We start from the raw sequence: 69,796 nt of genomic DNA on the forward strand, positions 1-69,796 counted from the left end.
TATGTAAAAATAGCTCCCAGTAGTCATTGATGGGAGATAAAAATAGAGAGAAGGAAAGGGGGCTATCATGAGGAGCCTCTGGTTAAGGAATAATTATAGCCCAGGCACAGTGTTGTTTACCAGGAGGCTGCCAGTTATGGGTGTACTTATCAATAACACCATACAAACAGACCAAAATAGACCTGCAAGCCCGGTCACCCCAGTCGTCTGTGGACTGATGCAGCCAAGGTGAAATGAAATCACTTTTATGAGGGGCATCAAAGGATTACTCAGAGAGGGTCATCTATTTAAGGATGTCATGGTTGTAAATTAGGAATTGGTCTCTTTTCCACAAAATAAAGCCAGCATGTGTAACATTTTTGTATCTAATAACCTTTGTAATTGTTGATGGCAATACAAAATTCATCATTGTAGTAGATTCAATTTCGAGACTATCAATCAAACTCAATGAACCAGACTCTTGCATTTATTTGTGCTCTAGAGTTTTTATTCAACATATTGATAGGGTTTAACTGTGGATCGAGATTATGACAGTTTAACATGTCAATGTGTGATAAAACATAGAGGTTAAAATATCCGAAGGTTTAACACAATTAGTATATAAAATGAAGCATGTAGACATACTAATATCACATAACAAAGTACACAAAAAACATGCCAAGTAAAACGGAAAAAGTACATTAACTGAACAAGGTTGTATTCTCTTGTGTGTAGGGGGAGGGGCAGACGGGCGATTAGAACGCCCGGAGAGAAGTCCACAGAAAAGAGAGCCAGTCAACTTGAACTGAGTACCGCGAGCGGCCGTCGAGCGCACACAGCACTCCTGTTGCCAGCCAGCTTTAACATTTCTGACAAGAAGAAGACCGCGACGTTTTTGTGAATTGTGTGTCTAGATTTTTAGGAGGGCCATAATACGGTCTTGAAACGTAACTTACTTCTCACTGACAATCTCAAGATGTCGATATTGCCCTTCACTCCTCCGATTGTAAAGAGGCTTCTGGGCTGGAAGAAGGGGGAGCAGAATGGACAAGAGGAGAAATGGTGCGAAAAGGCTGTCAAAAGTCTGGTGAAAAAGTTGAAAAAGACGGGACAACTGGACGAGTTGGAAAAAGCTATTACAACGCAGAATATAAACACGAAATGCATAACTATTCCGAGGTAAAAGTAACTAGCTAACTAGCTAACCTTCTATTTGGGTGGCTCTAACGAACGTCACAAGCCAGACAGCTAGACTAGTAGTAGCTTGCTAGTATTGACTACAGTAGCAAGTAGTAACCGCTAGCTACTGTACTGATAGCAAGCAGCGTTGTTATGGTTTAATACTTGTTAGCTTGTATTAGACTGCATGATGAACAGTTCTCAGCTTGTTTATCACTCAACATTGGTATTAAACACTGGATTTTTTTTTGAATGTTAATTGAACGACATATTACACATAGTACCCATTGATTAGTTATAAGTACTGTAGCATATCTACGCTAGTTATCTAGTACTAGCTAGCGAGGTTTTGGCAATGACAGCTTATACGCAGTATTTCGATTTTGCTAGCTACCAGCCCCTTTATATTGGAAATGTGCATGTTTGCACTTAATTCTAGTTACAGCATATATTACTGTTACAAGGTACTGGATAATTCTACTTTAAATTGATTGTGTATATGCTAAACGAACGTTAGCCCTAGGTACCTCATATTTGGTAAATACATCTGTGTCGTGGCCTCAAGTTTATGTGCCCTAGCTAGTAGCAGTTAGCTAGCGTAGCTAACTAAGCCTGTTACAGTATGTCCTAATGGTAATGCAACTGGCTAGCTAGGCCGGTTGGATGGCAGCCCTTATTAGTCTACCCTTATTAACCGTTATAACAGGGCAGATGTCAGTAGCCTAGCCAAAATATTACATGCCAGACGAGTAATTTGAAATTATCAATATACTTCTATATAAATATGGAGATAGAGAGAGCCTGTTGCCTTGGTTAGATCTTGCGCTTGAGCGAGGTGACAAGCCATAACGATGAGTCTTTTTCCCTGAGGGTTTGAAATGTTTCTACAAGTCCTTACAGGACAGATGGGTGGCTGTTACTGGTGAGTCAGTGGGCAGGGTCAGTGTTTTGACTAGAGAGTGAGAGTTGAAGTGAAGCTGGATGTGGGAACCCTGCAGTTATTTATGTAATACAGTTGAAGAATTATGTGGAAAAAATGGCACTGTGAAGTCATAATTATTCAGAAGAAGAGTTATTCTTTATTTTATTTCAAGCCTCGACACACATGCACACAGAGGAGGTAGAACAGGATGTCGACATCCTGCTTCTCTGCGACAGCACTGTGAAAGCCAAGCCAGCCCAGCAGATGCATGGATTCCGCAACCAGTAAAGACGCATGTGTATCAGTGCAGGATAAGCTCTAGCGTAGTGTAGCTTGACTGCAGGACTCTATGCTCATATCCGGCGTCTGTGCTATCCGGGCTGTGGCAGGGTGTGGACTGCTGTTTGGTTTGTGGTGTAGCCCCAGGCCTCAGTAGCAGGGACTGCTTCATTATCTCCTGGGGCCGTTCTCCTGCGTACAGACAACAAGCCTGCTTTGTGTGCTGCACTGTCATCACCTTGTATGATGTGCTCGTGGGAGAGGCTGCTTTTCCAGTGTCTGGGGAGGGGGGGGGGGGGGGGTCAGGGCGGGGCCAAGGTGCAGCGTGCTCCAGGGCCAATCCAGTTCTCAACTATCACTGGGCTGTCCAGCCAATATGAGACAGAGGGTGTATTATCACCCTCTTATCCTTATCCATAACCTTATACCCAGAAGGCTTGGTGTCGGTGTGTAACTGGTGATCCTAATGAACCAACTTCTTCCTTCAGGCTATGGTGACTTACGCCCCTGTCCCTAGAGCATAGTGTGACTGTAGGTTTGCCATGAAACCTCAAAACACCAGTGTCTCCATGATGGAGTGCAGTCAAGCAAGCTACATGTCAAAAGGGCCGATAAATGGATCAGTTTACTTTGTGGGCCTCTTGGTTTTGGGTTGCTAAACTCACACATGCACACGCTCCCTCAGGAAGTAGCTGTCTATGCGGGGGGGGGGGGCAGGGGGGGGGGCGCAGGCTTATCGTCTTGGCTGTGACAGGAGACTGTTGGGGGTTCGGGGTGTCTGTGTTTTTCCTTCAGTCTCCCCCCTGGTGCCTGGTCAGAGGAGGCACAGAGCCACCGTGAGGAATGAGAACCACATGTATCTCGTCGGTGAGCCCTTCAGAGGAGGCTGGGACTGGGGAATAGAGAGGCCCACCACACTGGGCTCTGTGTAGGGAATGGACCTGAGAGTAGGCAGCAGAACGACCTGTTCCGCTCGCAGACAAGCCTGTGCCAGACTGGGCCGCTTGGAGCTCTCAGTCAATGTATCTTTCTTCCACTGCCTGAGGGGTTTTCTGTGAGCTTGAATTGGAACGTTTACACCTAAACGTTTACAGTGTCTCGTTGGATTCATATTTGTATTATTAGTCTGGCATATGAGTGTTTGCATACTGAGACGGCTCATAGCTCATGTTGAGTTGTGCACCTTGTTTGGAGAGGGCTGTAGGGAAGTCTGGTGTAGAATGCCTTCTTTCATGCCCATGCTAATACACCGAATTCATAAGCAAACAGTACGTTGAAGGCTTTTGAAAAAGTGCAAAACTAAGGGGCCTGCCTACTCTGAAGGTATATCCTGCGCGGTAGTTGACAGTAGTCTGCCTGTCAGTGACAGTCGAAACACTGTAGCTGGAGGCTAATGTCCTGTGTGCGCGTGCCGTCAGGTCCCTGGACGGGCGCCTGCAGGTGTCCCACAGGAAAGGCCTTCCTCACGTCATCTACTGCCGCCTGTGGCGCTGGCCGGACCTGCAGTCCCACCACGAGCTGAGGGCCATCGACCTCTGTGAGTTTGCATTCCACACCAAGAAGGATGAGGTGTGCGTCAACCCATACCACTACCAGCGCGTGGAGACACCAAGTGAGTACAACAGCCTCGTCCATGGTCCAGGCCTGAAGTGTCTGTGTGTGTGTCCAGGTCTTCTGCTGCTGCTGTGTGAGAGACTGAGTACCCGTGTGTGTGTGTGTGCGTGTTACAGTCCTGCCTCCTGTCCTGGTGCCGCGCTACTCGGATGTCCCCACAGAGTTCCCTCCCCTGGACGACTACAGCCACTCCATCCCTGAGAACACCAACTTCCCTGCTGGGATCGAGCCCCAGAGCCACTACATCCCGGGTGAGAGCCTCTTCATTCTGCATCAAACTGTTCATTTAGCACACACACACACACACACCAAATTGGACATACTGTAGAAAAGTTAAGTCTTTAAGGTTGTTATTTCGATTGAACTAAGGTGCTCGTCTAACAAGCTTACAGTAAACTAGAAAGGGAAGACCTCTGACCTAAGTCTTAAAGAAAGCACATGGCTGGCCTGTGCTCAGTGTTGAAGGAACATGTTGTTTGGGAATGTGTGTTTCAGAAACCCCTCCTCCAGGCTATCTGAGTGAGGATGGAGAGACCAGTGACCACCTGCTCAACCACAGCATGGACACAGGTAACACACACACACATGCACGCATACACACATGCACACATTAACTTCTACACTTACAACCTCCTCTCTCTCTTCTTGCAGGTTCACCCAGTCTGTCGCCCAATCCTGTTTCGCCAGCTCACAACAGTCTCGGTAAGGACTTTCAACTTGATGGCAGCTAAACCTGGACAATTCGTGATTGTGTGAAAAATAAACGTACATCCGTATCTTCAAGGCCCATCCTTCTAAGGTTCTTGTGAGTTTGGAGCCCATGTCGATCCAGATCTGGTCACAATCACACAGCTTCCTTCAGACGGTGGAACTCTGAATGTTGTCCAGCTGAGTTCATACTGGGGTCAGATGGCTGAGCGGTTAGGGAATCAGGCTATTAATCAGAAGGTTGCCGGTTTGATTTCTGGCGTTTCCAAATAACGTTGTGTCCTTGGGAAAGGCGCTTCACCCTACTTGCCTAGGGGGGAATGTCCCTGTACTTACTGTAAGTCTCTCTGGATAAGAGCGTCTGCTAAATGACTAAATATCCATGTAATACCAGCCACAGCAGTAGTACGTGTTGCCTGCCCGTCGGTCCCAAACCCCTCAGTCAGCCACCATACAGAGCTGCATGTGCCCCCTCAGCGACCTGTCTTATCTCGAGAAATACTGCCGTCCCCCAACCAGGAAAGATATTAATCTGCAGGATTATATCTAACATGATTTAATGGCATAACTGGAATTCACTGGGCCTCTGTGCAATCAACAGTCCAGTGTGATTGTGTGCTACTTCCCTGGTGCTAGTCAATCGAAGAGATTAGCGGGCCCAAAAGCAAACAGCTGACTGCCAGCAGCATTCTTATCAGGGCTGTGTTTATAAATGGTTGGAACCACCTGCCAGCAGTCTTGCCCAGATTGGAATGTGTATCTAGGTGTGTGTGTGTGTGTGGGTTCAAGAGAGAGAGCGAGCCAGCTGAAGGCCCGTGCTGGTATAATGCAGGTCTGGGAAGCTTTGCCTGGGGGGGGGGGGAGGGGGGGGGGGGGGAGGGGGGGGGGGGGGGGGGGGGGGGGGGGGGGGGGGGGGGGGGGGGGGGGGAGGTGGCAGAGGAAGTACACTATGAAAGAAGCCTTTGTCTCTAACCCTTTGAGGTCCTCTGCTGGAGTTGACACAGACAGCACAGGGTAATGTAATAATGATCATATCCTGTTGCCTGGTTATTCTATCTGGATGGAGGGCCACTAGGGGGGTCACCAGCAGAGAAAGGATAAATGGTTATTTCACGTGGCGGGCTGCTCTGACCAGGCTGGGCCTGACCTGACTCCTGGGAAAGAGGCAGTGTTGTGTTCACAGTGCTCTGATGACCTCAGAGCAGCTCCTCCATCCATTACCGGTCTGTCTGTAGACTGCTTTACCTTTTTTCCGCCACTTTAACGTAACTTATTTATCACATAGCTCATTACTTGTCCTTCCTCACGTCTCCTATTTGCTTACGTCTCTTCTCTCCCTCCCTCACCCCCTCCCCCCCCTCACTCTCTCCACCCCTCCTCCTCCCCCCTCCTCCTCCTCTCCCCCCCCCATCTCCTCCCCCCCTCCTCCCAGACCTGCAGCCGGTGACGTACTGTGAGTCGGCCTTCTGGTGCTCCATCTCCTACTACGAGCTGAACCAGCGCGTGGGCGAGACCTTTCACGCCTCGCAGCCCTCGCTGACCGTGGACGGCTTCACCGACCCGTCCAACTCGGAGCGCTTCTGCCTGGGCCTGCTGTCCAACGTCAACCGCAACGCGGCCGTGGAGCTCACGCGCAGACACATCGGTACGGCGCCTCCAACCCCTCCCACGCTCCTCCCCCCTCTGCCGTGTTGGTCTGGCCGACCCTACAGGGAGGGTAGAGCCGCTCTGACTGTCTCTCCCCTCTCCCCTTCCAGGTCGGGGTGTGAGGTTGTACTACATCGGCGGGGAGGTGTTTGCCGAGTGTCTCAGCGACAATGCCATCTTTGTCCAGAGTCCCAACTGCAACCAGCGCTACGGCTGGCACCCTGCCACAGTCTGCAAGATCCCCCCTGGTACACACAGACACAGAGAGACACTCACACTACCGACTCGGCACACATACGCACGCACGCACGCAGAGAGTCAGGATGTGGTCGTGTGTTTTGTATGTCCTAGGTTGTAATCTGAAGATCTTCAACAACCAGGAGTTTGCTGCCCTGCTGGCCCAGTCAGTGAACCAGGGCTTTGAGGCCGTCTACCAGCTGACCCGCATGTGCACCATCCGCATGAGCTTCGTCAAGGGCTGGGGAGCCGAGTACAGGTACACCACACACACACATACACACACATACACACACATACACACACACATACACACACACATACACACGCATACACATACACACACATACACACACATACACACACATACACACACATACACACACACACAGCTCCTTAGACTTTTCACGAGATCCATTTGCAAAGTTACAACATAACAACACGATCCTATGCCATGAATGTGAAACCGTTGCATGCTCTCACACAGCGAGTCATCGTTGTCTTGAGAATACTGTCAACATGTCAACTCGATTGTTAATGCGAGCTGTCTGTTGAGGTTGAGTCATATCTAGGGGTTTGAATCCTCTCTGTCCCTGGCTCCGTCCAGACGACAGACTGCAGCGACAGAATGACTCAACTCCCCTCAGCAGCTCCACCACAAACTCTTAGATAAACACGCAAGTGAATGTGGGAGCTTGCAGGCTCTCTGTTCCCCCCTCTGTGGTCTGTGGTCAGGGCTGTCTGCTGGGCCGGGGGCTGGCTGACAGGGGGCCGGCCCTGGTCCTCAGGAGAAAAAGCTGTCTGCAGACTCCACAGCATGTGGAGCCACTTCCAACCTGGCTCTGATTACACCCGACATCCACTCTACCTTTCTCACGCCTACTCCGTCTCCTCGCTCGCTCTCACTTTTTTCTCTCCTTCCCCTGTTCTCTCTCACTCTCTCTGTCTCTCTGCCTCTCTCTGTCTTTCCGTCTCTCTCTCTCTGTCTCTCTTTCTCTCTCTGTCTCTCTCTGAGATACTCTGTCCACTTTTACTTTCCCCCCCAGAATTGTAACACACACTTACTGAACTAATACTTCAGGTCTTCCTGTGTCCAGTGTGTCAAAGCCTACCCTGTGTATGTATGAGGTTGCCATGACTGTTCCAAGTAGAGAGACCCACCACCTTTTCTTGATCTCATCTGATAAGATGAGAAAAAAAAAGGCTCTGAGCCCTGCTGGTCTGAGACGACATTTGTTTCACCCAAAAAGCCTGAGGTGTAGCCTTGTGGACGTTATGGTTGAACGTGGCCTGAGAACCATGGCTGTGGCTGATGAGGTGCCTCCAGGGAGGCAGAGGAGAGCAGGGTAGCCGCTGGTGTGTTTGGCCTGGCAGAGCCTCCTGTGTTTGGGGGGGAGTCTGTGTTCCACAACATTAGGACGTCACATCCTGGCCCAGACGTGGAGCTGCTCCAGGCCAGGAAGGGGCCACAGTCGACTGGTGGTCAGGATAGGGGACCCGGGAGGCGGGCAGGAGCAGAGCAGAGCAGGGCAGGACAAAGAGCGAGAGGGCTTTGTGCTCCGGCAGGCCAACTTGGAGAGGCCCTGGTGCGAGAGGCAGAGGATGGGGGGAAGGGTGGGGCGAGACGGCTGGAGAGAGTTGAGTAACCGGGGAGGAATGTTGAAGGCACGTAGGGGTGTGGGGGAGGAGCGGAGGGAGGTGAACGATGCACAGAGCTCGAGGGGGATTCCAACCGGAGTCCTAGTGGCGTGTGTCACGTTTCAGTCTCAAAACACCTTGGAAGTAAAACAAACCTGCTAGGACCATGGTTGGCCTCCTGAGAGTGTCCCTGAAAAGGACTGGTCATGTTGATGCGTATGTCCAAATATGATTTTTTAATGAAAATAGTTTCATTTCTCAAATGAGTCGTCTCATGAAGAATCATTTCTCATTAGTCTTAGAGTTGACTTGGATTGCCCCATGGTGCCGTATATTAACTCTGTCCTCCCACCAGGCGTCAGACTGTGACCAGCACCCCCTGCTGGATCGAGCTGCACCTCAACGGGCCCCTGCAGTGGCTGGACAAGGTTCTCACTCAGATGGGCTCCCCCAGCATCCGCTGCTCCAGCGTGTCTTAGGACCAGCTCACCCTCACGGCACACCCTCACCCTGGCACCCTCCACTCACACTCACAACAGACAAGAGTCAGGACAGGTGGAGGTAAAGAAGTCAGTATTCAGATGCAGAAGACTTTGCATTCAGGTGCATTATTTCTTATTGGTACCATCACTCTTACCTGTCCACAGACTCCTACCATTACACCACACATTCACTGTCAAAAGCACTTTCTTCACAAGAGTAGCATATAGCGTGTCCATTTGATGGTTGTCTAGATTTGTACGTTGTGTAATTTTGTTCTGAACAGTCAGACATAGCATGTTAGCCATAGTTTTAAGAGAAGTAACAGACACATGTCTTGTTTTTCAAAGCATGATTTTATAATCATGTCTTTCAATTGTGGTTCTTTTTTATCATATCTGATAAAGGAAAATATTACAACTTTTTTTTTGTTACGTAAAGAAAAGTAATTGTATGATTTTTGTAACTATTTTTTCATGTTGGGTAAGATACAACAGCCGAAAGGGTTATGAGCAGATGGTTTCATGAGTATTTGGAATGTCTAAAGTTAATTTGTGTTCTCAAGATTAGTAGATGGATATAGAATATCTTTGTATAAGGACAAATTTGAAAACTTGTGGGCTATACAGTTAGTGTTAATAGTTTTCTAAGTACTGAGTACTTTCCCCTCATTTCTCAATAACGATATAAATGAACTGCCCGGTCAGTCCCTGAATTTGTATTTAAACTATATTGTTGATAAAGAGAATCCTAATGTGAAGTGTAATTTGCTCAGTGAAAAGAGACATTTTGACAATTATTTTGCAAACAAAATATATTTTTACTGTTTCCCCATTGAGGTTGAACAAACCTATTTATAGGGTAATTAAAGATGTCTTGTATTAGAAACACTCGAGCCAAGGAGTCGGATCCGCAGCCACAGGGATTCATCTCACAACAGTATACCTGCCATACAGACGCCTGACTTTTTAAAGTTGAGATTTTAAAACATTTGCCACAAAGAACAGACTATTTTCAATAAATTGCGCCAAAGTTGGCAGCTGTAAATATAGTTTTGAACTAAGAGGAATTTGGCTACATTAATCTGTGTCAAGCTCTGTTTTATTTTTACTAGAATTTAGGATCTATTTGAGAGTATTTTTTATTAGTCATGCAAAACCCCAATGTGTCTGAAAATAATCTATAAATCCTGTATGTAAAAAATAAGAAAAAGAAAAATGGTATAGTACAAACCAGTGCTTGATTGGTTCTCATGTTTTGTCTGCCAAATCACATTACTGTACTCATTGATTAAAAGGAGACTGGTGAGTTATGTAATATATTTTAGTAGTTATGGCACTTAACTGAAATACTGCATCAAAGTAGTTTGTCTCTCCAAAAGGAGATGTTTTGTAAAAAATATGAAATAATGTGTTGTCAAGTATCAGTACTTATTTTCCTTTGTACTCTTAAAATTGCTTCGTTTTATTATAAATGTTACTTTCCTTGTTATTTACTTAATGTTTAGTTGAATCTATCTGTTTTGTTATCCATGACCATTTCATTCAATGTTCTTTAATAAAGTAAATAATGTAATGTTCTGTCATTTTCCAGCTGTGATATATCAAGTTCAATATATTTATTTAAGGAAGATTTAAGACCTGTAGAAATAGACATGGTGCTTGATTATAGAGGAAATTTATTCAGGAGCCTTTAACAATGTATGTAGAAGTGAAATCCTGTAGATTTACATCTTAAAAATGATTATCTGATGACAGGCATATCACTTGCATTTGTGCCCTGAACAAATATGGACGATCAACACAAAAGCTAAACACAAACCAGACTAATCCACCTACAGTACATGATGATTATTTTGAACTTTTACCATCATCAAGTCTTCAGATTCACTCATGGCTGACAGAACATTAGAGGAGACACAGTAAGCAAGCGTTACCATAGCTACCCACTGAGATTTGTGTACTTGCTTCCAAGTTCTCTGTTCGTAATGAGAAAATCCAACAGCATGAATTCACACTGAGACCGAAGTAAATAAATATGATGATGAGGTCTCAGTCTGGCTTGGGTCCTACCCAGTCTCTGGTCACTGTGTTAGGAGCTGGGGGGCTGGGTCTGGGGGGCTGGGAGTGGGGGGCTGGGGCTGGGGGTCTGGGAGTGGGTCTGGGAGCCCTGGGGTAGGTGTCAGGGTTGGAGCATAGGAAAATAATGTTTTAACTCTCTTCTCCGGATGACAGGCCTTCGATCTCATCCTGGTCTCCTCCGATTGCCATCCAAAAAGCTTTAGCCACCTGAGAGACAAGTAAACTTGGAGTTACTCATAAAATGCATTGTCATTGTTTGAATCTGGTGACATCACTTCCTGTCCTTAAACAATGGCCTGGAACTGGTTGACATTTTGCGTCTCAAATTGTCATTTTGTATTTTTCTTGGTTTCAGGAAGAGGATGATGTTGCCTACCTTCTCTGCATGGACTTTTCTCTGCTCATGGGGTAAGGATGAAGCTTTTTCTACGATGAGAAAACAGAGTTTATTTGTACACAAGTTTGTTGCAGCTAACATTAGTTTTAGAGCACTGAAAGAAAATCTAATTCAGGCTTCACAAGTGGCATCATTACTGGTGTCTAATTTATGTTCATTTTAACGCGGAAGAATCAGAATCAGAATGCATTTGTATGTAATTGTCCTTCCTGTTTTTTTGGCACCTTTCATCTCCTTTAGTTTGGTAAAAAGACGCTCAAAGTTCTCTACGTCTGCATCTCCGACTGTCAGATTGGCCAGCTCCTGGATGTCCACGTCAATCATTGGATCTAGAGGTGGAAATGAGGGATTATAATGAAGCAATTATTTGCGTTAAAAAAAAAAAACAACACAGTGATTTGTAGATTATGCTAAGAATAATACTAGATGCTATGAAAAAATAAATAAAAATGCAGCTCAAACTCACCAACTAATGTGTCAATCTGTGTCTCCGAGTTTTCACTGGTCTCTGTCCTTGCTGCCTCTTGGATGTCATTTACGCCCCCTCCTGGCAAACTGGAGCACTGCCAATCAAAACGAGATTCAGTGGTGCCTGTTGCTATATACCACACAGATGGAAAATCCATATAGAGATGGACACCAACTCATAGACATACAAATACACTACAAAGAGGGCTGCTGATGGGACTTACGGAGGATTCTTGGCCGGGCCGTGGGGTGTTATGTCTGGAGGCCACTAGGCTGCTCATTAGGCCAAAGCCCTGATTGTGCTCTACGACAAGGAGATCATGAATGTAATAGTAGCATGGCCATCTCTAGTATCATCTTTGACACATATCTTAGTGACACAATGAAATTCAATAGATGTGGTATTTAACGGCATCTCACCATCCTTCATTTCTACACTGGACCAAACGTTGGCGTTGAGGGCCTGGACAATCCTCTTCACCCCGGTGGACTCTGGGAAGTCATCTGACAAACAATATGAAGACAGCGAATGTGATGAATGCTTTAGATGAAAGTTACCATAAGACAATTTTTTTGGTCAGCAGTGCAGTCTTACCATCTTCATCTGGTAGGTCTTGAGGGTTGAGTTCCACCAGCTCAAAGGCATGGCCTAAACACCACTGCTGTGCCTCGTGTCGAGTAACACCTGGGACGATTCATACACTTACAATGGACATCTCCAAAATCAGATTTCAAACGTAACTGTGAGTGATTCCGTTGTGGAAATGGAAGTGTTCAAACCGTAACGAGCTGTCGTCCAACTCACCGCTCTCACATACACGGTCACACACCAGGATAAGCACCTCAGGAGCCAGATCTTCAACCACAGACACCCAGGGAGACAGCCTGTCTAAACCATCCTTCTGTCAGGGCGAAAAGAAGGTCGCGGAGGAAGCTGATACACCTGTTGTGACCTTTGGGTGTCAATGGACATTTCAAATATAATGACTTACCACTGTACTGTCAAAGTAAGCTATAAAAGCTTGCATGGACTGCGCTATCTCTGATGTCATTTGGAACGTGCTGGGCACCACACATAGACTGACGTCTGCTGTGTAGTACTTGTTGTTGATCGTCCATGGATACCAAATCACAGATTGTTGCTGCTTAGAAGGCTGGGGCAAAGACGTTGTACCAATGATTTCTAAAAGACAAATAAAAGTCTGGTAGATTCAAACTTTATGGTCAGATAGCGTCGGAGTGATTGTATTTGCGTGTCAGTTACTAAAGTGTATAACTTGAACTCTAGGGACGTGACAATGATAGTTAGGGGTAGTGTTAAGACTTGTCTACATGTCTTTTGTCCCATGAATATGAAACAGTTCTGTATCAATGACATGCTGCGTACATGATGATTAGAAATTATCCTTATCATTATTATGTGTGATACTGGACAGTTGAGTGTGTGCTCAACCCTATAATTGACAAACGTTGATATTAGCAAGGCAGTTGACAGCTGTTAGCTAATACTTATGTCGACGACAATGTAAAAACATACATAGCACACACGAATAAGACGATCTTTAAAGATCTGCTTCAAAAGGATAACTAGCCAAAGCTTATTTCCTCAAATTATTACTAGAGACAATTAACTAGCTAGATGAAGTGAAGACATATACCTAATAATGCTAGCTAGCTAACTCACATAGCCTAGACCAGGGCTACTGTATTATACCCTGCTTCCATTCACTGTCTAGTTGTTAAAACTTACGTTTAATTAGTTCCTCCTCTTTAAAGCCAATGTCACAGCTTGTAATGAGTACAGACGGAACAACAGTTGCTGTGCCTTCTTCAGACACTGACATATTGCAAGGCTCAACAAACGTTAATGTAAAATACTACCCAGCGAGCTAGCTCAGCAGTTACTAGCAAAACAAACCTTCGCGACTCGAGTGAATCACGTCCTCTCAACTCTGAACCTGCAGCGGTAGCGAGTATTTCCGGTAGCAAAATGTCCATGCAGAAACAAACGCATTTTTAAGCGGCTTGTGAATCTAAATGTATTTAAAATCGGACAGTTTGACATGTTTAGTAATATCTCCAATATACAATCTTGTATTTAGCTAGTTTGATATCCAATTTAATGTACGATGTTATTTCTGCTTCCGGAATTGGTGTCCCGTTGTCATGGCTACTGTGTTTCCAATTTTGTAGCTAGAAATTATGTGGAAAGTGACATGCTTTCAGAAACAACAAGTGACCTAGACAGCCGTGGTATTAATGGATGAAGAGGGGAAGCAATCAGATCAATCTCACTTTATCATGAAACTCTGAAAAAGTTTTGTTTTACAAAGATTGTAGACTTTGTTTTACAAAGTAATGGCAGATATCCTTCAGAACACAGATGAACTGGGAAGTATTTTAATCCAGGTAAATTAAGTCTAGCTAGACTAGCTACTACGAAACAATGTGTGAACCGGCTTTAAACAAAGTTTAAACAAAGTTAGCACTACTGTATAGCTAGGTATATCAATTAATTAATTATTCAGAACTGATATAAGAAATCATAAGGAGTTTCCATAGAGATAGCACTATATGCTTGCCCTTTCTTGAGGTTGTAGAAGACCTGACGGTTTTCATTATCTACGTTTTATAATCTCTATGATTATCCAGGTTCAAGATGATTTGAAAAAACTGAAGCGTAGTCTTGGCAGGATTACTCTTCATGAAAAGGGAGAAACATTTAACATCAAAGCTTTGGACACTGCCATTCACAGGACAGAACATGGAATCAGAGTGAGTTCTTGGTGGGCCTTTCTGTTAGACCATTTTACAGAATTGGGACCTTTCACATTTATTTGACGACAGATGTGCTGGCAATATAAAAAAAGCACATCCAATATTGTTGAAATATAAGTTATTTCTGCATATCATAATCATTATCTGTCAATAGAAGCGAGCAGAAGAGTATTTAAAGACAGTGAATAAACAGGTGCTGACACTTCCAAGCATTGAAGACTTGGAAAAAAAGAAAGTTCAGATATCCAAATGGTAAGCAAGCAATAGGACTGCCAAACCATCACTCAGACCTGTCACTCTTTTGTGAAAGCTATGAAAAACTTGTGGTCTTTTACACAGGAAACCATCTCTTGATAGTATCCCAGACATGCGTCCTCAAAGAGGGCAGGGTGTGATGCCTTCAGCTGGGGAGAAGGTTAAGTATCCTCCTGCCCCACTAACCTTCAGGACTAGATTTTCTTAAAAACCGTCACAACCACAACGCGCCAACATATGACAATACTTTATACAACTGAGAGTTGGGTTGAATACGTTTCTAATGCTCTGTTTCACAGCACAAGGCAGCGTTGACGATGCGCTTGCTCTGTAATCCCGTTCACCCAAAGAACAGAGTTGTCATGCACCAGAGCTATGGAATACAGCTTCCTGACCTGCCCAAGAGATCAACCACCTCAGTGAGTAGTAGTCTTTACTGTACATAGACTGATGTAGATGTTTTACCTGGCTTAAAATTAATTTATAATTTATTTATTATATTTCTGCTGCATATTTTCTTCCGAAATGGCAGTAAACGAAGGTAAACGATCTGATGTGACCTTTTTTGATTCTAGTAAGTGTGTATTTTGAACAGATTATTGAAATATTTGGCCGCTTCTAAACATGTTGCTATAAGAAGCCACTATTTGTTTATGTACTTTGTAATAATTTTCGTTTTAAAAGGTTGATTCACTCGGCTTATCTTGGCTTTTGTTGATGTGGCACATCAACACATACATAAAACACCTACTTCTGGACTTGATTAGAAATTATTTCAGGTTTGTAATTGAGATGAATTAGACAATTGGTGTTCAACACTGGAAAGTTTCCAGCTCCAAATCATTGCCTGAAACCTAAAGGCAGATGCCACCCGCTGAAATAAGAAGTGATAGGACAGTTTATGTTAACAGATGACTCAATTCCACATGCCCAGAGACAGACTGTGGTGTGAAGGTCACATGGTTTAGAGATGACAGCCAGCACATGTCTTCGTAAACAAATTAATCTTTTCAAAGGTCGCCATTCGTTCCAGACAGTTTTCATGCTCAGCTTTCCCCTCCAATCTCCCCCCTGCTCCGTATACTGGGCTTGTCACGAGGGCCGAGGCTGTCACTCTGAATAAGAGGAGGACGTAAGAGCTGGCTGCAAGAAGCGGAGAGGAGCAGATTGCAGTACATCAGCATTCTATTAAGGAAACCTGCGCCTGATTGCTGTGCTATGGGCTGCTGGTTTACAGCTGTCTCTGGACAGGAGTGGATACCTGCTCCAGCATGCCAATAAGACAGCCGTAGCCTACCCAACTGGTAACCACTGGCTCCCTGCCCATTGCTTTCTCTTGCAGCTTCGGCCAGCTCTCCTCTCCTCCTGTCTGGGAAGCAGCTTTTGCACTTGTGCAATTTTTCGCAAAGATGCCCCTATTTCCCCAGCTCCCCCGCTCCCCCCCCAACACGTCTGAAACAGATGTGTGCCTTTAAGGAGTGTCTCTCTCAGCACCTGGCTACTGCCAGAGGTCTGTCAGAGAGCTCAGTGGTCTGAGGAGACACAAGCAGGCTAGCATCAGGTGAAGAGTCTGGAGGAACAGCAAGGCAGAAACGGTGCAGGCCGCCTTCGCTTCAGTGTTCTTTTCAAGCACAAGTTTGTGCCTTGTGTCGGGTGAAATCATCTGAGAATTTCATCCCATAGGTCGTATCTCATACATTGTTTCTACAGTGGAGCTCGAAATTGTTTGGCTGGACGTTTTTGTATTAAACTAGCAATAAAACATCTGTGTAATTTTGGTAGAACAGTAAAATGAATACGTTTTATCATCTCCGACTGATTGATTGCTGCAGGGAGGGAACTTATTTGCCACGTTACAATAGTTTTAACTGCTGTGTTTTTAGCTTTCTTTCCTTTAATGAATGCAGAAAATCTGTCGGTTGTAATCACACAGCATTCCTTCCCTCCCTTTCACAGTCTCGCTGCCAGAAAGTCATATTTCCTGACATCAACAAGCTGCCACTGGTCTGATTAATGGATGGTTGCCTCCTAGCCTTTTGCAAAGTTTTGTTTTGAGGAAACTCTAGTCAGTGATCCGAGACTAATAGCCCTCTAGTTGAACAAGCTATCAAACTTGTAGTTTGATATTTCTTTTTGATGGCCCTTGAGGCCAGTATTTTGCTTCAGTCAGGGAGGCTGGTGGGTTCATTCCAAGATCCATAGCAAGATGTTTCCTATTGTTTTGTCTCATTAGCTTCCATCTCACAAAGTAGTCACGGGGCCCACCGCGGGAAGTCTATCCATCGTGCCAGGGGGCACGCGCTGCAACCTCTACTTGGCACCCCCACTGTCAGAAGATGACATGAAAGCAGGTGAACACACACTTCCTTCCTCTCCTTCCCTCTCCATATCGTAGCACCGTCCGCAAGGCTCTGGGAATGATGCGGTCCTGATGTGTAGTATTTTTTGTTCCAGGCATGGCGAGTCTCGTGGAGAAGGGTTTCCCCCTGTCAGCTGCAGAACTCTGTTTGTTTCAGACCTCTGTGCATCCAAAGGCAGCTCCTCTCCATCACAGAGAGCCGTCTTCCAAGACCGGTCAGTACCTTCCTCTCATCTTGGAAATGTAACCCCGAGAAATAATGAACAGAAGCTGTCGTTTTGCTTTGGGCCCTTTCTGTCAAAATCCCTTACCTCAAGCCATCTGTATTTAAAGAGCCGGCTTGCCTGTAGGGACAGCTGCCAGTCAGATTTGACAGTGATGTCTGTGCCTGGTTAGCTACAGTAAACACACAGCCTGTGTGATAGAGTGGAAATGCCGCTGTTTTTTTTTTTCTTTCAGCTTCACCAGAGAGGATGTCCAAGTGTCTGAAGGATTTGACTTTGGGTAAGGAGATGACGAAAGCTGAACACGAACGGCCACCCACCTGGACCCACACCCCTCCCCCCTCCGCCGCTTCCAAGACCGCCAACCAACGACACATGTCGCAAGGCGCTGCCCGACTCACGTCTCTCAACCCTCAGGTATCATCCTTAAACCAGCCCTAATGACAAAGGAGAGACGAACGACCAGAGTAACGTTAGCACTTAATGTTTACCTTGAGTTTCGTTCAACCACACCGAGTTCCAGCCCCTGTCTCTCTCCGCAGTGTCGGCCCTCTCCAGCTCCCCTGGTCATCAGTAAATTGTCCTTTGTCATAACAGAGGGGCGGATCAACCCCACTGCACCTGATTTCTGCTGCTTCAAGCAGCACTACTGCCTGAGCTGGGGCACGGTGGTGGAGGCTCTGTGGAGCCTGGAGAGGCTGCTCCGGGAGTTTGCTGTGCCCAGGGCGCAGGTGAACGGGAGACGTTTGGTGGAGCTGGCCCAGGGTAGGGGGCCGGCCTGGGCCGGGGGCGGGGGCGGGGGCAGCTCTGTGGAGCGCCTCCTCTCAGTGTTGGAGAACAGGGAGGAGGTGTGGGACCTGGTGTACCGCCCAGGTCAGCGCTACAAGGGGGAGGGCGGCACAGAAGTGGCCGCAGTCCGCATTCAGACCTGCTGGAGGCGCCACACGGCCCGCGCTGCCTACCTGCTTCACCGCAAGCGCAAATGGGCAGCGGGGACCATAGCCATCTCCTGGCTGATGCACGCTCAGCTGGGCCGTGTCCGGAAGGCCCTGCAGGCCACACGCCTCAGACACCTGGAGAACTTCCGCACCAGAGCCCAGGTGCGGCTGGCTGTACAGACCCTGTCTGTACCTCGCGACACACATACGCACACCCTCGACGCACGCCAGCCTTTCACCACAAATGTGGATATAACCTTCATTACCGACATCTAAATTAACTGGGGTCTAGTAAAATGAGTAGTCTGTTTTTGATTAGGAGGTTTAGGCAGGTATATGACAGCACACTCCTCCCATATGCAATGTGTATAAATCCATGTGTCAGCGCAGATGTCTTGTTTAGGCTGTCATCTTGCTTGTAACATCTTTATGATCACGGGCAGTCAGTTTAATTAGCCTCTACAAATCAATTTATTTTTACCAGAATTTGGTGCATGTATACATGCACTAATGTATGTTCTCAGCATTTAAACATCCATACCCTGTTAATTAAGCCCCTAATCTTCCCCTGGCAGAATCATCATGTACCTTACTGAGTGAATTAATTTAGAGAAGATGTTTCTAAGTAAGCACATAATTTAATTAAGGTGATTTTTTTATGCTTGGTTGGTCCTGTTAAGCCCAGAGAAATACAAGCTCGATGTGTTTTAGCTGCTCAGTGAAGTGTTGAGTTTGTGTGTGTATCTGTGTTTGTCTGTGTGAGGGTGTGTGTGTGTGTCTGTGTGAGTGTGTGAGTGTGTGAGTGTGTGTGTGTGTGTGTGTGTGAGTGTGTGCATGAGCAGGCAGTCCTCTCACTCATCACTGTTCCTATCTCATCTCCAGCATCTGGCAGCCAACTGGAAACACGTCCAGTCTTCCTGGAGGACCATTATCCACATCCCCTCATTAGGTAGCTATATCTCAGCCTGCCTGCCCTCATCCTGCCTGCTCTCAGCCTGCCTGCCCTCATCCTGCCTGCTCTCAGCCTGCCTGCCCTCATCCTGCCTGCTCTCAGCCTGCCTGCCCTCATCCTGCCTGCTCTCAGCCTGCCTGCCCTCATCCTGCCTGCTCTCAGCCTGCCTGCTCTCATCCTGCCTGCCCTCATCCTGCCCTCATCCTGTCTGCCCTCATCCTGCCCTCATCCTGCCCTCATCCTGCCTGCTCTCAGCCTGTCTGCCCTTATCCTGCCTGCCCTCATCCTGCCCTCATCCTGCCCTCAGCCTGTTTGCCCTCATCCTGCCTGCCCTCATCCTGTCTGCCCTCATCCTGCCTGCTCTCATCCTGCCTGCCCTCATCCTGCCCTCAGCCTGCCCTCAGCCTGCCTGCCCTCAGCCTGCCTGCCCTCATCCTGCCTGCCCTCATCCTGCCTGCCCTCAGCCTCCCTGCCCTCAGCCTGCCTGCTCTCAGCCTGCCTGCCCTCAGCCTCCCTGCCCTCAGCCTGCCTGCTCTCAGCCTGCCTGCCCTCATCCTGTCTGCCCTCATCCTGCCCTCATCCTGCCTGCTCTCAGCCTGCCTGCTCTCAGCCTGCCTGCTCTCATCCTGCCTGCCCTCATCCTGCCCTCATCCTGCCCTCAGCCTGCCTGCCCTCATCCTGCCCTCATCCTGCCTGTCCTCATCCTGCTCTCAGCCTGCCTGCCCTCAGCCTGCCTGCCCTCATCCTGCCTTCATCCTGCCTGCCCTCATCCTGCCTGCCCTCATCCTGCCCTCATCCTGCCCTCATCCTGCCTGCCCTCATCCTGCCTGCCCTCATCCTGCCCTCATCCTGCCCTCAGCCTCCCTGCCCTCATCCTGCCTGCCCTCATCCTGCCTGCCCTCAGCCTCCCTGCCCTCATCCTGCCTGCCCTCATCCTGCTCTCATCCTGCCTGCCCTCATCCTGCTCTCAGCCTGTCTGCTCTCATCCTGCTCTCAGCCTGTCTGCCCTCATCCTGCTCTCAGCCTGTCTGCTCTCATCCTGCTCTCAGCCTGTCTGCCCTCATCCTGCTCTCAGCCTGTCTGCCCTCATCCTGCTCTCAGCCTGTCTGCCCTCATCCTGCTCTCAGCCTGTCTGCCCTCATCCTGCTCTCAGCCTGTCTGCCCTCATCCTGCTCTCAGCCTGTCTGCTCTCATCCTGCTCTCATCCTGTCTGCCCTCATCCTCCCTGCACACGCTGCACCTGTCCAGCCCGGTCTCACCACACTGCTGCTCTGCTCCGATCTGCAGCCTGACTGCAAGCTGCCTCCTCTCCCCTAAATGTGTGTCGGCAGGGAAAACCCCCACTCTGAACATGATGAGAGTGCAAATGCCAGAGAACTGAACAATTTGGCCTCAATCGCCATTTAATTTGGAGATTAAGCGAATGAAAATCCATTATGGATGGATATTTCATAAGGGACACTAGAGAATTGAAAGCAATGGACTAAAAAAAGGCTACACGAGAAACAATCCCTTCCTCTTACTGTAAGCAGAACGGGTAGGCTAGAATCCATCGTTAAGTCAGTTTGAAAAAGTATGTCTCATTTTGACAGTAATCAGATGTGCATTCTAAATCATTAAACAATAGTCTGAAATTATTAGGCCTAATTACCAGCAGATGGAATGCTTTATTTGCACTTAGGGTGGCTGAGGAGAGTGCTGTGTGAGCAAGGATAATTAGGAAGTTGAACCCCATTGTTGTTAATTAGCATGAATTCAATCATTTAATTACCTTTATTCATTGGAGAATCCTCTCACATACACTCCAGAGTGAACCTCTCTGGGTCTGCCCCTGTCTGTTTGTTCCAGAGCTATCTGATTGGACATGGGTCCTCAGGGCTTATTATGGATATTACTGCTAGTTAGTGGAGGTCACAGTACCTACCTGGAATAAGCCCTCATTTGATACTACATGTTGTATTCTAACACAGCAGTAAACGGTGATTGTAACCCTGCTCTCCCTGTGGCAGGCTACCCGCATCCCCATCGCTTCAGCCTGAAGGGCTTCCACATCCTGCAGAATATCCAGATGGGTCGCCTGTGTGACGTGAGAGGTAGGAACACACACACACACAGACACACACGCTGCCGCAATACACACTGCACTGTTTCACGGTACAGCAGCCTCATCTGTGGTGCGCTGGTGCGCTGGTCCCGGCTGCTGTGTTGTGCAGATGAGAAGGTGCAGGTGATCTATGTGTCTCCGGTGAACCTGGGGGAGGATCTGGCCCTGTACTACACCAGACTGCTGAGCCTGCAGGGGGGCAGGGAGGGGGGCAGGGAGGGGGGCAAGGAAGGGCCCGCTCAGGCCCCCTGCGTCCAGCGCTTCACCATCATCACGCCTGATGCTCTGGAGTACTTCCCGGTAAGGACCACCTCATCCATGCAAGTTCCCCAGATGTTTCTCATAAGTAGGTTATTTATTAGGCTAATTGTATTTTTTTTGCGGATTAATTATTTCAAGTATTACTCTTGCCTTACTGGATGGAGTCAGGCACCAGTTGATTTCTGTGCCCATCTGAAGTTTATATATTCTCCTCAAGGGGGTGCTGGAGGAGGTTTCTTCTGAAGCCCACCGTGAACAGTCCGATTTGATTCATCCATGTTTGCATTTTTATTACCTTTTAATGAGAATGATCATGAGACACATATTTCATGTTTTCATGTTTCGTGTAAGGCTTTTAAATAATTAATCTAGGTTAAACCTTTAAGGGAATTCGAAATCACCATCGGGTAGTTTAATGCTCCTTATCATATACATGTATTTATTTGGATATTCCTATAGACACAACCTGCTTCAGCAGAGCACTGTATTGACGAGATGAGTTAAATCACTTATTATTCACTGCTTCATGTAAGTGTCTCCTGCTCCAGATAAAAGCGTAGCATGGCAGCATTCGTTTTTCTCGATTGATTTTCCCGCTGCTTTGTTGTTAAACTATGCCAGACGTGTTGCTGAGATGAATCACTGTTACCCATGGCCGCCAGCGCATTCTGCCAGTGACAGAAGGGATAATTCCATGTGGATCAAATAAATACAGATGTTAAGTAATTAGTTGTTTTCCCAAGGAACGCTACCACACATTAAAGATGTGAAGGATAGGGGAAGGCTTTGCATTGGCAGCTTTTATCAATTGAACCTGCTGAAATACAGGAGAGGTCACGACCCCCGCTGGCTGCTACAATGACAGAGCAGTTATGTGTTTGCTGTGATCCATCAGGACCGAACGCACACGTAAACCGCTCTCCTCTGTCCTCTCCTCTGTCCTCTCCTCTGTCCTCTCCTCTGTCTTCTCCTCTGTCCTCTCCTCTGTCCTCTCCTTTGTCCTCTCCTCTGTCCTCTCCTCTGTCTTCTCCTCTGTCCTCTCCTCTGTCCTCTCCTCTGTCCTGTCCTCTCCTCTGTCCTCTCCTCTGTCTTCTCCTCTGTCCTCTCCTCTGTCCTCTCCTCTGTCCTGTCCTCTCCTCTGTCCTCTCCTCTGTCTTCTCCTCTGTCCTCTCCTCTGTCCTCTCCTCTGTCCTCTCCTCTGTCCTCTCCTCTGTCCTCTCCTCTGTCTTCTCCTCTGTCTTCTCCTCTGTCCTCTCCTCTGTCCTCTCCTCTGTCCTCTCCTCTGTCCTCTCCTCTGTCCTCTCCTCTGTCCTCTCCTCTGTCCTCTCCTCTGTCTTCTCCTCTGTCCTCTCCTCTGTCCTCTCCTCTGTCCTCTCCTCTGTCCTCTCCTCTGTCCTCTCCTCTCCTTCAGACCCACAACATGTGCCTGTCCACGCTGCTCAGGTACAGCCCCCACACCCTACGGCGCATCCGGAACCTGATCCAGGGCAAGCAGGCCTACATCGTGGGCGGGGTAGCCCACGTGGACGACCTGGCCGTGGCTGATGAGCTGGGGGTGGCCATCCTGGGCTCGGAGCCCGCCGTAGCCCATCTCTACGGCACCAAGTCTGGAGGCAGGAGGGTGTTCACCAGTGCCGAGGTCGACGTCTCCCCCGGCCAGTGGGACATCTACTCCTTACAGCAGGTCCTCACAGCATCCCTACCAGACCCCACCCCCTCCACACCTGCTTCTCCCCCACTACTTCTGCAAGTCTCCTTTTCTTGTACCGCTGTTCCTCCACATGAGCGTTTCCCTCCTGTCTCCTCCAGCTCCACGAAACCCTCGCCCGGCTGATGACGGACAACATGGACGTGCGGCGCTGGCTCTTCAAGATGGACGCCGAGCTGGGGGGTCGAGGCACGGCGTTCTGCGACGTGTCCCACCTGAGCTGCCACGCCTGGGCCCAGCAGGAGTTCCAGCGCCACGGGCCTCAACGCTGGAGGACCGCCTGGGCTCAGGTACGAGAGGTGACCCTTTACCCCAACACCACCCCTCCCTCCCTCCGCTCTCTCTCTCTCCCTCCGCTCTCTCCCTCCACTCTCTCTCTCCCTCCGCTCTCTCTCTCTCCCTCCGCTCTCTCCCTCCACTCTCTCCCTCCGCTCTCTCCCTCCACTCTCTCCCTCCCTTTCTCCCTCCGCTCTCTCTCTCTCCCTCCGCCCTCTCCCTCCCTCTCTCCCTCCGCTCTCTCCCCCACTCTTTCACTCATTTGTGACAAGCGACCGCTTGGCAGACTCCACAGAGGGGCCCACTGTTCTGTGCACCCCCATTATCATACGATGATGTCGGGAACAGTCACAGACGTTGCGATCTAGAGAGGCCACATGCCCCTGCCACTGCGAAGGTCACCGTGATGTCAGAGGACGAGCCATGGGGTCAGCTCTATGACTCAAATCATCCAAGGTCCTTGCTGCACGGTCTTTTCTCACACAGCGATCGATAAATGGCCTGAATAGATACAAGTTCCTCCAGCCAATATCCATTATTTACAGAACCGCCATTAGTTGGATTTTATATGTAGAAGAGGACAGCAAACTGCAAAGTAGGTTGAATGAATCCACTCATTCACCTTGTGTGCAGTGACAGTTTCGAGCCGTTCAGAGTGAACATGGCTCAGAGAGAGCTCCCCTCCCACTCAGAGAACTGTACATTCATTTTCACCATAAAACCCTCCTCAACATAGCGGAGTGATTCATGATGTTAACAAGGTAATCCATGGCCAATGGAGGTTTTAGTGTTATAGACTAATATGAGAATACTACTGTAGTGGACTATGGAATGAACTTTGAACGTTGAAACGTTTATAATTGGAGCACCTGCATATGAATGAAAGTGTATCTTTGACGCATATTCCAAACAAAAAGTGTCATGCATATGTGCTTAACAGTTAGCATTAACGGAGCACACTTCTAATGAGTCCACACAGCTTCTTGGCCTGTGGCTCTTACTCCGTATATGCTTTCAAAGTAGCTTTTGATTTCCTGTCATGTGTTAATTACTTGTTTTGCCATTGAACATGATGCTTTGTGCAAACTAATTACAGGCTAATCATTATGGGCTTGGAGCACACTGCTTTTGCCTTTTTTATTCCGTTCCTTAGAGCAGCCTCAAGGTCTGGAGATCCAACTCTCCCTTTCAACCATTAAGTCTGTCCCTGATTCACGGAGCGGCGGGCCTCGACCAGGGCTGTAATTGTTGGAACATCGGTGCTGTTAATTACGACACAGAGTGGTTGAGCCACCGCCAAGGTCCATAATGGCGGCTCGGTGGTGGCGTCGTAGGAGGCAGAGTAAATGGGTTTTTTTCTCCACCAGCTGGGGTCCCAGGGAGAGCTGTGGGCAGCAAGGGCCCATAGCCCTGGGGCTCCAGGCCCATAGCCCCGGGGCTCCAGGGCCATATGGAGGCAGCACTTTGCCCGGGCCCAGCTCGACACCTTGCTCTTTTAATCAATGACAAGATGGGGTGCATTGAGGTTATGTTACTGTTAGTCTCTCTTCTCCCTAAATGATTGCCTTGCCTCTCTTTTTCCACGATGCTTTGTGTATCTTTCAGAGGGGACGCTCGCCAGCTAATGGTTGTAAAGTAGAACAGCTTGCCTAGCCTGTGCATTGTCCGTTCGATTTAAGGCAAACTCAAACACATCAATATTTGATGGATCTTCTAACTTATCTTCATGGTGGGAAATGCAGACAATCAAAACACAGCTACACACATTGAGATAAAGTTCTTATTACTGTAGCATGAAATGCTGCGACTGCAGTAGTAATGGTATAAATGCCACTCTCAATGAATTGAACACATATTGCTATTTGTAAACAACTATAATCCATGAATAGGTGCATACAGTTAATGTTTGTTGAGAAAGACAATTGCTGTGTTCATTAAAAGAAATGCAGCTCGCAGTTTAAATCAATTATTCATGGAACACCATAATGTAAAAATGTAAATAACCATATTTCCTGTTAGGATCTGCAGTTTTGCCGGGGGCAATTGTTATGCCTGCCCCACACCTCAAAGATAAACCATGAAACATCAGACAGGGGAGGGGGGAGAGAGTTGCCCCTGTGTTTTTAGCAGACTGTGCGCATATTGTTTAATTATTGACTGTTGTGCTGGGCTCAGCGTGAAGAGAAGGCTGGCTAAACTCACAGAGAGGAAGAATAGAGGAGCGCCATGTGGCCCGCTAGAAGAATGCCCGGGCCAGCCAGCTCCAGGCTGCGGAGGGGAGGCATGGAGGGGGCCAGCCAGCTCCAGGCTGCTGGAGGGGAGGCATGGAGGGGGCTAGCCAGCTCCAGGCTGCTGTAGGGGAGGCATGGAGGGGGCCAGCCAGCTCAAGGCTGCGGAGGGGAGGCATTGAGGGGGCTAGCCAGCTCCAGGCTGCTGGAGGGGAGGCCCGGAGGGAGCTAGCCAGCTCCAGGCTGCTGGAGGGGGCTAGCCAGCTTCAGGCTACTGGAGGGGAGGCATGGAGGGGGCTAGCCAGCTCCAGGCTGCTGGAGGGGAGGCATGGAGGGGGCTAGCCAGCTCCAGGCTGCTGGAGGGGGCTAGCCACTCCAGGCTGCTGGAGGGGAGGCATGGAGGGGGCTAACCGCTCCAGGCTGCCGGTGGGAAGGCCTGGAGGGGGCAGGAAGAGGGACATGGCTGCAGAGCCCCCCTACACATCATGGGGTCCATGGCCTGCAGCTCAGTGTTCCAGCCGGCCGCCCCCCCCCCCCCCCCCCCCCCCGGACCTCCACACCATTTACACAGACAGAAGTTAAAGACGTGTAGATCTGGACCCATTCAACGCCTGAACGGAGCCGTAGACACACTCATGCTTACGAACACACAGTCTGAATGGATCATTAGGTTGCGGAGGGAAAACGACACGTAATAGCATCAACAGAAGGAGTGAATATGGCCTTTCTCGTCGGCTGTGTGCAGACAAATTGAGTACAACAACTTGTTTTAGTTATTCAAAAAGACACTATGTGGGATAATCACAACATGTAATATCTTTGTTTGGGACCATGAATGTAACCTCTATAGAAACTTTGTTTCCAAATGGGCTTCAAGGTTCCTGTTAGTACAGACGATATCCAAATGGACATGCCTAATAGCCTGATTGCTCTGACTAAGAAGAGTTCACTTATTGCCCATCCCTATTTCCATGCGGTCCATTTCCAACACAGTACAGGCTTATTCCCCACAGAGCTTTGGACTAATGCAACGACTGTGTTACTGCTTAAGAATGAAAGCAGTCAGGACTGTCCCACTGTGATAAGGCCAGAGACTGCACTCAGGCTAGTTCCAGGACATGTCCCTCGAGTTGTTACAGTCTATAATGGAGAGATCAAACGACAATGAAAGAGCCGAGCCAACATCTATTTTATTTATGGCCAGATTGCTTAGTTTTATGTGGACGCCAAGCAAGGCATGAATCCTCTCATATAGTGGCGCTCGCAGTTTAAGTCCAAATAAAATATTGTAAAGTACCCTCCTTTTCTTTTTTTCCGAGCCATCGTCCCTGTGAAGCGCAAAGGCAAAGTCTCGGGGTGAGGCTGCTCTTGCGTTGAAAACGGCAGCCGTTCCTGTACACTTTTTGCCACACCATTGTGTGCTTTATGGCTTGTGGAGGAGGGAAATCACTGTGCAGCGTTTGACCTCGACTCTTACAGTACTTGAATATGATGATGGCAGTTACATGACTGGAATATCAACAGCCTAATCTGCTGGTATATCTTACCCAGCGAAGCCAAACAGAACACGCTCCAAACAGTTAGAGTATGTTAAAGATGACAAAGGAAAAAGGCGTTCTTCTCCCGGAAATGTATCCACCCTCTCTTTTATTCAGTAAATGGTGTCGTGTGCTCTTGTTGGTTTTAAAATACGACAATAGTTTTTTTTTATACTAAGCTTTTATTTGCAATTTGGTGCACACTATTAAAAGTACACAGAACTAAATTTTGTTCTTTTAAGAAGCCATAAAAATGACCATAAAGAGTATATTTTTATGGTAAGTTTACTATGTTAGTTGCGCCACGTTATATCAGTCATGTTGTCAGCCACACCACGTTAGTGCATGAGAGTGTGCGGTACATTATTTATACAGTAAAAAAGGTCAGACGAGAGTGTGCACTAATTACTAAACTGTTTTCGGGACACCTGCTGAAAGTGAAACTTGGCAATTAACAACATAATTAAGTAGCAAAGCCATTAGGGCATTTCCTAGTTACAGAAACAAGAGCGGTATTGATCAGAGTCGGGGCCCTGATTGATCCCTTGATAGATGGGCCTAGCTTTGGTATTCATCAGGCTGCAGGGAAGGCAGTTGTTATTGAGGGCAGGTGCTGTCTCCATGCTTGTGAGTTAAAGCCATTAGACTGCTGAGGCCCTCTGATAATAGACTGTCACTCAGACCCCCCCCCCCCCCCCCCCCCCCCCCCCCCCCTCTCTCTCTCTCTCCGGCCATCTGAGACTCACAAAGGGATTGGTCAGCCATTGAGGGTTTGAAGGTTAACAGCCACAGTTAGTACCCGTACAGATAACGTCTCAGACAGGCCTTAACCGGTGGACGCTGTTATCACGTTAACATTTGTAGGGCTGGTGTGTTGGATGATGATGTGTGTGTCTGTGCCCCCCCCCCCCACACACACACACACACACAGGAGGTGGTTCTGATCAGGTACCTGGAGGAGGTGCCAGTGTGGTTGGCTCATCACGCCAGGCCAGTCAGTACCTCCTGTTACCCAGACTGGGCTGTCTTCCTGAAGGCCTTCCTCAGACAAGGTCACACACACACCAAAAAATTCAATAAATACCATTTATATTTCATTTATTTCTTGGTCATCCCATTTACTCCCTTTTTTATTTCCTTATTTCGGACTCGTCTACCACGCTTGTGTTGCACCCCCCCCCACCCCCGCTCCTCCACCACCACCCCTTCCTCCTCCTGCACCTCCTCCTCCGGCCCTGTGTGTGTCCAGGTGGAGTGGTGGAGGCCTACCCCCCCTCTGACAGTGTGACCTGCCTGACAGTAGACCTGCTGCTGGAGCCTGGGGGGGAGGTGACCATGCTGTCCTGTGGGGACCAGCTGCACGGCCCCAGCGAGCTGGAGGCGGCCGGCTCCTCTGTACCCCAGAGCTCCGTGTGCCCAGACGTCCTGCACTCCGTCTGCAGCAGGGTGGGACGATCCTGCCTGCGACGCCACATCGTGGGCTACGTCTCCCTCGACCTGGCCACATTCCTGGAGCCCCGAACCCTGGAGCAGAAGGTGAGCAACACACACACGCGCGCATGCATTATTGGCTGTCTTTCTCTCTCTCTTTGAAAGCCAACCCTTGGCTGTGGAGGCTGTGAACTGTGGTCTGGCTGTCAATGAAGCGTTCAGTTTCACCATGCTGGTCAGAGAGATCAATTTACTGTGGCTGGGGTACCGATCCGCATCAGCAGATAGACGCCTCCCCTACTGGCCCCTGGGGGGCTGTGAAACAGGACAGGCAAACAGTGGACAAGGGGCCAAATGTTTCACAAGGCCATCTAATAAACTGTCAGGTCTTATTGTGTCAATGAACTGATTCCCCTGTTCAAGACGTGCCCTTTAACCTCGAAGCAGCCCAGAAATTCAGTGCTTGTAGACGATAGGTCATTCTGAGGTGATTTGCTGGCTTGGGGAGGTGTGTCTGTTAGTGTGCTACCATGTGATGGATTAGTGACATGTTATATTTGGATGATCTCTGTGTGTTTGCTATAACAGCAAGTCTTGGTCCTCTCAAATGTGGGTTTATTTTCTGTTGACAGCTTTGATCTATGAATTTGGAAACCGAGCGCTTTATGATTGTTTAACCTCTGCTCTTAGCATGTGGCTTCATCGACTGCGTATTGATCTGCAGCTATAAAATGAAATGAGTGTATGAGTTCTGTGCACGATACGGCCAATGAAATAATGAAACAGAGTGGACAGTTTACATCGGGTAACAAAGCGGAGAGCGGGACAGTGGCCCAGCGAGGAGAACCTTTGACAAAGACACTTCTCATATCCTTTATCCAATAATACCAGTTGTATTCCTACAGGATTTCAGATCCTAAACAGACTTTGCGTCCAGTCAGTGGTTTGTTTCTCTGCCACTAGAGGGTAGCATCATATGGACTGAGGCTAGGCACTGTGAGACTACTTTAGACAAGTCTTTGTTATGAATTGTGCTCTCTAACACTTAGAAATCTGATGGAAGAACTGAACATCTTAAGTGGTACCACCACCGACAGTAAGGCGGGGGGAGGGTGCCTGGCACACATGGGGTCTTCCTTTACAAAGGTCTAATGGGATCCATTTAGACCAGGGGCATTTAGAAATTGGAAAGGCTTTGCAGAGCAAAGAGGCTGGCATTATTTGATGTGATTTTCTTTGGCCCTCAGGGCCAGTAGGACTGTGCAGCAACCCACCAAAACCACTGAGGAGTCTGGATCTATTACTTACTACTAGCATGACTCAAAATTACACGGAGAGTACAGCATATAATGAAGGCTGTACTGAGTTGCGGTGTTTTTAACGCAGGAGGAGAGCTGGGACGGACCATTTCTGAACCCGTATCGCTACTGCTGTGCTGAGGCTGGGTGCTAGATCTGTGAAGCTAGACCTGTGTTTAACAGGCTGAAATCCGACAGTGGCCTTGAACATGAATGGTATTCTTCTTCCAGTCAACATTTTCTAGATCTTGGGACAGTGCGTTTTTTTACCTTTACGGGTAAAAAAAAAAAAACACTGAATTATGAATGACTCCCAAACCCTTGGTTTCATACAATGAAACCGATGTGATTGCAATGCAATTCCAATTTCCGGGAAGAGCATTTCATTTGGAGGTTCAATGAAGAGGCGCGCATTCAATGGGATTCGAAGACGGACGCACTGAGAATAAACTGTGTACATCAATAGGAGTGAGAAGAGTGGGTTTGCTTCTCCCTGGGTCCCCACACAGAGCCCAGACTGCCTGGGCAGGCCTGTCTGGATTTAAACATCAATTTGAATTCAAACCTGTTGCTAAAAGCTGCCCACTTTTATTTGTTGGGGGGGGGGGGGAGTGGGTCACATATGTTTGCCCTTGTAGTCTCTCCTCACATTGTGGAATGATGGAGCCACAGCTGCTGCCCGGGAGCCTAGTAATGAAAATGCCGGGCCATAGAAACCAGGTAGAATCAGGGCTTATATTTCAGATGGCTTTGTAAAGTATAACAATAGGGCAGCAGAGGAGGGAGAGGGTTGATTCTTTGGGGCCTGTATGAATGGTTCTCTGGTGTCTGCCCATCACCCAGCTCCAGGTAACACCTTGACAGGACTCAGCTAGGCTTCCTCTGGATATACTGGTGTCATAGAACCATCTAGGCTGATGCCTTAGTTAATGCCTAGATGGCCTGCTTTTTTCTCTTGAGGAGGCAGTAGATTTTTTTAAAATAACTTATATCTTGTGATTTGACTTAATTCACATTCATTAGAACTGATGCATTATTCAACAGGGCTGTAGTATGGTCAGATGTCCGCGCTGTTAATAGAGTTCCAGTGGAACCATCCGGCAGTCTGAGTGTCGAGGTTCAGGAGACAGGCAGCTATTTGCATTCAGTGGCAGGAGCGTTTACTTTGACAAATAGGAACGACACAGAGAGGCAGTGGACTGCCACTTAGTTATTAACAACTCCTTTGCCACTGATTTATTTGCCACTTTTTGAAGAGAGGGCATAGCTATTAGGTTATTATCGGGAAAATTAGCCCTGTTTAAGCAGAAGGCCGTGGCCATGTCTGACCTCTTAATATACTTATAATGATGCCATTTACCATACACATCTGAAGTTGGGCTCTCACTAGACCAGAGTGGAGTGCTGAGGCCCTGGGCAAACTGGCCCAGACGCACTTAGGAGAGAACCTGTGCATGCCTCATTTCAAAGTGGAACTGCCCATCTCAGTAGACAAGTGCTTACAGTAAAAGTTATTTTATTTCCCATGGCCTCTCCCTGGGGAACACCTGGTGAGGACTGCAAGGGCTCTGACCTGTTTCCTGTATCTGCCCACTGTGCCCTGGGAGTGTTTAGAATGATCTCTCTGTGATAACATTGGATTGATATTTGATAGACATTTAGTCTAGTCTAGTTTAGACATTTAGTCATTTAGCAGACGCTCTTATCCAAAGCGACTTACAGTAAGTACAGGGACATTCTCCCCAAGGCACGTAGGGTGAAGTGCCTTGTCCAAGGACACAACGTCATTTTGCACGGTCGGGAATCAAACCAACAACCATCTGACTAATAGTTTGACTCCCTAACCACTCAGCCATCTGACCCCCTGATATAATTTTACATGGTGTGGCAGTCTTTTGTGTGTTTATGTACGTTATTACAGGTGTGGGCCATTGACTTGGACCTGACCTACAGTAACCAACTGGCCATGACCCAGGTGATACTCAGCATCACTGGAGGAACACTGAATTGCCGCACATGCCGCTTGGAAGTGCCTGTACCAGTCAAGGAGAAGTCTTCTTTGCACCAGAAAGGAGCTAAACAACACACTGTAGGTGTTTCTTTTGTGGATATTTTCCTCACAGCAGATACTATTCAGAAGCTGTGAAAATGTGCCGTGAATGTTCGTACCTATGTTGACTCTTTAGAGATTATATTTCGATGCATCACAGTAATCGCTATCCGTGCACTGGTATTTATTTTGGTTAAATACAAGTAAATACTGTAATTATGCACTCTTAAGCCCAATTGGTGTTAAGGTGCTGAATTCATTATCATTTTGATAGATGAGCCTAAATAATCAACACATTAATAATTCATAGCGTATTCATTATGCATGTGTATGCATGCCTAAGCACCTCATCAACCTGGTGCCAGACCTTAAACAATAGAGTTCCTTTATTAGAGCCATGCCTGTGTTTACGCTTGTTAATCCGCGACTTGTATTATTTTATCAAACATTCATTTAGTTTGGGACCCAGTGCAACAGCACAGCATTTCAGCCACTTCGGTGCTTAATGGTTTCAGCAGTGGCCATCATTAGGGGCCTGCATATTGCAAACACAATTAAATCCCTGCCTGACACTTTTATTGTTGTCAGAGGACACAGCGTTTGACAACTGGAAACACATCGCCATCACTACGAATGACGAGCCCACTCCTTGGTTCTTAGCAGCCCTCCCCCTCCCTGCTGCTCAGTTCCAGCTTCATCCCTGTGCCCCTCACACCTTTAAGTGATCAAACTCTCTAGTGCTATGGGCACTTTCTATTCGTTTATATATACTTGTTCTGAATGATCTGTATGTCTATGATAGTCAGGATTTTGTCTCACTACTAAAGACATTCTCTATCCCAAAAGGACTGAGGAGGTTTTATAGCTGGAAGTAAAGCAACTGTGTCTTGTATTGGCATGTATGTCAAACATTCCTTGTTTCCCCTCCTAAGTTAATTAAGAAAGGCCCAACAGTTTAGCACATGTGCCCCCGTGCTCATCATGTTCTCTAATCACACATACTCCCCAAACTGTAGACTGACCCTAAGGACATGCGCGCAGCCAGCAGACAGCTGAATGTTGCCTCGGTGATGTGATGCTGCTGCCATTCTAACTAAGAATGTTATTGCCATGTTATTCAAAATCATGCCATTGAAATCCTTTGTGAGTTATGGCAAACAGGAACCCCACTGGAACAAAGCTACCACTCATAGGCACACGCTTCATCCACACACTGTCCATCTGACCTGCTGTTTTCAGGCTCCATCGCTGAGCAGCCGCTATGCTGTTATTGGGAGCAGGTTGCTTCACACCAACCTCTCCATGGTGCATTACAGCGTGTTCTTCCAGATGTGCAAGGCTCATGGAATCGGCTTTGACATAAAGGTAGAACCTTCTTTTGGGTAAAATAGTGTCTGTAATTAACATGTCTCTTAACCAACTGCCAAGCGGAAAGAGTGCAAAAACATCTTTTAATGGTCCCCATTTCAACTTGGTACATTATTCACAGGAAAAGCAAGGCACTGCTTTCGCTCTTCATGACAGCAATGAGAGATACAGCCTTGGGATGATGTGAGTAATACTATGTCATTTCACACACTCATACAAATAATGACATTTCAGAGTGAAATTCTAAAATGCCTCTATGTAACCCATCTTGCAGAAACGACTTAATGGCTGTTGAGTTTACATTTACATGACTTTGTTCAGTCTGAATGTGGTAGCTTGGATTTAGAATGTTGCTATAGAAACACTGAGGGTGTGCCATGATTTTCTTTGGAGGATTGAGATGTCATCTCTAGTTTTGTAACACGCCTATTGCAGTAGGTTGTAGCGAATGGCTTACTTAAGATATTTCTCACACAAATCCTTTGACTTACACAATGCCTCCATGGTTAACACAGTCTGTGCTCACATCTTTCCCCCAAAGACTGGGGAGCTTTTCAGCTGAAAGTATTCATTTAACTACCTCCAGCGCCACCAGACAAACAAGGTGATTGTTTCTTAGCTGGCAGCAAGGGGATCATTAGTAAACTCGTTTGTTTGGGGTGTGGATAATAGAACAATTTCAGAGGATCTCCAGGGAGCCCTACTGACCTTTGCTCGGAATCTGTCAGTCATTCATCAGGAAATATCAGCCCCTAACATGCAGGGAGAGACCAATTTTAAGGTATGGTGTTAATGAGCTAACGATTGTTCTATTCAACTGCATCGTGCTTGACTACTTATTGTACATGTTAATGTTTTCAGGGCCTGTGCCTGCTACATTTCTCTGGGTTAAGAAGGACACAGAGGAATAAAATGATGATTGCTCTTTTAACATGCACTTAAACATCAGATCATGTTTATTTTCTTTTTCTTTGGAAGGATCTGATCAAGGACGTAGAAGACGTGTTGGGGGTGACTGGTCAGAACAAATCCCATGCAACGAAGGAAGAAGACACAACTGTTGTTCAATCTAAACTGGATCACTGACATTCCGTAATTCAATCGATTCAAATGAACATGTTGAGAACATGCCTCAACAATAGGCAACTCAGTGCAGTTTAAGCACTGTATATTTAACAACATTAAATGTTTAACAATGAAAATTATGCTACAATGATTTCAGGAGTCATTTGTACCTCACAACTTCAATTTAGAAATGCATTCTATATATTACTGGGAAATGTAGTCTGGTTCATCTTTTCTTTTTTTTCCACAAATCTTCATCTGCTTAAAGAAAAAAAATTATGTTCCTCAATAAAATCCTAAATGCAGTGATCAGCTTAAAGTTTTGCAGAAGTGCTGCCACCATGCCAAGAATCGGGAACGCAAGTTCCCATGTTAATGTTTTGCCCGGAATCTATAGAGTGTCGGTACAACAATGTCTAGCTTGTAATAGACGCTGCAGCTCAATGAATACCAAAAGAAGTACAATTACTTACTGCTACTATTCTTCTTGACAACAGTAAAGGGTTTTACAATAAATGTTTGGTATTATGTAGCCCGTTACATTTAGCAATAAAACGTTAGCCCTCTCGGTTGTTTTTCAGTCTACACAGATGGACAGTCGTGGTGGATAGTTAATGTCACTTCATTGCCGATTAGGTATGAAAGACATTTTACGTCGGATACATACAACATTTCTCAAAGTTATATTGTTTCCGAGTACTATTAGAAAAAATGTACGACGTCCTTCAGCTTCGGAAGTTTTAACATGTCACCTTGCGCAACGCAAACTACCTCCCTGGACTTCCTTCTGTGTGCGCTACAGTTCCGTCTCAAATGACCAGTTCGGACTGTCCAACTTCAACTGGCCCGTTCATGGAACCAATTACCAAATACTGAGAACTGGATGTTTCCCTTTCATTAAGTATCACTGCACTAAAGCACCTCTAGAGAACCTGGACTTTGAGGATAGGTTCTTCACCATGTTGAAAGTGATCAATCTAGGTAAGTATGTGGTAGGAAAAATACATTCAAGGAATTGGTTATGTCAAGTGTCAATGTCCTGAATCCTACAGTGAAACACAATCTCTACTTCTTTCAGGTATCCCATGCTTAGCCTATGGCTTAGGCTGCTGGATGGTGGCAGGAGTTACAGAAACCGTACAGACTAGCTCTGGACCCGTCACTGTTTATTTTGCATACAAAGAAGATGAAGGAGCACAATTCTGAACAGACCTAACACAAACAATTTCCTGTCGAATTAATAGCAGAAATGCCCTAAAATATTTACTGTAGTTCAGTTCTGAAGTAATTTATCAAACCTCACTCTGAGGTAATCTGTCAATGAATATCATTAAAGTGTCTTTAAGATCATCAATGTCTTGACATTGCTCAATGTTATATTGTTTGTTTATTCCTGTGTATTTCTGAACAAAAAGAGGTGGAATAGTCTATCATTTATCCACAGTACAAAACCTCACCACTAGTAAGAAATCGTATTATTCGATGTGTGCTGAGCATAGGGATTTTAGACTGGTTACAAAGTTTAAATTGTACTTCAACCTGTCACCCACGTTTGGTTTTACCTCGTTTGCACATGCAGGGATTTGTAAAGCTCATTTATTTAAAGTCAAATTAGGGATCCTTCTCCATGCAACAGATTGTCAATAGTGAGAGAGGAGAGCTGGTGAAAAAACAGGTCTGATAAAATGGTTTTTAATTACAAAAGTGCATCCTTTGTTTAAGGCCCTCCTAAGGCCCTCCTAAGGGCCTGTTCAGGGCTTTGATTTCTGATAATGGGCTTTGCTGACTTGGCACAGTCTTGTCTTCGCAGCAGAGGCTCTCTCCCGCTCCATACCGATATGGCAGTTTGACAAACTGCCATATTGATTTCCGTAACACCTCTTACATTTATCAGCAACCTTAATTTCCTGGCCTTGGCCCTTAGTCTTTAGCAACAACTAAGTGGTTGCAATAATTTCATGTTCTACATGCAAATCAATTTACCTTTTGCCACCAATTGCTCTAGATAATCGTGAGTGTTTTGCTGTGATATTGAAGTGTGATAAGGGTTTTACGTCCATGTGCAATACTTAACAAGTAGATCTTCTGGCATTCAGGCATACCAATACTTACACTATCTCTCAATTAGATGAATTGCCTGTAACAAAGAACATTTAGACACACTTAAGGAAATGTGATCGCCAGGATCATTCTGCACCGAGATCTGTCGTTCTTTCATCTCCAACCTTTGGCGAGTGCTGAAAGTGAGCATGGGGAATGCTCAGGCAACCATGTCTTAATTACTCATTGACCCTTTGACCCCTGCCCTGCATTGATACTGCTGTACAGCCCAAGACAGATAATAGCAGGGGGTAGAAACAGACTGCAGCTTTGTATCGGGCCTATTAAAGGAAGAGGTGAACCTGCGAAACCCAAGCTGTGGAGGGTAGTGAGCACACTGTATTTGTTTTCATGACTGCACCTTTGGGCCTCTCAAAGCTGTGGGGGAGGGCATCCGGGGCAAAGCATCCATCCTAGCCGAAGCTTAGTGTTACGTTTACAGTAGATCCGTGGTCAGTCCCAGCTCAGAGCTAGGATATCTTTGCCACAAATGAGTGACTGTAAATTAAAGGAAAGCACAACAAGAGAGATCAGTGCCTATTGAGACTACACTGGCTAGTCCTCTATTTGTAATTGAGTGACTAGATTACCTCACATATAATGCAGTAATCAACTAAGGATTAAATGCTTGTTTTAGCCAGTTTAATTACAAGCTGATACATTGTTCCAAGATGAAATCGTTAAATACCAATGCTATTTACATTTTAGGTAAGTAAAGGAAAACGGGTCTGGAATTGAGTGGAGTTTGTGGGAAGTTCCGTTGACATTTATAGGTTTTGTTACTGGTCTCATCATTAGCTAGGTCTGTGTTCTGTAGAACTGTGTTTTGATTTTAATTGTAAAAAAGCATTCAATAGAGTCAGCCTTATGAACTCTCTACAGCCACAGAAATAAAGTCCCATCGTGATGGTTTATTTTCAAACTATATCTGTCCCATCCTGACCTGCAATCAATTATTTAAAGAAAGAAAAAACACATTAATTTTGCCCTGACATAGAGATGTATGGGTTGGCAGAAACAATTATTGTATGAACAACCCCTGCAGCTGCAGCTGGGGAGGTTATCATTGAGCCTTCAGCCTCTCCAACAGCACACCTATCTTCCAGCCCGCTCTGTAGCAGCAGGGGGACAGCTCAGACATCACCGTGATGATGGCAGCAAGGACAGAGAACCCGGACATGAGGTCTCTTCAATGTACAGGCATGGCAACTGTTACAGTTACACAACTGCCAGAGTACTACATATGGATTTGATTAGTTTCAGCCCAACTAAAACATCAATCATATTACTTTGCAGTGAGATAATAACTTTGGTTGCAGACTAATGTTGATCCACGGTCTTGAGATTTTTTTATGTAGTAGTACTGTACATATGTTGATTGAGCGTAACATTAACATCCAAACAATTGATTTACGATCATACTTAAAGGCTTTAGCAATTTCAATGGATAATAATTGCTGACCTCATACCATTGAGACTGGAATTACTACCTTTTTCATGTGCCACTGGGTGTGGAAGTGTTTTGTTGGGGGAAAGCCATTAAAAATCTATTATAGTGGATCTTTTCACCCAGAGGGAAAACATTCTCATTACTAAGCTGATTGGAAGGGATGACAAGTGGCACCATAATTCTTTTTTATTTTCTTCTTTCCATCTTTTGTCTGTTCTTTTTTTTTGGGAAAGGCCAACTGAGGGACTGTATGCCTGCTGTGCCAATCAGTGTTGTCACAGCTACAGACGGTGGGTGGTTGAAGTGTCTTGTCAATCATTTACAGGCCCCACTTTCGAGGTGACCACGCAGATGACAATTGCATTGAATTAAATTAATTGCAATTTTGTTCCGTGTTTTTGAAGTCAGCGGTTTGAACGTGAACATATTCCAGCAATATGCTAGTTTAGTTCCACCTTGCGCTGTCATTATTTATTGTCGTGAAATTCAACTCCGTTTATCTCATGGGGCAGTTTAATATATTTGAACCTGAGGCTTAATTTGTCTTTGCTCTCAAGTTGATTGTTGTTGGTAGTATGTCACATCGTGTTCACTTCATCCGTACTTACTGATTACGCTGTTGACATTAAGAGTAATGGGTTTTAATGGTTTTATCATGACTTATCAAGGGAGTTAAATTAACTTGCCATTTTTATTATATATTATGCAGTATTTAAAGTTTCGGCTCATTAAAAAACAAACTCCCCCACACACTTCCCTCCCCCCTCCTCCCCCCTCCTCCCTCCGGGCCACGTTTTACCCCCCACCAGCCTGCAGTGAGACTCCTCCAGACACAGGCTCCTCTTGAACTATTTTTGTAAAATTAAAATAGACATATTTATTTATTTGTTCTTTTTCCCTCCATTAAACAACAACACAATGCCATTGAGACATTGACCTCCGTGGATTACTTGTATCTTTTTGTAATTCAGGAGGAATGCAGATCAGTGCTGCTGACATGAGGACCCAGGGTGGTTTTGGATGTCAGAAGCTCTCACCAAAAGTTGTACAGAGGTCACTACCTTCATTTTACATCAAGATGGGCTTCTCAGCTTGTTTGATTCCCTCCTCACATCAGTGTCATAACCAGTTACTACCTCCCCCAAACAGCAACTCTGCAGAGAAATGGACATTTACATTAAATACACTGACTCTTGCTGCATACAAACGGTGGAGTTGGAATAAATCAATTCTGTTCTCCCAAAATGCTTCACATACTTTTTTTTTGATGCAGTGTGATCTCCAATTTCTCTGCAAATGAGCTGCAGCCCCTGTAATGGTTTTCTGCTCCTCGTGGGAGGCCTCTGTCTGCAAAAAGCTGCTGATTGAAGGGGAAAATGTAATACAGGTGTAAAGCAGACTTGATGGGGGTCTTATGTGAGGGTTATGAATTTTAACCGTTATTATGTACATAATGTTGCACATATCAAAGGAAATGGAATGTGCTTGGTTGACTTTTTTCCCCAAACCGCAGAGACTCAAGGGGTTCTATTGGGGTGTCGTTAATTCCAGACAGGAGGATAGCTATTATGTTAGATTAATAGGAATTAAGGGGGCCAAATTGGTTAAGTAAGCACTTCATTAATAGTGAGAGGTTCGCTGGGTAGAGGATGTGTGTGAGTTGAGCACTTGAGTTACAGGCCGTGAGGGAGGGTTTCTGGAGAGGAGAGAAGACTGGTTAACTGGCCGGCATGGCCCACAAAGGAAAGGTACAGGACCAGAGCTTCCTCTCACTGTTCCTCTCTAGTTTCTCATAATGACAAAACTAGATGTTGAGGGATCCACACTCACAGTAGTCCTGTTAAAGGAAGATCGAAGAGTAGATGAGCCATAAACAAATTATGACGGGAAGTTTGTAGTTTGCAGGTGGCCAGACTAGGGGAGGATGAGGAGAACAAGATCTTCTGAGGGTGTGAGTCAGGACTCAGGAGTGGCCTGCTGGAGATGGAAGAATGACCAGGGTCAGATGGAAACATGTGACCAGGTCGGGCTGTCCCTACCCTGCAGAGGTAGGCTAATTGAGGAGTGTTCTTATCTGGGCCTGCTAATGATGATGAGGGAGCAGAAGGAGGAGACTGTCCCCCTAGGCTGAGAGATAGCCTGACGTTCTCTGGCCCCTCTGTACTTATTGTCCAACAAAGGGGGAATTCACTTAATACAGAGCTGCAGATTAGTGGGTAATTGTTGCCACAATCAATAAAGTAGCCGAGCAGAAAATGAAAGGTGTAGAATGTTTGTGGGTAAAGACGCATTGTAGATATGGATTTGAAAAGGCTGTGGTTAAAACAAAGTGTTTGGAATCCTTTTTGTTCTTTTTCTTGGTTTTTCTCAGTCGTTCCAGCTAACGCTTTCAGTTAACCAGTTTGTGGTTGTGTTAATCTGTTGTTATGATATCTGCATGTTAGTTTGTTTGCTGAGTGTGTGTGTGTGTGTGCCTTTGCACGTCTGTGTGTGTGTGTGTGTGCACGTTGCTGTGTGTGTGTGCATGTGTGCGTGTGTCTCTGAGGGTATGTTTGCATGTTTGTGCATGTGTGTGTTGGATGCACCACATTGTTCCTGTATCGCCTAGTGACATGACTGGAGGGCAAAGAGGGATGGAACCTGAGAGGGGTGACAGTGATAAATAGCCCTTTTAATAACAGCTGCCCCACTTGGCCAGCTAGTCCCAGTCAGTGTCCTCTGTGTATTTATGCCTATGTTTATTTATGCATTTATAGAAGCAGGAAATCACCACCTCAGGGGTACAATCATTCTTTTTGGGTAAGGGAGGGGATTGTGCAGGTTTAACTTTGGGTGGAGGTGGTCCGCAAAATCACGGATATTTTTTATCTTCACCTATGCTTGGAAATCTGAAGTTGTTTATTTGTGCTAAATGCTGATGATCAACACACCGACTCCGATATAATGAGCTGAATAATATGTATGTTAATCACATTTAAAAATAATTTGTCTGGTAGTAAAGATGACAAAACAGCTTTAAACCGATTAATAAAAGTACATTGTTTCTGTGAAAGATATATATATTTATTTGTAGCTAAAACCCCACATGTCAACTGGCTGCATGCTGCTGCTTGGACGTGCATGCAGTTATGATGCACTTGGCTTCATTGCCACTGTATGACTGAGGAAAAAGTCATTTTGTCTGCTGAAACACCCCAGGCCTGAGCAAGTGAACGGGGAGAGAGGAGGCTGTAGATCAGGGGTGTCAAAGCCCCTTTCTCCAGGGCTATGTCTGTGCTGTTCTCATTCAAACCAATTCCCTCCTTTTAATTGGTTCAATTAGTTAAGTATCCGTATACATTATCATCTATGCATTTTTCATGATTCTTTTCAGCGCTCAGAACAACTTCCGGCTATGATTTGCCATTTGGAAAAATGTCAAGGAGACTAAATGATGGTGCTAATTGAGTAATTAAAAGCAGATGTTAGAGCAAGAGCTAACAGCGTACACTTTAAACACTTTGCCCTCCAGAAAACTTACAGTGTTTTTGACACCCCTACTATGTCTGGATATCCCAGAGGTGCCTTTCTAATAGTTACAGTTTCACCCTTGTGATTATTCAGTTGAAGTCTTTGCTGTTGAGCCAAAATTGAGTTTTTATGCTATTTTGACCATGGGAAATGGTCTGAAGAAAAGCCCATCATGGTGCCTAATGGCCAGGGATGGTAGATCACTGCTCCAGTCTCGGCTCTCTGCCAAGACAGACAAAGCACCTCCCTCCCTGCCATATCAGCCCCTATATGCCCCCCACTGTCCTCTCTGGTGGGCCCATGAGCGAGTCCTGGAGGGATGATGTCATGTAGCCTAGATGACAATTAACATGGGAAATGTGTCTGTAGCGGGAAGCAGTGTGCCAACATGGAGAACATTTTCTTGCTGTGGACAGCTGTAGTGATTGGAGTTTGGCTGGCAGGCTTTACAGGGTGCAGATCAATAAGTAGCAAATTTCCCATTAAAGGAGACTGACTTGGACATTGCACTAAGATAGCTTGTGGCTCCCTCATTTACTGACAGACTGGGAGATTCCCTGGCAGTTTATCGTGATAGTGTACCTACCTACGTGTCTTTGTTGTGGTGCAGACCAGTAGTAAACAGATAGATGAAGCAAGTAGACAGTTGCAAAATTCAGAAACAGTGTTGATGTCAAATCTCGTTTTGATAAAACTGTTGCCCACCAGCGCAGTTAATGAACTCAGTAATTACTCTTTATTGGTTGGAAAAGCTTAGCTGGTAGAGAGTGAAAGAGTTGCTGCTGGGAGCCACAGGAATGGCACAACAGGCAACAATCAACACAGTGTCTGCACAACAATCAATCACAACTGTCAGGTTCAAACACTCTGAGTAATTTGTTGGTGTTCTTCAGAAATGAGTACACGCTGTAAAATGTAGCTAAGATCACTCTCTCGAATTCTTCTCAGCACAATATTTTAAGCCAATCTAGGCCTGTAACCCATGGTTTGTCACTATGCTCTTTCATGCTTTTTCTTGTGGGCCAACAAGCCCTATTCCTGAGCTCAAACTGAATCACAAACTGGGCCGAGCTGCGATGAAAACAGAAGCGCGCGGTATTGCATATTATATTGCATAACATGTGTAACCTAACCTCCAGTATTCTGCATGTATATGTAAGTCGTGATGGTGTTTGAATATGGGTTATTTTATTGGGCAACAGTTAAACTGTGCTGGTGTTTAAATACGACTCAGAGCAGTGTGATGTGTAACACTGGCCCAGTCACAGATGCTGTCTCCTGCAGAGCTTGAGATCATGCTAGCTAATTCCCAGAGCCACATCTCAATCATTTTCCCTGCTAATTTGAGGCACCCTCATTTCTTTTTAAACGATTCATTTTCGGCAAATTTGTAAATGGCCCTGATGTGTTCTACAATTTAGTCAATTACTGTTTCAGCCAGCAGGACTCCAGGGAGCAGGAACATACATGGCCTAGAGGTACCATCTCAATAATTGTTTCAGAAAAGTTGAGAACGGGTAGCTAGCACTGTGTTCCACTTATTGAAATGTCAATTGGAGCCGGGACCTTTCTTAGCGCTTGCTGCTCTCCTCTAGCCCACCTTCTGGATGGCTATTTCACACCTTCACAAAGGTCTCTGTCCTATCTACTGCAGATGTAGGATAGTAGTAACCCACCCAGTTGAATATTTCTATGTAATATGACCCTCCATTTGTTCTCATAACATACAGTGTAATATCTAGAATCAAAAAAACTGAATTTGATCATGAAAGGGAATCAACCATGTGAATAGAGCCATGTGTGAGTTAAACAAAGCTTTAAGTTTCAACTTAGTTAAACTTGTGCTGCTATTTTTAAGTTAAATAACAACTTCAAAGCGTTTTATCCTACACTCTTCTTAAATGTATTTTATAATTGCTGATAACTTTATCTGTCATTTTTCTTTAATTAATTATCAATTAGCTTGGAGACAATTAAGAGATGATAACCACAAAAATTAGGTCTTAATGGGCACTAATTAAGAGAGGAAATCCATCTTTACGAAAACCAAAATGACCTGCAGACCCCAATTGTTGAAGTTAATAATAGTCAGCTCCCCGTGTTTGGTGAATCTGGGAGTATTATTTGATTGAGGGTATTAGATACATGCTCAGAATCCTAAATGGCAAAACAGTTTGTTGCTCTACAAAGTCTCTTTACACTCTCCCAGCCAATTAACCTGTGAGCTGGTGGGAGAGAGCCACTAGTCCATCCCTGATTAATTAGAGCAGGGGACGAAGGGAGGGTTCCACATGACAGTGTGGAGGAGCCCTCAGGTGAGCACATGTTAGTGCTTGGCCATTATCAGTCAGCCTGCCCCCCATGGACAGCCTCAAAACAGGAGGTCTGGAACCAGGGTCAACCACAAACAGGTTTTGTTAATTATAAGGTTTTGTAAACAATATCCCATTGAGGCAACATAGCCAGTCACTCCAAGTAAATAGAATTACCTACCCGAGGTGTATGCCAGAAGAAAAAAAACAAGTTTACTAATGATTAAAACAATGCTTAGACTGATACAGTTAGCTAACAGTTTTCTTTTCTTTCTTTATTGCTGTATACTGTGGGTGTTCCCCCCCTCGGTCTCTTCTGATCACTGGATGGGTAAGGACGCCAAAGACGCCCTTCAACTCCATTCTATAATTAACTTTTGCCTGCCCTCTTCACTTCCATCCCAGACCCGATGTGTCTATAGTGACTGTTACACGTTAGCAGTCGGCCTCTCAGTATGTATTAAACTGTCAGGGCGGGCTGTTCTCCCTAGCCGGCCGTCTCGTCCGTACAGCCCAGCCTATTAACTCCTATTGACTGTGACACACATGTCCCTCCAAAATGAGTGGTTACTTATTGATTTTTCCTGAGCGCTGCTCACTTCCCCTTTTATGTCGCCAAGGGTGAGATCTTTATCCTGACTGATTGTATATGTTCATTGTCTCTGAGTCCTGTTGCCCGATTGCCATCTAAGGCCCCTTCACCTCAACACCCCTCCTCCAACCCCCCTGTGCATCAGGGGCCCGCCAGCATGCTGCAGAGTGTCAACGAGACAATTAAGAGGCCCCAATCCCTTGTGTCACCTGTAACACTGTGGACTAATGGAGCTGCAGACCTTCCACACACCATACACCCTGTCTCTTCGCACACACATTCAAGACATGACAGCGAGACCCTCCACCCCACCCCCCCCCCCCCCCCACCGACGCACTAGCAACTAATCAATGAGCCTGAATAGACGGGGCGCCATCTCCTCCGAGCCACGTTCTGTCGAGCTGCCTGGGCTGAAATGAACTCTGACAGCATGTATCGACTTCATATCAAGCCGCACCATGGAGAGAAAAATGATTATCTGCTGAGAAAATCAACTATTGACAGGCAGCAGACCAGCCCACTCCTCCCCACAGGATTTATTGATACAGTTTATACGGTATAAATATTTCTTATTTTGCCTCAAATCCATCTGAAATGTATCCCTTACGTTTTACGTGGAGATACTGTATCTCAGGTACTCCAGTGCGGTCGTTCGATGGAGCGCACATCAACAGCCTCGCCACTCAACCATGACTCACTGACTCTTTCCCGCTCTGGATATTTCTGTCTTCGGAGGCTGGATGAAATGACTTTGGTGTTCCTATCATAGGGAGGTTGTGTTTGTGTCAAAATGGTGACTGTGTATCTGTTGTAATTACATTTTATGACTCTTTTTGCCTTTCAACATCAAATATATTATTGTTGCTTGCTTTTCTACAGGTACACTCTTGCACTTTTTGATGTTCATGGTGTTTAATTGTAACTTGTTCAACTGCATGCTCTTATGGTTCTTCCCATTGGGACTTTTTTGGTTTTCACAATGTATGCTTCATGCTGTTTTGGCTACCCACAATGCTTTGGGGCGTCTCGTTGTTCTGATCAGTGACCTATGCACTTTTGTAAAGTTCTCTCTTGGAAGTCGCTTTGGATAAAAGCGTCTGCTAAATGAATAAATGTAAATGCCTTAACTTTGTGGCCTCTCTAGTAGATAAACACGTCTGACATCAAGTAACGACCAATAATATCCATCTTCTTCAGGGCATGGCCTACTGTACAGCTGTGCTCCCTGTCCAGCGCTCTCTCTCTATGTCTCTCTCTCTCTCTGTCTCTCTCTGTCTGTCTGTCTGTCTGTCTCTCTCTCTGTCTCTCTCTGTCTCTCTCTATGTCTCTCTGTCTCTCTCTGTCTCTCTCTCTGTCTCTCTCTATGTCTCTCTGTCTCTCTCTGTCTCCGTCTCTCTCTGTCTGTCTGTCTCTGTATCTCTCTCTGTCTCTCTCTATGTCTCTCTCTGTCTGTCTGTCTGTCTGTCTGTCTGTCTGTCTGTCTGTCTGTCTGTCTGTCTGTCTGTCTGTCTGTCTGTCTGTCTCTGTCTCTCTCTATGTCTCTCTGTCTCTGTCTCTCTCTATGTCTCTCTGTCTCTCTCTCTCTCAGAGGCCTAGAACTCACCTCATAACGCCACATCATCACCGCCCACACCAGGGAGCCAGCTGCGTATTTGACCCATCTGAGGGGTGTCACAGCAATAGTGATGTTGAGATATGGGGAATAGTTCAAAGAGCCAATCACTATTTCAAACTTGCTCTATGCCAAGAGGGATCTTATTTTTCCATTGTGTTCTGACAGCTTTTATCAAAATCAAATGAAACAATCCTGATTGTGATTAAACCCTCCATCACTTTTTGTCTGGTCTTATGCTTTTATTGTACAGCGAATGTTGTATCGATCCTCTTTGGTTGAACTTTTAGTGACTTGGATTATCTGCTCAATTGATTATAAATGGGGTAGTGTGTCCTTGACATTTGACCCTCAAAACATTTGCTTACATTTATGACTGTTCCTTTGGCTCTGATTTACATTTGTATATGGAGGGGTTACTCTAAAAGTACCTCGATTATAAAACTAAGAGAGCTTGTTTGTGACATCTGAAATCATTTTGACAGGAGCATGATTTTTGAGTGAACACAAGGTTGTGGGACATAAACCAGAGGCCTACAGGATATTGATCCTGAAAGTGAAGGAAGACTGCTTTCTCTGTGGACTAGCTCAGGGCAGACTGTTTTTATCACCCGGGATGATGCATCACTGCTTCCCTGCTAACATGACAGAGAGTCCCCGATCGCGTCCCTCTCCCCCATCCATATCACGTCCATTACTGTCGCCAACTGAAATTCCTCCATTGAGGTAGACCTATTGACCATTTCTCATGCTTATTGCTCAACAGAGAAGCAGTTTGTAGTGATTGATATTGAGACTGCTCTAACACCTCCATTCTAATCTCTTCCCTTTTTCTGTCTAAATCCCTTATGTGGGTTTAGAGCAGTGAGTGGGCTTCATTAATGGCCTCCCGTATTTATGACAACATAATTAGAGTTGAGAAAAAGCACCTGACTACCCAAGTTCCGCCATACTGAGAAAGTCAATAATGCAAGCCAAACAACTTCTCACACAATTGAGCCCTGCAGAAAATCCATACACTCTGCTGGTCTATCTCTTTATGGCACAGAGTGAACCCTGCTTTAGTCAGGGCTGGCTGATTTGTTAGTGCTTTGTCCACTTTTAAGTAATCCCTTGGAATTGATTAAGGACATGAGCCATATCATTTAACTACAGTACCACAGTCTGCTTCCATTATGTTTGGGGTGTGTTGTGGATATCCTGAATTGGGAACACAGTTTACCCTTGTCGCCATTACTGTGGGCCTATCTGGTCTATAATTTGTTTTGTGCTTTGCTGCTTGTATGCACACCTCCTGTAATGTAAAACACCCAGCTTGTCTGACCTCCATGCCTGTGTGCAGTTATTTGTGTTGAGCAGGTCATTGGGGATATTACATTAGATTGCTTTCCCAGACAATAATTCAGCCAGGTGGCCTACTGGGTTTTCAGCAGCCCCCCAACCCCTCCCCCCAACACACACACACTCTCACACACACACACACGCACACACACACACGCGCACACACACACACACACACGCACACACACACAGCTTCTCACACCTTCTCACACACCCCTTGCATTTCTTTACCTAAATTTGGTGTTGGTCTTTTTCCCACCCACAAACACACACAATCGTTGATTTAATCACCCAAAGGCCTTTTTAATTAAAATAAAATAAAACTATTGAATGAAAGGTAAAGCTTGGGACAACGTCAGCAATTGATGATTACATTTGCGTAGCACTTTTTTTCAGCCTCTATGGAGAACTTGCTACGGGTACTTGCTCGATCCATACTGCAGTTTTTCAAAGATAAGGTGTTCCCATGGACGCCCAGCTTGTGGAGGTGCCTGGACTCGCTCCACCCGATCAGGAGCCTCTGTGAGGTGGGTAACTGTAACCCTCTGCTCCCAATGGGGCCATGATTGTCATCTGATGGGCCCTTTAGAAAGCCCCATGAATAGTTGATGTCAAAACGTTCACTGCAGCCCAAACTTGAGAGTAAATAAGATGTTGGTGACTGGGGCAGATACAAGGTTCAAGCTGACTGTGAGAGTGCAGATATAGGCCTCGCGTGGCTATCTTGTAGCATCTCTGTATGTAAGCCTATCAATTGGATTGTTGTTCAGAAAAAAAAACGATAAAACCCTTTGACTAAAGGGACTCCAATGGAAGCAGAAGAGTGGGAGCTGTCTGAGAAACCTTCCCAGGAGTAAAGCAGTCCCTGCGCAGGGTGTGTTGATACAGACTGTGTTCATCAGTTATGGAAAACATGTTGGGATGACAGGAGTCTAATGACTTGTCTGCCAGTATACAGGGACGGGTGTAATCACTATTAAATGTCAGACACCATAAGGCCCGGGCCACTAATGACTCAAAATGAATATCCCTCCTTTGCTTTAATTAACAGGCCCTTCTTGCTTAACAGGTATTGATTGCAGCTCAAAGGGAGGGTAAGCCATCAAACAAAAAAGTGGAGAGAGTCGTAATGCCATGAGCTCCATGGAGAGGAGTGGAACGACGGCAGTCAGGTACGCTCAGTCTCCCCCCGCACCACACCACACCACAGAGAGGAACCGGCGCGGGGTGAGAGGGCGACGGGTCACACGCTGGATGGTTATTCATTATTATAATATGGGTTACCTGACGAGAAGGTGGTGGCCATTAATCAAAGCAGCCAGACATGTCTGATGCAAGGGTGCGGTCGTGGTAACCGGACTCCCCCCCGAGTGAGTTACTCACTTTGCTGAGCGGCTGATGAGTTGGTGTAGGTAAAGGGAGAGTGGAGAGACCATGGTTATCTGTTATAAATAAACTAGTCCTCTGAGAGTGAGAGAGAGAGAGAGAGAGAGAGAGAGAGAGAGAGAGAGAGAGAGAGAGACAGACAGACAGACAGACAGACAGACAGACAGACAGACAGACAGACAGACAGAGAGAGAGACAGAGAGACTGACAGACAGACAGAGAGAGAGAGAGACATAGAGAGTGCTGGACAGAGAGCACAGCAGTAGAGTAGGCCATGCCCTGGGGAGTTCGTCGTCCGTCTGGCCTTACGGGGAGATTAAATGTGAGCTGCGAGGCGCTGGGAGGTCTTGTAAGCGTAAACCGCGCTCCGCACATCTCCCTACCCTGGGCAGGAAACCTAAACTGCCTGGCTGAATTAACCAGTATCATCATTAAATCATCACACAGCTTCGCTTTTACTGTGCCGGCTGCAACCCTAACCACGGCTGGTAAGGGGTAACGGGAGCAGGTTTGCGCTGAAAGCATGACTAATACACCGAGAGGTGCTCTGAATGGTCCAGAGTGGTGGATCTGCTGGATCTGGGGCTGCCCACCTAACACCCGCCCAAACCTTATCTGGATATCTGTGGCCTTGGCCACTTAGTTACTGTTGCTTTACCTTTATTTACCGCAGGCTCTAACACATGCTTCTTCGAGACCTCTCATCGGCAGACATCTCTTTGTATAGGAGGAAACATTTTTTCTTGGCAAAGTACCCAGGTGAAGTCATATTTAAACGTGACCTACAGTAGCTGAGGCATGCAGATGTTTCCTGTCTCAGATTACAAGTCACCTTAATACCTTGTGGCTCACTGTTCTTGGTGTGGTGGACCTCTGTGAGCTTATCCGGTCAGTGGAGGATATTAAAGAGGGTAGTTACTTTGGTGAGGCTTAAATTTGACCCCTGGCTGCCCTCTACTCTAGGAGATGTGGGTCTTAGAAGCAGACTAGCTAGCCTGGGCAGGTGGTGATGAATGACTGTATTTGGTGGGCAGATTGTTACAGTTCCACACTAATTGAGAGGTCAGCACAAGGGGTCGAATGGAGTAATTGAGCCACTTGACTGTGGTCTTGAAGCTTTACAGAGGTCTTCTGACCCGAACCATCCCCGGAGGTTAGAACACTCCTCCGCTCTGCACACAACGCTCTGCTTTTCACAGTCTCCTTGCTCATTTCATTCCATGATTGCTCTCTTCAAAGTACCTACTTTTGAGCAGTCTGGCTGTTTGCACATGCCTGTAGTTGTCTTTTGTAGAGACTCGTTGTCAAAAGGACATGTCCTCCAGGGTCAGTGGATGTACTGCAGTGTCTAGACATTTGAAGGCTGGATATTTAATTGTTGAAGCCTTTTCAAAGTCTTGGTATGTGTGTTCCAAGGTGGCTATTATGAATGAGATCTCTCGGGGTGGTTCTCACACCCTGGCTATGGTGAGGTGACATGCTGTTTATGTGTTGTATGTTATGTGGTGCCTGAAGAGGGGTGCTTGGTATGCAACTGTCTTAATGTGCTTTAGTTCTCCTTGGGTTAACAGGCCTTGCGACTGGAGCTTGATGGCCCTATTTAGTGTCGTGTTAAATAATTTACCCCAGCAGCTCCCTTACATTTCTCTCTGTCTGGGTCGCGGGCAAACAGGCAAGGAGGGCACTCAGAGTAACAGTGTTTGATGCAGACGACTCAGATAGCGTATTCCATGTGTCTCAACTTGCTTCTCTTTGTTTGAGTTTCAGATTGATCCTGTGCATTTTCTCTCGGAGTGAAGGCTTTATCCGCCTCCACCCTTTTTTGGATCAGTGTGTTCGTTTCCTGATGTTCACGGATAGACTGTGGTGGCCCGTGCTTCTGGGACGAGGTCAGCGGGGACTTGAGAAAACACTAGTCTATGAACATCCATTTACACCCTGTGTGAATGTGATGAGTTGTGAACAAGCGAGCGGGTGAGTGAATGTTTTCGTGCTAAAAGCTAAAGAGGACAGATGCACTCTGCTTTTAATGAGTGTGGGCCTAGGGACACCAGGTAGTTAGAACTGACAGTGTGTGAGACCGCTCCCCACCCTAAGAGACTTTACAGTTGCACTTTAAATCGGCGACACACCACTAAACTGCACAAGGTTCTCACAAGACACAGAGAACTCCAGCAGTCTCTGTGGAACTGGTTTGGTGGACCAAGAACTCTAATCCCTTTCTCTGCTCTTATTCCCCATAGGAAGTAAGAATTATACCAGAATGCACATATCTGGAAATCAGGCAATATCTACTACAAGAGTACCTACAGTTCACACCCACCTTGGACAATCCACAGCTCTTCCCAAACACTCACTCCCATTTGCCTCAGATCTCATTGTGACACTGCACAAAAAAAAGAAAAAATGTGGATGTTGTAATTACCATTTGGAGAGAAAAGATGGCGACTTCATTGATATGCTGCTGAGGATAAGTGGAGAGCCCGCCATGGAGACAATGGACCGGGCCACCAGGGGCTTCTCCTCCCCTGCTCCGGAGACCGCACACCATCCCGCCTCTGGAACAGTGGGCCAACAAAAGCTAGCCGCCATTCACCACGTATAGACGTTTTAATTAATTTTCACTCGGCTCTCCTCAGAGTGCTTGTGTGGTGGTGACCCCAGATCAGCCCATGAATACACCTCTCTCACCAGCTCTGCCTGTCAGGAGGTCAGTGGTGCAGGCTCACCTATAACAAACCACTGGGCTCAGGAGAGCAAGTCTATTGTCCCACTCAAGTGTGTGGGTGTGTGTGTGTGTGCGTGGTGTGTTAGGGGTCGGTATGTACATTTCAGACTTGTATGAGGACATGGTCCTCAGAATAGTGTTATTGATTCTGATTTTCCTAACAGGAGGCAATCTTGCATTCGCAACCAATGTCCCTCGTATTGCCCATCGCTAATGCTAAAGATCTTCCTCACCACATGAAACTTGTTATTGATTAGAATTGTTTCAGTGAGTTTCCCCTTTAGCTCTCAGTAGCCTGGGTGTGTCGTCTTCCTCAGGTTAGAGGCCCCTCTCCTTGCGAAGCTCCACTTCATGGATCAGTCAGGGGCCGTGGATAAGCCTGATCAGAGTTGATCAAATTGCTTTTGTCCTAAAGCTGTTCCGATGGGGATTAATCCACGGCCACGGCGGTGGATCCTCCTTGCTGTCCTCCGTGCCTCCTTCCTGCTGGTACCCCACTGGGCCCTGTTGGGGCTTTGGAGGGATGAAAGGACGCGAGACCTGGGTCTTAGCTCAGGGTGCCCATGTTCAAGGGGCTTCTGACATGTGTGCCCTTGACCCACGCTTGTGCTTATCCCTGCCAGCCCCCGCCCCCCCCCCCCAACCTTAGGCTCTGCAGGGGGGAGATTTGGACTGATTAACTAATGGCCAAAGTGCTGGTTAGGGATCAGAAGGAGTCAGTGGAGAGCCGCCTTCAAAGCCCTCTGTTAATACAGCATGTCTCCTCCTCTGCAGGCTTCCCATCGTGAGATTAGATCAGGACTCCGTCTCACAACTTCAGTCTGACCACAGTGACCAGTCAGTCGGCTTAAAGCCCGCAGAGAGCTCAGCACAACCTGGTGGTTTAATGTGTCCAACTCCTGTTCATCAAACATTATGGTTACCCCCCCCCCCCTTTCCAACCTTACCTTTGGTGGGAATTCCACTCTGTTCCTGCATCTGTTTTTGATTCTTCGATGAATCTTCTTAAATGGGATGCCACCTTCAAAAGGAACTCCAGAAACATCAACTCCAGCACAGTCAACATCGTCTTCACCGTTGAGCCTCATGTCGTTTCAGATTACCCTTATGGATCCAACCCTAGTGGTGGGGAGAAGATCTCCATTAGTCTCCAAATGCATTGGCAGTACTGGTGAACATTTATTCTTACAATTAACAGAGTTCCCCTTGAGAGTGGAAGCCTATAGACTAGTAATAATACCAGAGCAGGCTTCAGGCAGACGGGTGAAGGTGGCTTTCCTCCCCGTCACTCACATCTGTGGTAATGGCACAAGAGCCTTAGTGGCTATTCCCCAATGCTGCGTATGTGTCTTTGAGCCCACTGCCCCAAGCATGTCTCATTTCACCACGCTGTCGCTCTCTGCTTCCCGGCATCCATTAACACTCGCCATTATCATGCTAATCTACATTGTATGATTACATAAAGTAATTTATGCATACTTCCATCGCGCATCGTCAACTGCTGTTGACGAAGGATTGGGGAATAAAGAACATCTCTGACTCCTGTTTTGGGTTCTTTTCCCCGCTTCTGTAAGCCCACGTTTGAACACATCCAGGTCCATCCGCATTGTTCTGCCTTCCATCCATTCCCATCCTTTCTATGAAGCCCGAAAGAGTGAACTGCAGGTTTTGTGTTACAACGGACTGTCAAGGACACAATCTTCAGTGCTTCAGATGAAACATTTTACATAGCTTCGATCTGCCTTTGTTCATTTTTTAAATTATCCTTTGAATTCCAGTTAGGTTTTTTATTTCTCTCTGTTACTCCGGGAAATACAAATAAATGGAATACAAGGGAGAAAAGGTTGGTGGTGTTTTAGAGCAGAGGAAGATGAGCTCTCTTTTCTCATTTATTCACAGCTAGTGGAGTAATTAGGAATGCAGAGGGCTGTTAAATTAAAACTGAATTGCACTTATTAACATTTTAACTACCAACCCCACCCTCTTTAGACACTAAACAAGGACAGTTTCAGCGCTAATATGCCTAAGGAATCCCACTGTGGAGGAAGCGACTTTATGTACTGGTAGAAAACAAAGCCATTCTCTAAAGTAAGATCTCTTAAGTCGCCCTTTGTTTAAACAACCCAGCGCTTAACATTCAGACTATTACGCCACAGCTTCCTCCATTCTGTGTGAAAACACATCAGTGCCATAGAAACTCTCGCTTTAATGGAACGCTATTTGTGGTCCAATTGGAATGGCTAAGGGTGTCCCTTCGAGGGTAACTCTCCAAATTAAATAGCATGGATTCACATCTGTCAGACAAAACCAGAAGGCTCTTTGTAATCAATGACCCAGACTGAGGGGGGACTCCATGGGGGAGCCCTCTGCTATGATGGTACCAAACAGGAGGAGCCACCAGGGAGGATGACAGCTCACCTGCATTAACAGCCACGGCGCTGGGTTTCTGTGGAGCACATGGGAGGAAGCAGCAGCAGGGTTAATGTACATTTATAGAGCAGGTCAAACTACTTAAGCCAGGCCTCTCTGATTTATAATTCAATGACACAATATGACTAAACTGTAAAGGGATCTCTTGTTTTCCTTCTGCAAACATTGCCGTCGGTGTTGTTTCAAAGTGTTGAACCCCATTAATTTTATCGCTCCCCCTCTCTCGTTTCTCGACGTCTTTAAATTTTGTTTGGAGGAGAGAGCAGCCAGACCCCCTGCTGTACCGGAGAATTTCCTCTCGTTGTTAATTTTCCCTGCTCCATATGGCGCCACAGACACTTCACCTGCAGGCTGTTGCAGCCTCGGCGCGGCAGCCAGCAGACGTCCTCGGGCCCGAGCTGTCATTTACACAGGCCGGTGCATCTGTCTGGGCAGAACAGAGCAGAGGGAAGGAGGAAGGAAGAAGGAGGAAGGAATGAAACCCATCCCCTCCACCTCGCCTCACACACACAGAGCCTAGAACCAACGCCCCTCCAACACTTGAGAAACACCCAAACCTGAAGAGAGGGGTTGGAGGATGGAACGGGAGTATGTGCCACAGGAGTTGCGTTTGTGTGTGTGTGTGTGTGTGTGTGTGTGTGTGAAAGGGGTTGGCGGGGTCAAGCTGGGACAGATCCAGAGAGTGTGTGGTTTAGGGGAGTGGGAGGACGTTGTTCTGCTGCCCGGTGGCAGAGACATGGAAGAGAGGGTTTCATCCTGACTTGTCATTGATTAGAGAAGGGTCTTTAATTCCATCTCACCCCATGTTGTGATTCATTTGCATTCTGTGTCAGGAGGTAATGGAGTTTTGCTTTACGGTTCGCTCTGGAAATCCTTGAAGGCGTGATCTAATGTGCATGCAGCCGCCAGCGAAAAGCTCTCTGATTTATTGTGTCGCTTGTGTTTGCTCTCCTATTTTCAGCCTCCTCATTTTTGAGTCGGTTTGAAGAGCAATCTAAAGAGAGATGCTGGAGAGATACAGGCACATCTGTCATGCTTATATTTACTACTACAGTTTACATACCCATAGATACTATGCATAGGGGAGGGTGGAATGGAGAAGACCTGTGGATCTGTACTGTTTCAGTGACTAAGACAGCTTGCTAGGTCCCAGTTTGTAACAGTTTGAATCTCCTCTTGTTCAGTCCTACCCTGTCTTATCTTCAGGCATAGAGAGTGTGCGTGAGCAGGCTGTCTCTTAACATTCTCCCACATGCTCCTGTTTTCCATGAATCTTAAAAGATATCTGCACACGGAGGTCTGATTTTCTCGTTAAGTCTTAGATGAGATGGGAAGGCACAGGGAGACTACCGGACGCGGGGGGTGGGGGGGGGGGGGGGGGGGCATGGGGGGGGAGGGGGTTCCTGAGGAAAACTAGGAAAATGTGGTGATAAAATTTGTCAACCGCTGGGGGAGGCCGTGTCCAGGGTCACGGATAAATCTGTGTGCCGCAGGCAGAAGGCCATCCCATAATTCCAGCACAGACGAGCAGAGAGTTGACCTCAGTGCAGCTAAGGCACACGCACATGGATTTCATCTCACCTGCAGGATTGTCATTGGGGCTAACAATGAAGGAGAGGGAAGAGCTGGAGAGGATTCTCACCTCTCTCCTCTTCCTGTCTGGGGTTCGGAGAGGCGGGAGCAGGATTTCTGTCCTACAAGAGCATGACTTTCTTCTTCCTTTGTGGAGGACATCAGGGGAAGCAGTCCTTGCAATTATCCGTCTGTCATCTGTTGTGTGTTATGGATGGTCTGTATAGTGTTTGCATAATAGCTAGATGGATAGGCTATCAAGGTACTGATGGCATCCATTAAGACATAAGATGATGAACTGGAAGATCAGAACAAATCTATCGTCTATAATTTGATCCATCTCCATTCAGATCCTGTTTGCTGGAGTGTTGTATCCACATACAATGTTTCTTGCCTATTCCATTGGCAATGCAATGCCATGTAAATTAAAAGGTTTGCGAGTTAATAAAGTAATCTTATTTGTATCTTTTGGACAAAATTAAATGAGTTGTTGCAGGTGATCAGTTTGTAAAGTGTGTTGAATTCATGGTTGAATTAAAAAGGAAATGAGCAGGGAAGATAATGCACTTTTTTATTACAATTTTAATGACAAATGTTATTGACTTGAACAAATGGAAAATTCACCTGGCAAATGTGTATTAGAATCACTTTCCAATTTCTTCTTCTGTGTAGTTTGCAATTATAGTTATTTCAACAATGCCAGGGGAATTAATTTTCCATGCAGACTGATAATGTTTCCAGTGTAAGAGGAATGGATATTGTGCTGGACGGGGGGTCTCTAGGTGTTTACAAGGAGTGGAGAGAGCCAAGCTTTATTTAATTGAGAGAATGAATCAATAATGGTGGTGTGGCTTTGTCAGAAAGAATTCTGTGAAATGAGCAAGTAATTTACTGTGGACAATCCCAAGATGGAGGGAAAGCTGATTGAATGAGGATATCTGAAGCGTATGCCGGTCAAGGACTGATAGTTCCAGGTAGCTGTGCTAGAGAGCCCGTCAGGCCAGAACCTTTCATCACCAGGCTAACGGGCTCCTTGGGTAGCTGTGGGCATTATCTGTCCTTGTATCGCTTCGAATTTTAAAAAACTTTACTCAGTTGAGCCTGAAATATTGGCAATAATTGGAATAAACTGTAGCCAGTGCACTGCTAGAGCATGTAGTTTGACTTTGAGCAGTTCATGTACATTGTACATTTTTCATTCCAGTTCTCCAAGTTGTTGATAAAAGGGTGTCTATACATTTCAGATAATCACGTCTTCTAAATGAATGTTGCTGAATGTTTTCCTAGATTTGACTCATGCATCATTGGTCTTGTGCCATGAATGCAACATGAAAAATCTGTCTTTAAGGTAGTAAATTGTTCTACATGCTCTTTGGCAAGCTTCCCAATATGCTAATCCATGTGCTAATTCACAACATGTGATTTCATTTCAACATCCAAGTAAATGAGATTTTAATTGAAAAAATATTTTTTCCATGGAGCCTCTCACAGGAAATGTGTGGCATGGGAACGTCACTTCTCACATATTGTTTTAAGAGGGAAGTAAACGTACTCTTTTCCCAAGCCATTTAGATATAGAATATTGTGGATATGTGCTTTCTCAACCCTGTATTTTCCTCACAACCTGGGGGCTGTGAAATTAACATTCTGCTTTCTCCCCTCGTCCGAATCAAGATGCAAGCTATTAACATGGGTGTGTTTTCATTATGTTAATGGTGTTAACACATGCCCACAGATTGCCACCAGCCGTGCAGTAATTTTCTCTCTGTGATCATAAAGTGTCCGAGTGGGTCATTTTGATTATGACACGCTAATTACATATTGCCTTTCCTCTCTTTATTCTGATTCTTTGACTCAGAGCGACCTAGAATCTTTAACGGTAAGCTTTTATGAGTTTGAAGAAAGGGAAGGGGAGTGGGGGGGGATCTCTGCCTGAGTTCCTGACGGCTATATCGTACTCATGCTTCAGTGCCTCCCTTTAAACTTCCCAAATTGTGTTTCACAATGAAGAGATGCCCAGGCCTTTAACTGTCTGTATTAGATTAGATACCATTAGATGTAATAGAACATTCTTCCCTTGCAATATTTTCATAGAGTTGGAGCATTTGATTAATCTGGCCACATTTTATTGCATTAATGATTTTCCTTTCCACTCTGCTGTAAAGACATTGTATACAGGCTAATGCTGTTTTCTCTCTCTCCCCCCCCCCCCTTCTCCGACACCATTCATCCTCCGCGGTTATTGCAATGCATTGTTGATGAGGTGAGTCGGCGTCTTATGTGCTTTCACTCCTAAAGTCATTCCTAATGGAGTGGAAACCTTCTATTTTGTTTCTTAATGAAGCACAGGAGTAGCAGCAAGCTCTGCCTGGGCTCCCCTGGTGGCCCCTGCCCTGAGCCAGGCAGCGCTGAGGACGCAGGATCGAATAAGCGGGAGAGGGCTGGAGCAGAGGGCTGGAGGGGTAGGGTAGAGGGTTGGGGTGGGATGGTTGGCTCGAGGGCTGGAGGGGTAGGGTAGAGGGCTGGAGTGGTTGGCTGGAGGGCTGGAGGGGTAGGGTAGAGGGCTGGGGTGGTTGGCTCGAGGGCTGGAGCAGAGAGCTGGAGGGGTAGGGTAGAGGGTTGGGGAAGACGGCTGGAATAGAGGGCTGGAGGGGTAGGGTAGAGGGCTGGGGTGGTTGGCTCGAGGGCTGGAGCAGAGAGCTGGAGGGGTAGGGTAGAGGGCTGGGGTGGTTGGCTCGAGGGCTGGAGGGGTAGGGTAGAGGGCTGGGGTGGAGCACCCCACTGAGCTACCCAGGGGTTTTGGGGGACAAGGAGGGTCAACATGGACTAATGGAGAGATAACATGAAGTCATACTGTCATGTTAATGCAATTTGCATTGTTTGTTCCCACTGTGCATCCCAGTTCTACGAAAGCAATTTAAGTGGCTGTAGTGTGTGACAGCATTTGACTCATCTATTAACATTATAAATATTACACCAGCCCAGCTGTGAGAGGATAAAGGTTACAATGACACCATTTAATGTTTAACATACTGTTTAAACAGAACCTTTAGTTCTGGGTCTGTGCCCATATGGTCTACAGAAAACGGTTTAAGCTATTTTGAGCTGAGGTTTCACAGCAAGGTCATTTTTTTAAAACAAAAAGTCTCCGCTACAATCTAGGTCAAAGAACACTCTGCTACTTTCTCTCAAACTTCCTGCCTCCAGTTTCTAATTAAACACACCCAATTATCCCAAATTTAATGGGATTTCAGAGCCAGTGTTTTATTTAAGAGGTAATGAATAATATTTTAATTGCATATGTAACTGTGTGATCCAAGAGTGCTTCTCTCACCACGTGTAATTACTACGCCATACTCTTAGACCTGATGTAATACTCACATAGGTACATCTCCTCTCTGACACCATTCACTTCTAATGGGTACAATTAAGTATGTATTTAAAGTCACTACTTGGCATTTTACTAATTGCAAAATGATAGAGGCAGGGTGGGGGTGGGGTCACACATGAAACATACGGAAGTGATCCTATTGTTTATGGATGTCTGTAATTAATGGTAAAATGCTTGCAGTTGAAACGTGTTGACCTTTGAACTGATCATTACTCAGAAGGTAGCGGCATCAATCTCGCTAGATTTTTTATCCACTCTGATTCTGCACGTCCCCTCAGGGACAAAGCACCCTGCCGTATCTGTTCATCTGTATTCAGATGACCAAAGCCTTAATACGCTTCACTTCAAACGGTTTGAGAGCTGGGGGGAGGGGGGAGGAGAGAGAGACAGAGAGAGAGAGAGAGAGAGAGAGAGAGAGAGAGAGAGAGAGAGAGAGAGAGAGAGAGAGAGAGAGAGAGAGAGAGAGAGAGAGAGAGAGAGAGAGAGAGAGAGAGAGAGAGAGAGAGAGAGAGAGAGATATTTGTAAACAAATTGAGTGAGTTGGGTTCTGACGAATACTGGAGAGTATCAATATGAGTGCTGGCTTCTTTATTCAGTCACATTCAGTTGTTCAAAACTAGTCTGCACACTCCTTGGTTTGCTCAGGTGTGTGATTGATGATCAACTCCCTTTGTCCTTGTTAATTGGACCATGAGAAGAAACATATTTACCAGTCAAAGTGCTGGTTTGGTTGTTGTTGTTTTGTCTGGGTTTGGGTCTGAAACTAATAGGCCTACAAGGCTCATTCTTCCCCTTCTGTCTGCCCGTTCCATGCTTCCAGAAGAATGAGATGTTCCACAGGACGGAACGTTAGCCAGGCTGTTTGGTACAGAGACACACACACACGCAGCGAGTCGGCGAGGGACTGTGTGCATGTGTGTGTGTGTGTGTGTGCTATGTGTGTGTGCATGTGTGTGTGTGTGTGTGCTATGTGTGTAAGTGAGTACATGTATTTCCATGCGCGTGGGTGTGTTTACCGGCTTGCAAGGCAAATGTTTCTGGGGGAATGTGTGATGATCACAGATCATTCTATTTAGCAGCTTAGACAATCCTGATTCTCCAGATTAGAATTAGTCATTCCAGGTATAGCATGAAGAAGGTGCTGGAAGGAGGGAGGGACGAAAACAGAGATGCCTCACCAAGTTGTTTTTACTCAATGTCAAATTTAATGTAATCCTATTTGACTTCACGTCTACAGTTTCTCAAGCAGCATCCACGCAATGTTTGCGTATGGTTAGCCCTGGTTGTAGTCCTGTCAGCTGTGGACTTTAATTGCACTACAACTCCCAGACACTAGGTTTCTGTCTCATTGCTGAACCCTCACGGATGTATAGCGTTGTCTCTGTCCCGCCTCCAGTTTGCCTGTCTGCCGTGTTATTGGGTCAGGTGAATCTATCAAGGACACACGGTGAGCCAGCTCAGACACCAGGGGAATAATTACAGGGTGATTTGTGTCCTCTCACTAAATGCTCTTTTCCTTGTTATTGTCTCCGTTCTGTTTGCCCCATGCCCTTCCTAAAACACACAACCGGGTGCTAAAGATGAGCTCCGAACTCTCTTGTCCCAGAACCTATCCTGACGGATCTCCAGGGCTCCCTTTTACCCAGCTGTGTGTGTGTGTGCGTGTGTGTGTGTGCTAGTTACCATGAGCCCTATGTTCACAGATGTTCTCTGACTTATTTACATCAACAGATTGGATGAAACACATGAGGAGTCCATTGATGTAATGTCACTCCCCTGGCTGTTATTAGCTAAAGCTCACATGCATAACTCATCCCAGTTTCCTCCTAATCTCTCATTCCGTCAACCTGAAACTCGCCTATTCCCTTTTTTTAGGTCAGCAAAACACATATTCTTAAGAGTGGCAATGGCTATCTGAATGTATGTTTGTGAACGCAGGTAACCAGTGAATATCTATCTGGTCCTGTCTGGTGTAGAATACTACTGAACAAATGAAGAAACTTTCTGACATTCCTCAATCTTCTAAACTACTGTCTCGTGTTTGTGGATTGTTTTTACCACCACACACACACACACACACACACACACACCGGTCCCTGGTGTTGACAAGCCTGTAGTCTATCCTCTTACTTGCAAGTGGGCTTGATGGAAATCTCTGGTCATCTGTTCACACACACAGCCACAGCTATTTGCACTTCCAGGCTTTGAAAGCTGTTATCAGAGTAGCACTGTGCAGTTTAAGGACCTTGGACAGCACCTCCACAGAGACTACAGTGTGGTGTGGTCGCTGGAGGCTCTTATTGGAGGATAGAGTGAAGTGAACACTGTAACTTGCCGTGAGGCCATGGCCACGCATCTCTGTTCAGACGGTCCATGATGTCACCCAGCCCCTCCCCCTGGCCTGCATACATATTATCCACCCAGAGCCATTCTATCTGTATGGAAATTCAGGCTCCACAGCTGGAATCCCACAAAGCGCTGTCATCTATTAATAGTTATTATCTTTTTGGCCTGCTCCCCTAGCATAGCCTGAAAAACAAGCACATTGCATCTTTATGATAATGCCCTCCAATACCGCCCCAAGGCTAGAGAACACAGCCTAGACCTTGGTTATCATTACGATAATTCCCATTTTCACTTCGATAGGCTACTCTTGTTCTGCTATTAGAGCTGACGGCTGGTTGGATGCGGGAAACCTCTGTGAACCAGCCGTATCTCCCACCATGCCCCTCGGTGCAGACTCCACTGACTTCATCTGAATACGGTGACAGCGTCTGAAAGCGCCTCACGGTCGGAAGAAGAGGAGGGTTGGGAAGAGGGCTCTTTCTTGAGCTGCGTCGTCATGATAAATGATCATTAAGCAGGACCTGGTCCTGGGGAATCCAGGTGCCTAATTGAGCATGGCTGTGTTAATGTTTCCTGTCATGTGTGTACAAGTAATGATGTCATACATTGTGCTCATTTACAGAGAATGACAGAGATGTACAGTATCGTTGTACGACTGTTGGCAGTGGAAACAACTCAACGCTGCACCATCCCCTTTTTCCATCACTCTTGTTTTGACCAGACTGTCTCCGAGAAGCGAAACTCTGCCTCTGTTCTTGTGTCGATGTGAGTGTGCCTAAGCGAGGCCTCAGATGTGTAAGTGAGTGTGTGTGTTTGTGTGTCATGGTAATTGTGGAGTGATTGACACGGCATGGCCTGTGCACGGTGCCTCCCTCTTCTAGGTTCTCCTCAGAGCACCTCATTGTCACACATCCTTTTAGCACCTTTGTTTGGCTCGTCCCTCTGGACCTTACTGCTCAGTGCTGGCAGATGAGTCCCTGTCTGTGACAAAAGGATCCCAGTGCCCTTCCTCATTTCATGCAGTAACGACCCCCACCCCCTCCCACACGCGCGCAAACACGCGCGTGCACGACGACACACTGCATTTTACACAAACTCACGTATGCCCGTGAATTTGTCCGTGCTTCTACCTACAGACCCAGCACACAGTCGCAGCCACACCTCCTCCTGTGAGGTGAAATGTTCCGTTTAGCGGTGGAGGATCTGGACGGGGGGTCAGTACCCAGGGGAGAGCTTTTAGGAGACAAATAAACATCAGGGCAAGAGAGGAGTGATGTCTTGTTTACACATTAGCAAGCTGGAGTATTTCATGGTGAGTGACTCTCTGTGCTTTTACTGTAGAGCTCAAGAGATCACCTAAACATAGACTTCTTTGTGGTTTGGTTTACAGCTTGGTCCTGGCACAGAACAACCAACTTTCATTCTAATCCTGAAACATATCCTGTTTGGTAATGGTAGAGTGGTTGGGAGGAGTCACATTTATGTTTATCTTTGAATCAAACTTGGTTGTCTACATTCATACACACATCCAGGCACACGTCATCACACGCACACACACACTAACACACACATACCAAGTGCACTCAGACTGCATCTTTCCAAAAACCCCTCTAATGAGGTGATGACCAACCACTTGTTATAATTGCTTTAGTCTCCTTTTAATTTTCAAGCTTATTAATCATATGTAGAGTTATTTAAGAATGCATAAATTAATCTTAGATTAAAAAAGCCTATCAAAGCCTCAAAACAATTAAAGAGTAGGTAAGATTTCCCCTGGGCTGACACTTGTATTTTAATAGAGTGTTCAGGTGATTATCATACTTTGATGCAGTGCTGTGATTAATGCAGACACACTTTTAAATGAGCTTTCCTTTCTTCTACCAAACGGAAGCACAATCAGGAACCAAGTAATGACCTCATGTATTTCCCTGACTCCTCTTACAATACCCTATAATATCCACGGCTTCTGGTGGGTGAAATCTTACCGTGCTGGAGTTTGTCACGATAACTGAATGGTGAGTATGAGCACTAATTGACCAAGTAGTGTGTATGTTTGGCCTTTGCGTGTCTTCTTGCTGTTCAAGGGCACATGGGTGGAGTTAGTGCCTGGCTGGGCACAAATTGAGAGTGTTTGATCCTATCACACAGATTACACTGGCCCTGGCAGGTCTCAGTTTTGTGGACAGGGTGTGCCAAGTCCACAGCAGTTTGTACACTGGGCAAGAATCTACTGTTCAAGGACAAGCAATAATTATCCGGTGAAATTTAGATCTGCCTATTGAGAGGGTTACTCAGTGAATTTGTATTTGATCTGTTAATGACCTAATATCACCACTATACCTTTAATTAAAAATAGGGATCCTGAAAAATAACATTGCAAGTATAGTCTCACGTGGGAGAAATAGATCCTCACTGATATGTAAATACATTTGGATCAGAATTTAACTTTAGATTTCATTACTTAGCCTATAGGTTTAATAAAGCTGTACTAAGAACAAAATAACTTTAATGTCTTCAACATATTCGGAAAAACAAATTGATGTTTATCAATTTATGTTCATTTTTATGTTTATAAAAATGTTAAAATGTAATAACTGGGCTCTTATATGGACAGCTTGGCAAGACCACTTGACGCTTTCATCTCCTGTGATGGGGACTTTTCAATAGCCTATACGGCGTTCTCCATTCACCCAACATGAATGACTCCTCGTGCTGACAGATGGGTCCACGAGTTCACTCTGCACCATTTCAGTGAGATGTTATCTCTTCCCCTAGGATTACAGCATTTACTTGACTATTTTCATTCGCAACATTTTTACGTGATCCCTTTCTTAATTTTTCAAATTGTGTATAGATGCTAGATATGCAAAAATAACCCAGGCCTACATGTATTTTGGGAACAATTTTGCCCGTACAATAAAAACATATTCTAATCGTAAAATCAAATGCTTACACTTATTTATTATAGTCTATTTCATCACATTTATCTGATCATTCATCACAACGCTCAAAGCCCTGAGAGATGGCTGGGTATTTATTCCCTGGCTCAAATTTACAGATTACTTTCTAAGATTTTAGACACCTAAAGCTCTTTCCTATTCCTAAACATAGTTTCGATGGGTCAAAAGATTTATCTATATCGAAATCATCAAAAAGAATGCATACAGACAATTATAACTATTATTTAACAGGAGGACAGATCATCGCGATAGCCAAGTACCTCATGGGGACTATCGGGTTTCATTGCATCAATATTGCAAGGAGCCACAGTTTGTTTTGCATGCCAACTTTAACAGATAAAAACACGGATGCAACTTAACAAAATGATTAGGTCAGCCTGTAACCAACAAAAGTGTGTAATTATAATTTCGGCATTCTATAGGCCTACATTCAGTGCTGTTTTTGAGCAGCTGGTCGTTGTCAAACGCTTGTGGGTTGATTGCAGGCTGCTGAATAACATAGCCTACTCCGTGGGAATCTAACATCTGATCGTCCTGTCCTGCCCTTCACCCCATATTCATCTGAACTTTCATTCACTTGGATCTTGGCGGCCAATATTATTCAAGTGCCAAATCCCACTGCACATATTTAGCCTACATTTCAATAACAATACATGTTTTATTGCTTAAATTGTATGGCAAAACAGTTGTCTAATATAGCTTAAGGCAGGTTGTTTTCATTATCAGCTTTTGATTGCAGAGCGCATTGATCTTTTATTTTCGTAGTGATATTAATTACTGTTCACCGTGTAAGTCTGTGATCGTTGTAGTAGGCTGCCGAGATAGACAAGAGAGGCAACAATCTATTTAATATATAGGCAATCAAATTAGGCTAACTGTTAATTAACGATTTAATTACATTTAATCATTACGTTTTCGTTTTACTTTTGTTGTTCTATCAAATCAATACTTTGATTTTGATGTTAGGTTATATTCTTTTAGGCTTGTCCCGGGGTTAAATCACAGCAACTCCTATTAAATAAGGCTTTTGTTAGATAACAGCCTGCTCACAAAGTCATTCAGAACACATTCGTAGCCTAAGGACTACATTAAGGTATCCTAGGCGTTCACTGATATAACAACAAAATAGAAATGTGTCCGCATAGGCCTAGTTGTCTGATTGGACTATCTGCTCTCAAATCAAAATAAACAGATACATGTTTATTCTGGAGAAAGATGTGCTTTTTCTTCAAAACAATTCCAACAAGCACGTAACCTATATGTTTGTCAACATATCTGATACCCGAAGGCAAATAGTTAATGTAAATGATATCGGTGAGTGGGAGTGCCTTGCTGTTATTTCTACTGTCACTCGATCGGTCTCCAAAGCATCATGGGGAATGTCATGGAAGGGGCTGCGCTGCATGTGGACACACTATTTACTCACCGCACCACGCGCAGGCACACAGAGCGATACTGTCGAGCAAAGGATGCAAGTGCAATCTACTAAGACATAGACTACCTAAGGCAGGTTTTATTTGACAAACATTGCGGACGAATTGCATGGCAATCACAATTTTCTTCTAACCATTGGACTTCACAATTACAGCTTTGTTGTCATAGTTAATCACAGTTTTGCTGTTGGTACAACGGAGTGGTTTCCACGATCCAAAAAAGGTCAGTTTCGGCATTGTTTAATTGTCTTTCAAGGACAAACACTCTAAAATAGGAGCAGTTGTTTTGAATTGTTTTACTTCATTTCGTTCTTGAACAGGATAGTCAAGAAGATTTTGTACCGAATAATAGTTTGATAAATGCGAAATCTCGAATACAATATTGTGATCACCATTCAATATAGGTTTATGTAGGCTAAACGTTTTTATTTTGGTCTAGTTATACAATGAAAGTCTGTATGCATAAAGGCACAATTGTACATCTTGGTAATTACAATGGAAGGGGATTAGAGGTTCTTTCCTCTCTGTTAAGCTTCTTGCATGGCTAAATGGGCATTTTCCTTCTGCTCCTTAAAGCGTTAACCTCTTTGTTTTAACTCTATGTTGCAATGCCTGATTTAAGATTTCCGATGTCAGCTTTCATTCAGTTAATCAACATATTTTGTAAATGTTACCTTGCTATTTGCATTTAGGCTTAAATACTTATCGTGTATGTATAACCCTAACCCTTTATGCAATTAGTTGGCTAAATGTTTATAGCTTAGCTATAGGTGCCAGACAACATCTAACATTTCAATTGTAAATTGCATGACAGGTATATTATGTGACTGCTTTCTCTTTGCTGAAACCAGGGTTCCAGGAATGGAGTCGATTCCTACTCAAATACCTGCGGGACGAGACTCACCAAGCTCAAAACAAGAACTGCCATACTCTAGCACGAGCAACCTTAAGCCAAACCAAGTTAGTGAGACCATTTTGTATGGAATACCCATCGTGTCATTGGTGATAGATGGCCAGGAGAGACTTTGCCTCGCACAAATTTCCAATACCTTGTTGAAGAACTACAGCTACAACGAGATACACAACCGGCGAGTTGCACTTGGAATCACCTGTGTGCAGTGCACCCCTGTCCAGCTTGAGATCCTAAGGCGGGCAGGGGCCATGCCCATTTCCTCTAGGCGCTGTGGGATGATTACGAAGCGTGAGGCCGAGAGACTTTGCAAATCATTCCTAGGCGCGCACAATCCCCCAAAACTTCCAGAAAATTTTGCGTTTGACGTGTCTCATGAATGCGCTTGGGGAAGTCGAGGTAATTTTATACCGGCAAGATACAATAGCTCAAGGGCTAAATGTATCAAGTGTTCCTATTGTAGTATGTATTTTTCTCCAAATAAGTTTATCTTTCATTCTCATCGCACACCAGAGTCAAAATACACTCAGCCGGACGCTGCTAACTTTAACTCCTGGAGGCGGCACCTCAAGTTAACAGATAAAAACTCACCTGATGATGTTGCTCATGCATGGGAGGATGTGAAGGCCATGTTCAATGGAGGTAGTCGCAAGAGGACGTTGCCAATGAGCGGGCCAGAGCGTTCTTCTCCATTAAAATCGCATGGACCTTCCAACCTATCCCGCGGAGACTCGCCGGATATTCCACCAAAGATACTCCGCTGTGAGGACAACCGAGGCAGTATGAACATGACAAGCTCTCGCAGTTACCCGGTAATTCCAGTTCCCAGCAAAGGTTTTGGAATGCTGCAAAAGATCCCACCACCGCTCTTTCCACATCCATATGGATTTCCAGCTTTTGGGTTGTGTCAGAAGAAAGACGACATGGGAGAGCAAAATAAACCCAACCTTTCAGGCGTGTTTTGGCCAGGCACCAAGGACAGTACCTATTCCTTTCCCATGTTTTGGCCAACAGGCGGCCTTCCTATACCATCATACCCACAGTCCCATCCCAAACCTCCACCAGAGCTCCTGTGCCCTAGAAAAAATGATTTGGACCTGTCTGACAACAGTGACACCAACACTCCTAAGGACAGTATGATTGACAGTGAGCGATGCTCCAGCACACAGTCCATTCGAAACGAAGAAGTAACCGGGGACGAAGCGAGGCCAATGGAGGGGTTGGCCATTATTCCCCGGAAAATGAGCTATGTCTCTGCTTTTAGACCGGTTATCAAAGACACAGAGAGCATAACCAAACTTTACGGCAACAGGGGAAATTACAAAGGTGCTCATCATGGCTATCTGTCACCTGATTTTTTAAGTGAAAGCTCAAGTTACCGGTCCGTATCTCCCGGCGTGGACAGTGAAGGTGAGCCAGACGTGGATGTAGAAACAAACAAATCACAAGAGGACGAGGAATGTCTTTCAGTTACCACTGAAGGCAGTCGGAGTTCTCCTAGTCTGAACATGGCACAGGGTGTTTCATCAAATGACCCAGAATCCAGATCCGTGCCAGAGGCCACTCTTGTTGACCCACAAAGAATTAACTTACATTTAGCACAGTCGTCAGAAAGAGAAATACAAGACAAGGCACGGCCGGAGAGGGCAGCTGCATCCTTTGTTGACGTAAGTTAGCCGCATAATGCCAATGATTTAAAATGGCTGTCACATTTGATAGAATACAGACATTTAAGGCCCAACTGTTTAGCATAATTATAATGGTGTAGGCTATCTGTGATGGAATGTCATGAAAACTTCCTTCTAACTTTCTTTTCAACCGATGACTGTAGCTTCAATCTAGCTGCACGATTATTGCAAGGACTAATTGATTGTAGGTTTTTTATTTGTAGATGTACACATCGGAGAGGAGTGATCTGCAGCACAGAAGCAGTCCCTATTTTAGGTCTTCTAATTACCTGCCAGGCCCACTCAAATCGAATGGTAGGGGTCCATGCCCTATTTCTCTTCAGATATCCTCTATGGTGATATGATCGTTTATCTAAAATATGTTTTTATTTATTTAAGATGATAGTGCTAATAAAGAAGAACCATCCTCGACGGTAGATGAGACTGAAACGAAATCTTTAAACGAACAAAGCAATGGATCCGAAGAAAGCCAAAGGGAAACGGATGACGGTGAGTAGTCTACATTACAGTAATGGATTTGTAACCGGCAATACTTAATAATACGTAATTAAGAAGCTGTAATGTTGCTCTGTATATTCAGGCGAAGAAGCGACAGTCAACATTTCCGGAGATCCACAAGCAGAGAAGGACATGGAAACACTGGCAAAGGGTGAGAATATAAGCGTAGACTGTTTTTATTGGACCTAGTTAATAGGCTATTATTAGTATTTTTAGTAGCCAATTTGACCTAGTAGGCTTAGGCTAGTAGCTAGAAGTCGCCTAGCTATAGCCTAGTAACAGTACAGAAGTAAATTAGTGCCAGCTGTAGGCTGTTTATTAGGCTTATCTTAGTAGGTCATTTCTCAAGTATTTTTGTCAACACTGGGCCTATTATTTTGTCGCATATAGTGTATAATGTGTTATTATTTGCCAAATTTGGGGTATTATTTAATTGTGATTAGCCTATTAGGTCTAGGGTAAAATGGTAATTGTATTAGCCTATTAGGCCATAATTGTGTTATTTTACTCCTTTATTATTATTTTTTCATTGTGTGTAATTTCATTCTATTCAGGCATAGGCCTAATAGGCTACAGTTAAATGTCTGTTGTCTGTAAAATGCCAGTTTCAGTAGACCTCATCTTCATTGTGATAATAAATGTAGGCAAACAGCCCTTGTTAAGGCCTCAACGGCTACTTCTTTAATATTCAATACGGCTAACCTTTCTTCTGTCAGTTAGGCTAGTAGTTCTACCGATAGATACCGATTCAATGTAGGCTAAGCCTTGAAAACAACGTTACAGAATATAGGAGATTTTGTAGCATATAAGCTATATAACATTTTCCAGTGTGAACCCCTTATGTCCACCACATCAACTCACCTTGCCTAATTAATTGAGACACTGAGATCATCCGACTTTCCAATATGTCACAGTGCCTATAATAGTCACTAGTAATAGCCAAAATTAATTCTCAGTTATTGGATTAAGCGTCCTTCTGTGAGGTCGTGTATCCTTTGTTCAAATCGATGAAATCTAATAAATTCTTATTTCAAAAATCTCATAGCCTACTTCAATTTTGCTGATAGCTGTAGGA

At 45.6% G+C, this 69,796-nt stretch overlaps 5 protein-coding genes across 6 annotated transcripts in view; 4 read left to right on the forward strand and 1 right to left on the reverse strand.

Annotated features, from left to right (window-relative positions):
* Nucleotides 1-731: 731 nt before the first annotated feature.
* smad3b (SMAD family member 3b) lies at nucleotides 732-10,258 on the forward strand. The gene is made up of 9 exons (XM_047033635.1): nucleotides 732-1,158; nucleotides 3,778-3,971; nucleotides 4,090-4,224; nucleotides 4,469-4,543; nucleotides 4,625-4,675; nucleotides 6,114-6,326; nucleotides 6,439-6,576; nucleotides 6,680-6,824; nucleotides 8,559-10,258. The coding sequence occupies exons 1-9, from the start codon at nucleotides 956-958 to the stop codon at nucleotides 8,680-8,682; spliced, it is 1,278 nt and encodes a 425-aa protein (XP_046889591.1). The 5' UTR covers nucleotides 732-955; the 3' UTR covers nucleotides 8,683-10,258.
* Nucleotides 9,788-13,583, reverse strand: aagab (alpha and gamma adaptin binding protein). 2 transcript variants are annotated; one of them, XM_047033636.1, is made up of 10 exons: nucleotides 13,380-13,583; nucleotides 12,622-12,812; nucleotides 12,435-12,531; nucleotides 12,225-12,314; nucleotides 12,050-12,133; nucleotides 11,854-11,933; nucleotides 11,628-11,724; nucleotides 11,386-11,490; nucleotides 11,141-11,190; nucleotides 9,788-10,971 (listed from the first exon to the last, which is right to left on the reverse strand). In XM_047033636.1, the coding sequence occupies exons 1-10, from the start codon at nucleotides 13,471-13,473 to the stop codon at nucleotides 10,894-10,896; spliced, it is 966 nt and encodes a 321-aa protein (XP_046889592.1). In that variant the 5' UTR covers nucleotides 13,474-13,583; the 3' UTR covers nucleotides 9,788-10,893. The 2 variants fall into 2 exon arrangements, with proteins under 2 accessions (XP_046889592.1, XP_046889593.1); XM_047033637.1 differs by having other exon boundaries at nucleotides 12,622-12,783; nucleotides 13,380-13,557.
* Nucleotides 13,584-13,831: 248 nt separating this feature from the next.
* iqch (IQ motif containing H) lies at nucleotides 13,832-35,812 on the forward strand. The gene is made up of 22 exons (XM_047035022.1): nucleotides 13,832-14,038; nucleotides 14,282-14,404; nucleotides 14,562-14,659; nucleotides 14,747-14,822; nucleotides 14,962-15,081; nucleotides 16,896-17,013; nucleotides 17,117-17,236; nucleotides 17,481-17,662; nucleotides 17,788-18,345; nucleotides 19,066-19,132; nucleotides 21,145-21,228; nucleotides 21,349-21,539; nucleotides 22,912-23,184; nucleotides 23,310-23,498; nucleotides 28,182-28,302; nucleotides 28,500-28,786; nucleotides 31,901-32,068; nucleotides 33,269-33,394; nucleotides 33,519-33,580; nucleotides 34,070-34,178; nucleotides 34,376-35,443; nucleotides 35,541-35,812. The coding sequence occupies exons 1-21, from the start codon at nucleotides 13,988-13,990 to the stop codon at nucleotides 34,481-34,483; spliced, it is 3,231 nt and encodes a 1,076-aa protein (XP_046890978.1). The 5' UTR covers nucleotides 13,832-13,987; the 3' UTR covers nucleotides 34,484-35,443; nucleotides 35,541-35,812.
* c14h15orf61 (chromosome 14 C15orf61 homolog) lies at nucleotides 35,077-35,812 on the forward strand. The gene is made up of 2 exons (XM_047035023.1): nucleotides 35,077-35,443; nucleotides 35,541-35,812. Exons 1-2 carry the CDS (start codon nucleotides 35,077-35,079, stop codon nucleotides 35,666-35,668), a joined length of 495 nt encoding a protein of 164 aa, XP_046890979.1. The 3' UTR covers nucleotides 35,669-35,812.
* Nucleotides 35,813-65,724: 29,912 nt separating this feature from the next.
* The window catches only part of skor1b (SKI family transcriptional corepressor 1b), a 5,711-nt gene continuing 1,639 nt past the window's right edge, over nucleotides 65,725-69,796 (forward strand). Inside the window, exons 1-5 of the mRNA XM_047034577.1 lie at nucleotides 65,725-65,848; nucleotides 66,477-68,202; nucleotides 68,427-68,517; nucleotides 68,602-68,712; nucleotides 68,804-68,872. Of these exons, the coding sequence (XP_046890533.1) occupies nucleotides 66,487-68,202; nucleotides 68,427-68,517; nucleotides 68,602-68,712; nucleotides 68,804-68,872 (1,987 nt within the window). The 5' untranslated portion in view covers nucleotides 65,725-65,848; nucleotides 66,477-66,486. The remainder of the gene's footprint in view (nucleotides 65,849-66,476; nucleotides 68,203-68,426; nucleotides 68,518-68,601; nucleotides 68,713-68,803; nucleotides 68,873-69,796) is intronic.

This window comes from Hypomesus transpacificus, chromosome 14 (assembly GCF_021917145.1).
Source record: "Hypomesus transpacificus isolate Combined female chromosome 14, fHypTra1, whole genome shotgun sequence".
NCBI lineage: Eukaryota > Metazoa > Chordata > Actinopteri > Osmeriformes > Osmeridae > Hypomesus > Hypomesus transpacificus.

What these genes read in the sequence shown, in the direction of transcription:
- smad3b (XM_047033635.1), top strand. Translation starts at nt 956, where the DNA reads ATGTCGATATTGCCCTTCACTCCTCCGATTGTAAAGAGGCTTCTGGGC. An exon ending in GCCAGCTCACAACAGTCTCG is followed by an intron (nt 4,676 to 6,113) that starts GTAAGGACTTTC and finishes CCCTCCTCCCAG; the next exon opens with ACCTGCAGCCGGTGACGTAC. An exon ending in GCTCACGCGCAGACACATCG is followed by an intron (nt 6,327 to 6,438) that starts GTACGGCGCCTC and finishes CTCCCCTTCCAG; the next exon opens with GTCGGGGTGTGAGGTTGTAC.
- aagab (XM_047033636.1), bottom strand. Translation starts at nt 13,473, where the DNA reads ATGTCAGTGTCTGAAGAAGGCACAGCAACTGTTGTTCCGTCTGTACTC. An exon ending in CAGTGTAGAAATGAAGGATG is followed by an intron (nt 11,934 to 12,049) that starts GTGAGATGCCGT and finishes TCCTTGTCGTAG; the next exon opens with AGCACAATCAGGGCTTTGGC. An exon ending in ACAGATTGACACATTAGTTG is followed by an intron (nt 11,491 to 11,627) that starts GTGAGTTTGAGC and finishes TTCCACCTCTAG; the next exon opens with ATCCAATGATTGACGTGGAC.
- iqch (XM_047035022.1), top strand. Translation starts at nt 13,988, where the DNA reads ATGGCAGATATCCTTCAGAACACAGATGAACTGGGAAGTATTTTAATC. An exon ending in GGACAGAACATGGAATCAGA is followed by an intron (nt 14,405 to 14,561) that starts GTGAGTTCTTGG and finishes ATCTGTCAATAG; the next exon opens with AAGCGAGCAGAAGAGTATTT. An exon ending in TCGCCTGTGTGACGTGAGAG is followed by an intron (nt 21,229 to 21,348) that starts GTAGGAACACAC and finishes TGTGTTGTGCAG; the next exon opens with ATGAGAAGGTGCAGGTGATC.
- c14h15orf61 (XM_047035023.1), top strand. Translation starts at nt 35,077, where the DNA reads ATGTCACTTCATTGCCGATTAGGTATGAAAGACATTTTACGTCGGATA. An exon ending in GTTGAAAGTGATCAATCTAG is followed by an intron (nt 35,444 to 35,540) that starts GTAAGTATGTGG and finishes TACTTCTTTCAG; the next exon opens with GTATCCCATGCTTAGCCTAT.